The 72,089-nt window shown below is 40.9% G+C and overlaps 1 protein-coding gene and 1 pseudogene across 4 annotated transcripts; one reads left to right on the top strand and one right to left on the bottom strand.

Moving 5' to 3' along the window:
* Nucleotides 1-1,244: 1,244 nt before the first annotated feature.
* On the top strand, nt 1,245-4,111 carry LOC137208480 (ferritin light chain pseudogene; annotated as a pseudogene).
* Nucleotides 4,112-8,501: 4,390 nt separating this feature from the next.
* Nucleotides 8,502-28,235, bottom strand: CDK1 (cyclin dependent kinase 1). 4 transcript variants are annotated; one of them, XM_067710875.1, is made up of 8 exons: nt 28,129-28,235; nt 25,991-26,052; nt 23,495-23,651; nt 22,562-22,685; nt 19,656-19,826; nt 18,312-18,475; nt 18,060-18,201; nt 8,502-10,910 (listed from the first exon to the last, which is right to left on the bottom strand). In XM_067710875.1, the coding sequence occupies exons 2-8, from the start codon at nt 26,025-26,027 to the stop codon at nt 10,779-10,781; spliced, it is 927 nt and encodes a 308-aa protein (XP_067566976.1). In that variant the 5' UTR covers nt 26,028-26,052; nt 28,129-28,235; the 3' UTR covers nt 8,502-10,778. The 4 variants fall into 4 exon arrangements, with proteins under 4 accessions (XP_067566976.1, XP_067566977.1, XP_067566978.1 ...); XM_067710876.1 differs by lacking the exon at nt 28,129-28,235 and adding an exon at nt 27,675-27,749; XM_067710877.1 differs by lacking the exon at nt 8,502-10,910 and adding an exon at nt 14,959-15,307.
* Nucleotides 28,236-72,089: the final 43,854 nt, after the last annotated feature.

Below are 72,089 nucleotides of genomic sequence, written 5' to 3' on the forward strand. Positions count from 1 at the left end.
ATTCAAGATCCTGGCAGGAAGGAAGGGATTACTGAGCTAAGAAGAAATCTATCCTTCCTCTGTGTAAGAGAGAAGGTCTGGCACAGACTGTAGGACCTCACTCAAACTCTACTGCTCTAGAAACTTTGTATAAGTCTCTCCTCAGCCATCAGGCCAAATCTGAACCCAGTGACTTTGGAAAGCTCCCCAGATGAGCCTTTCAGCAGGGTTTTATATACTGCTGAGAAAGAAGAGGCAGTGTAGCTGTGGCTGTAGAGCAGAGAAACCCAAATTCTTGACTGCCCCCCCATCGATAAAACACTATTGAGCACATGACATATGTGTAGTTATGGATTCAGAAAGTATATATGTGCACTACTGCATGTAACACTAACATATTGTACATTATGGAAAACACATTCCCAATAAAAGAAATGTTACAAGGATACATCAAAATATTTTCTTTTTGCACCCCATGTGGGCTGTCTTGTACATGTTGGACTCTACCACCTTCAATCTTGGTCCTGGAACAGAGCCCTTATCTTCACAGGGGTGACTATGGTATGAAAAAGAGAATAATGCCGCACTCAAGTCTGTTGCCCAAGTAACTAAAAGAGTCACGTGGAAATGGAACTCCTTAAGGGGCTAACTCAGGTTTCATTTCTAGGGCTAGCAGGGCGCCCTAGGACACCAAGGACATGCTGGGTCCTCAGTGATGCTTGTTGAATTCAAACATGATCGAGTAAATGACTGAACAATCGAACGAATGCATGACAAACATTTTTAAGCTACAGGAGAAACACAATATTTAAGGCGTAATTCTCACTTGTCAATGAAAAATTTCCATTGCTGGAGGAGTGCACATCTGCCTGGCCTACAGTCTGGAATTCCCAGGACCAGAAATCAGCTAAAGTTCTTTCCAATTTCTCATCAGGAGCTTTTCTTCGAAGGCCTTTGAGGTCTAGGTGGGTGTCAGAGGCCAGAAGAAGAGCAAGTAAGGCAACAGGGAGAAGCGATGGAAACTGGCTAAATGAAGGATGATGCATAGGGCCTGATGAGGGTGATCATATTTGCCTCTGTTAGGCCAGGTGTTTTCTTCTCTGGGTGTCTAATGGTTTTGTGACTCATCTCATCAGCTACATTGCAAACCTAAACAGGTCTGGGAACATAGGGTGTTTCTTCTTTCTTCTGTCCCCTCCAGGGTCTGGTGGAATGAGAACTAGACTTGGAATCCAAACCTACAAGTCTCCTACCCAAGTAGCTAGATGGCCTTAGACAAGACACTTAACCTCTGTGATCCTCAGTTTCCTTATCCGGCCAATGAAAATAGTACTACCTCACTCAACGGGCTGTTCAAAAGAGCAAAGAAGACTTTTGCAAACTGTGGTACTGTATACAAATGTAAGGAATTACTGCTATAATTAAAGTAGAGAATAAATATGTGTTGAAACGCCTTGAACTGAGTAGAGAGGTGATGCAATTCTTTACACTAGGCAAAAAATCAATATGTGCCTCTACTTAAGACTCCTTTTAAAAATAACACGTATAGAGAATATATATATACACACATAGAAAAAAATTTAAATATACATATATAGAGAGAGCAAACTAATGCATACATCAACACATCACATTATTGTCACCAATGAATTGGAAATATCGAACACTTGTGATTTTATGGTAAATAAACAGGCATTGATTAATGTTTTTCCATTTTACAGTTTAAAATATATGTTAGGGCTTCCCTGGTGGCGCAGTGGTTGAGGGTCTGCCTGCCGATGCAGGGGACACGGGTTCGTGCCCCGGTCCGGGAAGATCCCACATGCCGCGGAGCGGCTGGGCCCGTGAGCCATGGCTGCTAAGCCTGCGCGTCCCGAGCCTGTGCTCCGCAACGGGAGAGGCCACAACAGTGAGGGGCCCGCGCACAGCAAAAAAAAAATATATATATATATATTAATTGTATATGTGTTTTATTGGGACATGCAATATACCCATTATAAAGTATTGTATCCTAAACACCATAATGGTGATCACTGGAATCTTTCTGCTAGTAGAATTACTCTTACATTTTATTTTCTTCTTTGTGCTTTTCTCTATTTTCCAAATTTTCTTTAATAAACACATCACACAACCTTTTTTTCTGATTCTGAAGTATTTAAAAAGAAAAAAAAAATCACCCTTTTATACCTGACTTACATCTGTCTTGGACTGGTGGGTGACCATAGACTTTTGTAAGAAAATTTGCAAATGATAAGATAAGGAGGGAATTCCCTGGCGGTCCAGTGGTCAGGATACCACGCCTAATCTGTCTGTATATGCTGTTTTGGGGTAAAAACAGAGAGGTATAACAATATACATTCATATTTACTTGCATAAAGGAAATATCAGGGGGGAAGGAGAGGTGGGAACCCAGATGACGAGGGCAAGAAAGAAGCAGGGCTTTGTGTACTTTTCGTTATACTGCTTGAATTTTTAAAATATCATGTGCAAGTAATAACCAACCTAAAATGCACATGTTAGAAGAGCTCCTGACCTTTGTTCTGGGGAGTCAGGCCTCACAGTGCGTCTGTGCTACAGGCTGCCGTCCCCAGTGGAGAGATGGATGTGCAGGCCTGGGCGGCGTGCAGGCGCCAGGCTGGTCCTGGGCTGGCCCTCCTCAGCCTGCTGTGTAGTCGTGCTTAAGATTTATCTGCTTCCTGTGGCAGCGCGAGGCCCCGGCCGCACACTGCCTCTGTTCTCTGCTCCAACCCAGCATGGCTCTTGGTCGCCAGCTGGTCACATTGAACGTAGCTGGCTATGTTTCAGGGACCCACCCTGTTCAATACACTTTCCAAGCCAGGCTCAGTACAAATTAAAAAACAAACAAACAAAAAAACACGTTCCCTTTATAGGCTTGCGTTCAGCTGAGTCTGAGATACAGTTGGGCTAGAAAAGCCTGGGAGGTGCCCCCAGTGCGGCCAGGCCCCCTCCATGCTCCCACGTAGGAAGGATCTGCAGCAAATAGAGCCTCAGACTTCCTCTCGGGAGTCCATTTACTCTAATGGGAAATGCTGACATAGGGTTCCTGACTAGCCAACTGCAAGCTGCCTTCTGCACATGCTCTGTCGAGGGGATGTGGGTTGCAGAATTTTGCCAATACAGGTAGGCTGGTCACATCTGGTGGCCCTCATCTGATCAGCAATGTTCTGTGAGACTCAGGGAAACATGAAAACTTTGTGAAAACTACATTACAATTAGAAACGTCTGTCCACGAGAACATACTAGTGAAAAAAACGGCAAGACGAGACAAGGAATGGGAGAAGGTATTTACCACACGTATAGCCAACAAAGAATTAGTATGTAGAACATAAGTAACTCCTATAAATCAGTAAGAACCAAACAATCAAAAAATAGGCAAACAAGCAGTACACTCCGTGGTCCCACGGATCTCTCTTGCTGCAACGGCGTTTGGAGGCCACAGACCCAGGGACGCCCCTCGCTCCAGCCTCCGACTACCCTCCAACGTTTCTTCCAGTCGCAACCCTCAGAATCAGCAGTTCAGGATCCTTGGCCTCGGGACCCGCCAACACCCTTTTTTGAGCTTAACTCCTTATTACGAACCAACCGTGAGCTCCCAAATTGGTCAGAATGATTCCACCGAGGTGGAGGCCATTGTCCACCGCCTGGTCAACCTGCATCTGCGGACCTCCTACACCTACCTCTCTCAGGGCTTCTATTTCCACCGCAAGGATGTGGCTCTGGAGGGCGTGGGCCACGTTTTCCGCAAATCAGCCAACGAGGAGCGGGAAGGCTCCCGGTGTCTCTTGAAAATGCAAAACCAGCGCAGTGGCTGCGCCTTCTTCCAGACGTGCAGAAGGCGCCCCAAGATGAGTGGGGTAAAACCCAGGACGCTATGGAAGCCGCCATGCTCATGGAGAAGAACCTGAGCTAGGCCAGTTTGGACCTGCATGCCCTGGCTTCTGCCCACGCAGACTCCCACCTGTGTGACTTCCAGGAGAGCCCGCGTCCTAGATGAGCAGGTGAAACTTATCAAGAACATGGGCGACCACCTGACCAACCACCGCAGGCTGGCTGGCGCCAGGCTGGGCTGGGCGATTATCTCTTCGAAAGGCTCACCCTCAAGTACCACTAGGAGCTGACCAAAGCCCAGCGACCTTTGAGGAGCCCTCTGGTGTCAGGGCTTCTGCCTGAAGCCCTTCTCTGCAGCCAGTAGGCAGCTTTTTAACTACCCTGGAGCCCTCTCCCAAGCTCTGGACCAAGTGGAAACAATAAAGCTTTTTTGCAGGAAAAAAAAAAAAGGCAAACAATTTTATACCTCTTAGGTAGTTAGAGGTGGAATGGCTCGGTCATACTTTGTGGTATATTTCCCTTTTAAGGAACCAACAAAATTTTCTGAAAAATGGTTGCTAGTATGCAGAAATGCAATATATTTTTCATACTGATATTATATTCTGTAGTCTTGTAAAACTCATTTATTAGTTCTAGGTTTTTTTGTAGATTCCATAGGATTATCTATGTTGATGATCATGTTGTATGCAAATAAAGACAGTTTTATTTCTAAAGCCAAGCAAGCAATTTACCAAAGGAAAACCTGGATGGTCAATAATATATAGAAAGACCCTCAGTCTCAAGGAAAGAAAACTAAAACTTCAGTGAAATATTGTTTCGGACTAATTAGATTAGCAAAATTGTAAAAGTCTGACAATCTTATTTATTTATTTATGGCTGTGTTGGGTCTTCATTGCTGCGCACGGACTTTCTCTAGTTGCAGTGAGCGGGGGTTACTCTTCGTTGCGGCGCGCTGGCTTCTCATTGCCGGTGGCTTCTCTTGTTTCAGAGCACGGGCTCTAGGCACGCAGGCTTCTGTAGTTGTGGCTCGCGGGCTCTAGAGCACAGGCTTCAGTACAGTAGTTGTGGCACACAGGCTTAGTTGCTCTGTAGCATGTGGGATCTTCCCGGACCAGGGCTCGAACCCGTGTCCCCTGCATTGGCAGGCGGATTCTTAACCACTGTGTCACCAGGGAAGCCATGACAATTCTTAATATTGGTTATTGAAACAATGGGAACACATACACTGTTGCTAGAAGCGTTAGTAGGTGTACCCACTTTGGAGAGCAATTTGGAGTTGAAGATATGCACAACCTATATATTAGGATGTAACTGGAAAAGAAAATCCATTCCAGGTCTTGAAACAGAAGGAATTTAATAAAAGGAATTGGTGACCTGTGGATTGAAAGAGCTGGGAAGTCAAACAGCAAACAGTGAGGCAACCAGGGACCAGCCATTTCAGGAACTCACTCCCATCTCAGTCTATTGAGACAAAAGACTGAGGCTACAGAAGACCAGGAGTTAGTTGGGGTCTCTGGGCAGAAGCTAGAACCAGGGTGGACCTGTGGGATGGGAGCCGGAGGTGCAGAAGCGACATCATCTGAGCAAGAGGCAGATATGCACTGACTTCTCTCTCCCGCCAGCGCCTCCCATTGGCTAAGCCCAGAAGCAAGCCAGGGGACACGGGAATCTGGGAAACGCAACCTATGGGGGTCAGGTCCCTGAGATACAGAACAGAGCAGGGGAAGGACATGGAATGGGTCTGTAACCCCTACAAAAAAAGCCCTTGCACACTAGCAGATGGAGACATATATAATAAAACTTATAGCAGCGCTGTTCATAACACCAAAACAGGAGAAACAAGTGTCTATTAATAGAAGAGATGAATAAATTATAGTAGAGTCATACAATGGAATGCTGTAGTAAAAGCAAATGAACTATAGCTACATTTATCAACATGGATGAATCTCACAAAGCCAAACAAAATAAATAGATGTCAGAATCTTTAATATTTATGTAAGGCATAAAAGCATGCAATATGATGATGATGATGAAGATAGATATGTTGTAAAAGTATAAAGAAATGTTGAAAAAGTGTAAGGAAATACATCTTTTTGAAAAAGAAAGGGAGATGTGGACAGAAAGAGATTATGCTGTGGGTTTCACATGTAATAATAATGACACTGGGTAATGGGTACACGGGGCCGCTGTATATTGCTATTGATAGTTACCTTGACTTTACAAAGGGGCCTGGAGGAGTGTGAGTCTGAGTGGCTGTTCTAAATGGCAGGAAGAGACTCCATTAGCTTTGATTGGACGCAGAGCTTGATGCCATTTGGCGAATGCAGCCTGGCCCGAGAAACCCCTTCCAGCTCTCTCCCCTTGGACCCAATCCAATTAGGCAAACAACACTCGACCCCGCGAGCTCTAGCCATGCGGTTTCGTCCCATCCCAGTGGCACCCTCCTTACTGTCCTGCAGATATCGTGGGTAGGAGCTACGCTCCCAGTAAGTCTTCAGTGTTAGCTTCTCAGGCCCCTCCGGCGGGCACTGGTTCTGTGTCTCACCATGGCAGGAAACACGTATCAGAGCTCTTCAAGGGTCCCTGTGAACCGTCCCCGCCACTAGACTTGGGTTAGTTAGACGGTAGCATTCCCAAGCATAGCCCAGCTCTCCAAAGATCACCATCCCCCAAATCTCTCTTCTCTACTCTAAGCTTTTTCACTTTGTTTTGTTTTGCTTTTTTGGCTAAAGGATCTAAGCAGGGCCAGCTTCACAGGCATGTGACCTGTGCAGTCACAGGGGCCTCCACACTTGGAAGGGCCTCGGGCCTGGTTTAACGCTCTGTTGTTGCCGTCTGGAATTTAATACTTTCACTTTGCCCCGGGCCCTGGAAAGGCTTTACCTTTATCCTGGGCCCAAGACTTGTGGGACAGGTTCTTAGAGCCATTTCCTTGTAAGTCTGCATATCAGGTATGGAATTCTGATAACTGCTCTGACAACTACCTTACTGGTCAAAAGAGGCAGGAACATCCCATTACATTTATTTACTTGCTTATAATCTGTGTTCCTAGCAAGGGGTTGTAAAGTCCATGAAGACAAGACGAGTTGAACACTGTCCTCACGACCTAGTTATTTGGCTAATAAAACGTTTTCAATAAATACTCATTGGAAGAACGAACATTTACAGAATCATTAAACCCGTGCTTGTCCCAGAATTGTTTCCTAACAATAGTTTATATGAAAATCATATACCAGATTTTAGACAGAGGATATATCCTTGAAGAATGTGCATAACTCAATACTGATTTTTCCACAGAAGTTAATGGGAGATGCTTCCTCAAAATCCACAACTATTGTACATTTTTGCTTTCATGCTGCTTTTTATTTTCTCAAGATTATCACTAACATTTTACAGGGTCCTCGCTCTAAAATGTGCCACAGTAACTGTTTGTTTGGCCTTCATGACATTAAAGCCAATCTGAAGTTCATTCCAAAATGCCAAATTTTCAGCTCTAGCATTGTCACCCCCATTTAATGAGTGCTCAGGTGAGATTGCCTCAGAAGGTAAAAATATTTCAAATTATAAAACAGTCGATGTGAAAATAAGGAGAGTCAGGACTTTCCTGGCAGTCCAGTGGTTAAGACTCTGCGCTTCCAAGGCAGGGGGCGCGGGTTCGATCCCTGGTCGGGGAACTGGGATCCCACGTGCCCAGTGGTGTGGCCAAAAAAAAAAGAAAAGGAAGTAAGGAGATTTATCATCACAGGCACCTGCAGGAGCTCTAATTCAGGGAAGCCACAGCCTGGCTGACACAATGCTGACAAAGGGCTGCAGGTATGTTTTCTCTGTCAAAGTGCCAGTCGGCAATGGCATACACCAGTTTTACAGTCCTCTTGGCTTGCCAACCTTCAAACAAACTTTCAAACACTGGTGGTATTTCCATTATTTCAGATTCTATACGTGATCTGACACATACACTTATACTGACATTTGCATAATTAAATCCACACAAATGCCACCATACTGTGTGTCACTAGGTCACCTGTGTTTCAATGTGTCCATAAACACACCGCTTTACACTAAACAGAAGAACTAGTGGAGGGTGAGGCAGCACAGCAGCAGCGGCTCTGCAGCACCAGATGACCTGAAGTGGTTTGGGCAGCAAAATCAAACACAGGGATACTTCTTAAATGTAATTTGCTCCACATGGCAAATGATGGAAGAAGTGAAATATCTGACTAATACCTAATATTTAATTCCTAGACAAAACATTTCAGTGCAAATAGGGAAGTGCTTTATTTACTCTGATCCAAGTCAAAGGTAGCTGGATAATTAGTTTTCTTTAAACAACATTGAGCTTTGCTGACATCTCATTTTCCAAAAGCAGCTGTTAGCCAAATATAGTATTGTTTATTCACTCCCTGGAAGGCTGTTTTTAAAAAGAGCTTCTTCTGGTAAAAATATTGCATCACATAATTGGAGATAACAGGAAAAGTAGGAGTTGATGTTTGTATTTAAATAAACATCTGCTCAAAAGTCCAGTTTTCTGTTTGTGAATAACTGCTTTATTTTGTACCATCAGGCACACTGAATGATTGCTGTTTATTCCTTGCTTTTTCAGCCATGCTAGGAAATATTCCAAACATGGAAACACATGAGATATTTCTCTTGAAAAGGGATAAAAGAGATAAAGCTGAGTTCTTTGCCTTTTCCTTTATTATACATACGCCAGCTATTCCAGTGCCAGAGACCATATGAATATGTAATATTAACATCACAATGTTTATTACATGATACATACTTAAATTGCAGTTGGACAGTTTCTTTTTTCGGTTTTTTTTTTAGAATGTGACTATTTACAAATACCTGTAACATCTGAGTTAAACCCCCCATTACCCTCTGAAGGGAAGTAGAGAATGAAAATCGCTATTGCTCTTGCAAAGAACACGCTCAGTACCTCTCACTGACAATGTGCTTGGCTTGCACGTGCTACTTGCATTGTTGGCTATTTCACTTTTAATTTCTAGCAACTGAAAATCTACGCAACGTTCTCTGATCTGACTTCTATTTTCTCCTCACTGATTATTGGGTTCTCTCCTGTCTGCACATGTTATCCTTAAAATACATAATTTCTTTCTTGAAGCCATTATTGACTCCCAGCTTCACTGTCAGAGGCAATCTAAAACAGAGTAGAAGTCTCTTTAAATTGGAAGTCAGAAAACCTAGGTTCTGTTTCTCACTCTGTTGCTGAAATCTGTAGGTTCCTCCTTGGGAAAATAAGGATTGAACCGAACAATGTCCAAGATCCCATTCAATTCAAAATTTTATTTCACTAACTTGGAAATGAGATTTGTTGCAAGAGGGTGGGTCACAGAGTGCCAAAATCTGGGGGAAGGGAGGTGAGATGTTGGCTCTTTAAGGTTATCCAAGCCGCTAGAACCTTCTGTTGGCATGGGTAACTAAGAGCTCTGAACATATAAATAACATTGCATTTGTCATCCAGTCCGTGTGGCTTCAGATTGATGTTGACTGGTCTAAAATGTTTTGTGCCCACGGGGGAAATTGCAATCTTTCTATGTTCTGAACCATGCATAGTGCCTATGCATGAGAAGTAATTCAAACAAGAAGCCAAAAAGCATTTCTAAAACTATGTTCAAATTCTAGCAAGAAGATTTAAGATGGAGCAAATGTTCTGCTTCCCACTTGGATCTTTGAAGCAGTGAATGCAGTTCATGAAGAATAGATTTGTATTTTCTTGCACATAAATATGTCTGTCATGATACCAGAACCAGAGACAAATGGCTATGGTCGGTTGGGAAATGTATCTTTTCTGTCCATATTATAAAGTATGTTTTATGGTATAATTATTCTTGAGGTTTTATAGTTAAGGGCATTTTTATAGTATAGGAAGCTTCTGTCTATTGAAATAGCATAGGCCACTTAATTACTACAAAGCTCTTTACAAATACAAAAAACTACTAATACTCATTAGGAAACAAATTCTCCCCAAACATTCTGCTTTTGTCATTGCATTATTTCCTTAGCAGAAAAGTATAGCATGGTTTTGAAATCCTATCTCAAGGAAAGGCATGACTGCCCATAGAAATAAATGCTGCAGCTTTTTACTCCTGACTGGTAAAGAGTAGGTACACGTATGTAAGCATTCCTCAAAAGTTTGTAGGTTCTTTGAAAGGTCAATAGGAATACATCTATATCAGTACCATTCTACACAACCAATACTAGAAACAATGAAAACAATGATTATGAGAAATAAAGTGCTTTTAAAGGAAGATATTTATGTAAGGATTTATAACTATGAGGGTGCTTAAAATTCGGGGTTCCTTTAGGATTATTCATCCAAGTGTTATCTTGGTATTGACAGCTGTGGCTCTTGGGGGTTGAAATGACAGAACCCCAACTCAAACAAGATTAAGCAAAAAAGAATAAACAACCCACAACTCCTACCCCTACAAGGGATAGTGGGTAGCTCCAAATGTTAAGGCAGCACCGCCGGAACCAGGGACATCAAACTCCTGAGACTCTTTCTCTATTCACCACTTTCTTGGCTCAGCCAGTTCGGCAGAATGGGGGAGATGCCTCAGGCTTCCAGCCATGTCATCCCAGCTTAGCACTATCAGCAGAAAGACTTCATTCTCTCGAGGTTTCTACAGCAAAAAGGACCCTCATGGGCCTTGCTTAGATCGTTTGCCCACCCCTGGACCAATTACTGCTGCTGGGTTATGGTTTACTTGTTTGTTTGTTTATAAAGGTCGGGTCACGGTTTACTGCACTGATCCAATCTGGGTCATCCGTATGAACAAGGAGCCGGAATTAAGCAGCACAAGAGGGCCACGTGCAACGTGATAAAAGGAGACAGTGCTGCCTAAAATGGGACAGCAAATGAACTGGACTGGAAGCGATCTCACCTTGGTCCTTTCAGCCTTGAGGTAGAGGTCTCAGGAGCTTCGGCGCTAATGAGGGGCTTGCAGGCCTGTGAGGGCTGGTTTGCACAACCCTGAGCTGGGTGCTCCTTGGCATCTGGGCTGCGCTGGCTTTAGCATTTGCCTGCCTTCTTCAGGTTCTTTCTTCTTAAGCTTTAGAAACTAAACACATGTTCACTTTATCGGTTTATTGTGGGAAACAACATGATGCCATGGAAAGAGAACAATGTGAAGCCAGAAAGCCCCCAGATCCTCGCTCCAGCGTTTACTAGCATTGAGACCTTTGGCAAATTATTTATGCTCAACGAATCTTAGTTTCACCATCTCTGTAAGGTACAGTTGCCCACTCCCTTACAAGGCTGCTGGGAAAGACAGGGAATGTATGTAAAGCACAGTGGCTGCTCACTATAGATGTTCAGTTGTTATTGAAGGGGAGGTGCCATAACCTTTGAGCAACCTTAAAGGGCTGGGATCGTGTCTAATGCTTGAGGTTCTAGACCAAAGCCTGTGAGGATGAAAGAACAAGACATGGCCCCAGCCCTCACTGGACTTAGAATTTAGTAAGGGAGAAAGTAAAAGTGCCAGAAGAGGTAATATAAGAAAAAAGTGCTGACACTTCAAAGGAGAAAGGAATTACCGTGTGCCAGGAACTTTACCCATATTCCCCATCTAGGGCACCTTGTGTTGCCATTTAACAGATTTAAGCACCAATTACTGTGGCAGAAAAATAGCTCTAACTGCCCAACTTTTGTAATGTATTGAAAAAAGAACATTTAGGGCATTCTGACAAGACATGTACTATATAACACATGCAAGATGCCTGGCAGCCCTATCTACATCCCTCACAACAATCCTACAGTCCTACCTATGAATTTATATAAATAAATCCCATTTATCATCTCCATTGTGCAATTGAGGAAATAGATTCAGAGATGTTGAGTGACTTATCCAAGGCTACAGACAGAATTGGCAGAACTGGGAACCAAGTTCCAATATGGCTCTAAAACTGGAATCTTTACATTACACCGTTCACTTTTCTCAATTCTCAATGACAATGGAAGATTTAGGTTCGAATTCCAGTTCAACCTCGAAATGTATGCCTGGCTCTAGGCCAGTTTCTCCTTCTGCACTTCTGTGTTTCCTCTACAAATAAGCTGACCAAATAGCTAGGTTTCTGTTCAGTTCTCTAGAGTTCTGAGAACCATCCAGGCAGTGATTCTCAAAGTGTGGTCCCTGGGCCACCAGCAACATCACCTGGGAACTTGTTAAGAAAGTATATTCGTGGCTACGCAGGATGTACTGAATCACATGCTGGGGACGGTCCAGGAATCTCTTAACAAGCTCCCCAGGAGACCCTAATTCAGCATTCTCAGGAATGCTGGTATTGTGATACCTTTTTTCCTCCTCAACAAGTCTATGACTCTCAATGCATCTCTTCTGAAGCTTTTAAGGCATCTTAGAAACTTGATATTTACATGACAGCATGGGACTAAAAACGTCTAGTCTTGCTTCCAAATACTTCATTAAACTTCACTCCTTTCTCCAAAGGGTCTAAAGTTACAATCCTTGTCAGTACCATTAATATCCCACCTGAGCCTTCTACTAGATGCTATTTTTAGGTCGGAAGTACCTCCCTCTTCAGGGACTTTCACCCTTGATCCCTCCATCCCTCGCTTTCCCTTTAATCATTCAATACTCTATCCATCTTGTCCCAGACTTATTTAAACAATGCCCACTACTCTCTTAACTCCATAGCCCACAAACATCTCTAATTGTCTCTACTCTGTCCGCAAAATGTAAAATGATCCGAGGGTCCCATGGAACCTCACCGACTTCAATTTGAATATGGCAACATTTAAAAGGCGTGGAACTGAAGTTGACCTATTATGAACTACAGTTTGCTAAAGGCACTAAAGTGGAAGTGTATTCCACCTAGTAGAACTTTCAAGTCTCCTTAAGTACTTTAAAAATTACTTTTTACTAATTAAAAATTATTTTAGTATGTTAATCCAAGTGCCCAAAAGACCTTTTATTAACTCTAAAACACTATCATTTTTTTTCAAACATTTAATTCACATACGCCATGTCCACACATAAATTAGTAAGATTTTACTACAAATTACGTATTAACTTCTTTGCACCATTACTGCCTATATAGTTTAACTTTAACAGCAACAACAAAAAAAACCCTTCTCTAAAGCCTACGGACAATGAGAGGTAGAGCAATTGTCATAGTATATGGAAGTCGTCTATTGGTGATGAAATATACAAGCCCCTCCCCTCACTAAAGAGTACAGCCTGAAACAGAAATAGAACAAGTTAAAGATAATGCAAGGTGACATGAAGTTTTGAGACAACTAAAACTAAATGTCGGCCCAAAGTTGTTAAACTCACCACCAACTGGTAATAACTGGCTACGTCAGAATCACCCTGGGGAAATTTTGAAAAGAGACAAATTTTCAATTTCAGAATTGTTCAGGGTGGGACCAGCATTAGTCTCAGGTGTTTCTAGCACACAACAAATATAAGAACTATTGGCTCAGAGAAAAGATCCACTTTAAAATTAATCAGAAGCACCATGGCACAAGCCAATGTAAAAATATGCACGAGATGAGGACCCAATTCAGTAGCTCTTCACCCAGTCACTGAAGCTGACATAAACACTTCACATGGGACTACAGATAGCTGGAGCAGGACGGAAGGGTGGTCACTCATTACAGCAACTGTTGGCAGTGTTCTACCGTCTCATTTCCCTGGTCCACTAAGTAGGTTCTCAATTGATGAATTACTGACTTTTCAAACAATTAGACTGCATGGAACAATAGTAGTGAGGATGCATGCTGCTTCTACCAAGTCCACAAGGCCCCAAACATTGGCGACACCAGTGCATCTATATATTATTGAAACAAAAATACCAAGAAATAATTATATAAGATACGCCGGTAGTTTCGGGGTGGGGGGAGGGTATCATTGATTAATGCTGACCCTGAACCGCTAAAGGGCTGCAATGCACAATTTGAAAAGTAGACTCACTTCAATACTTCACTTCATAGGTAAGAAAACACAATTCTGCAGATACACCACGTCACCATCTCAATTCAATCTTTGGTGTGACCTCTCATTTAACAAATTCCCGCCATGAAATCTCTCCACAGTATGACCTCAAATGACTTCCAAGCTCTGCATTCCCTTACTGCAGGCGGGCTTCCACCAAAGCACCTAGGACAAGGCCACCAAAACTCTCAACTTATAAGCCCTGTTGCCAAAGAAAGTGACCCATCCTTTCTCCTCAAGTGCAAAAATTCTAAGACAACAAGATTAGGTAGATCACCCATTACATGTTCAATCAACTGGATCAGTCACACAAGAATGCCCATTCTAGCCATAGGTAACCAGGAGGAAAAATAGAGTCTATGGGCAGACAATGGATAGATGTACACTAAAAATGATAAAACTATTTTCAGAGACATTTCTCTAGGCTATAACAAATAAATTAGCCTGCTTACAGGTAAAAATCACAATGAGCAGCATTATTAATTAAACAATTCCCAAAGCTAGTGATTTTAGCTAAATAATTTTACATTAGAACCTTCTAAGAAGGCTGCTAATAAACTAGAAGAAGGCTGCTAATAAACTAAACTATGTCAAAATTTACAAACTGAGTTTTAAAGTCAGGCTTGAAAGCCAAGATAAGCCACTACTCCTTTGTATAGTTATTACCTCTGACCAAGCACAAGAATTCACTCAGACAAATAACTTTCATAACCTACCTAAAAATAGGATAGCCCATAAATTTTCTAAACTGTTCTTCCCTGCTGTGGACAGCCCTTAATCTCTGACTGTAAAACTTAGCAAACTTTGGCATACGCTAATGTTAGTTTTATAAGTTACTAAAAACCTCTCTAAATTAAGCATCAATTCTCAAATCTGGATAGTTTTCTCATCTGAATGCCTAAACATTTAGGTCACGAATTGAAATACCAGTAGAAAAATATTCATCTTTGGGCAGGTTGTAGAGTTACCACATGGCAAGAAACTGACAAGAAAATTTAAACATTCAGAGCATAAAAATACTTCAAAGCATTATGAATTTTCAACTTAGCACACTTTCGTAAAGTTTAGTATTTCCAACGACAGGAAAAGCAGACTGCTGTAGGATTTTAGATGATTTAAGCTAACTCAAATTTTTCCCAATTCCTGACATCAGTACTAGATTTATATAGTTTTATTATAGTAACAAATAGTTGTTACGGTGGGATCTACAAACATATACAGAATTATTATATTTAAATTCATATAGAACAGTATTTACATTTTTAAGTTACACTTTTGAAATCAGAAGATGAGGCACAGCTTAAATTTTACAACAAAGAAAAGAAAAATACACAACACAAAAACAGTTAACAGTAAAAATACAGCTATCTGTTCTCGACACAACACATGGAAACTCTGTCAGAAAGCTACATCTTCTTAATCTGATTGTCCAAATCATTAAAGTATGGATGATTCAGTGCCATTTTGCCAGAAATTCGTTTGGCAGGATCATAGACTAACATTTTCTGTGGGAGGAAAAAGATTTTTTAAAAGGTTAAGAAATAAACCATTTAAAAAAATCTCCAAAAAGCCTTACTTTTCTACCAGTAAGCCCTAAGCTAATAATTTTAATGAAAAACTACTAAATGAACATTTCTGTTAGTTTAATACCAAAGCACATAAATGTCTTACTTCACCCGCTAGCTCTAAATAATCTATTCCTTAAATCATAGATATCTTGATAACCTCTTTTTGCTATAAATTATGGTTTAAGACACAAGCATTCAGATAGTTTTAAAACCAAGGCATAAATTGAAGAAAGATTATCTAGTTAATTATATTTACTTTGAGAATTAAATGGCCCTCTGAGTTATTTACAGCATTGCTGAAGTGGTGGCAATTAACTATAGAGGTTTCTAATGTAGCTTCCAGCAAGTTCCAAATAAAAACAAAACCAATGTGTTATAAACATAGTTTAAATGAGTCACTAAATGAATTATGGTCAGACAACCTAGTATTAAAGTTTATTTACACATTAACAGAAAAGGCTGAATAAAGTTAAAATTTATCTTAAAGAAATATTATTAATCTTAAAGAAAACTAAATCAATAAGCAGACCCAGAGATACTTTTACTATCTAGTTACCATTTGAGCTCTTATTATATAGCTAGCACTCTATTAAGTGCTTTGTACGTTTCATGTTACTTAATCCTCACAAAAAAAGGTAGGAATTAGTCCCACTTTACAAATAAGAACTTTGAGGCTCAAAGAGGTTAAGGAACCTGCCCAAGTTCATAGAGTTTAAGAGTGATAAAGCTGAAATTTGAAACCAAGACTGACTTAGGATTTACAGCAGTGATTGTCAACTGGGTGAGACTTTGCCCCTCGGGGGACATTCGGCAATGTGTGGAGACATCTGGGGTTGTCACAACTGGGAGGAATGTGTTAATGGCATCTATAGGACAGAGGAATGGGATGCTGTTAAATATCTTACAATGCACAGGACAGCCTCCAGCAGCAAAGAATGAGCCAGTCCAAGATGTCAATACTGGCTAGACTAAGGAACCATGATTGACAGTATGATTTTCATTTCATTAACTAAAGTGAAATTCTTCATGTTCAAGAATCACGGAAGTTAAAAAGACAGACTGGGCCAGGAATATAGAAGGCCTTTTACATCATATCATCAATATTAATGTACAAAATATCTGAGTGGCAGTAAAGGATCTTGGACTGCACTTGTAAGCATTTGGGAACTCTAAGCTGAATTTGGTGGCATGATTTATAAATTGTGAAGGTGCTCAAAGATCAGTTAGAACATGTGTATGATGATATAGCAGTAGATTTTTTCCTTTGTTTAGTAACCTGTCAAAATCTTTTTTTTTTTTTTTTTTTTTGCAATCACATTAACTGAGATTCATAAAAACTAGTCCCTTCTAAAATCCCAGTATTGGACTTCCCTGGTGGCGCAGTGGCTAAGAATCCGCCTGCCAATGCAGGGGACACAGGTTCGATCCCTGGTCCGGGACGATCCCACATGGCACAGAGCAACTAAGACCGTGCCCCACAACTACTGAGCCTGTGCTCTAGAGCCCGCGAGCCACAACTACTGAGCCTACACGCCACAGCTACTGAAGCCCGTGCGCCTAGAGCCCGTGCTCTGCAACAAGAAGCCGCTGCAATGAGAAGCCCGCGCACCGCAATGAAAAGTAACTCCCGCTCACCGCAACTAGAGAAAGCCCGCGTGCAGCAACAAAGACCCAATGCAGCCAAATAATAAATAAAAATAAATATAAAAATAAGTTTAAAAAGAAAAGAAAAGAAAATCTCAGTATTTAAATACTGTTCTAAAACAAATTTCCTGAGGCAGGTCTAGGACAATTTTTATCCTAACAAATTTGTTTTTTATCTTGTTTTTAAAGAACACAACTGTTTAGTTGGGAACAGCAACGTAACAGAGGGGAAAGGTTTTAAGAACTACATTTGTCCTTCTGCTAACCTGTCTGATGGGGAAACAAGGCAAAGTGAGAAATGGGAATTCATGCAGTAAAGACTTTAAAAACTAAAACGACTGTGTCTAAACTAAAAAGCAGTAAATACTGAGACAAAAAACCTGGAGAGGAAGGCCACTCCAAGTCCACAACTTAAAGGTTTATTAACCTCATCCTCTCCTTCAGAGTATCTACAGCTACCTATCAGATTAAAAACAAGTGAACAAGGGCTTCCCTGGTGGTGCAGTGGTTAAGAATCCGCCTGCCAATTTAGGGGACACGGGTTCGAGCCCTGGTCCAGGAAGATCCCACACGCTGTGGAGCAACTAAGCCCGTGTGCCGCCACTACTGAGCCTGCACTCTAGAGCTCGTGAGCCACAACTACTGAAACCCGTGCGCCTAGAGCCCGAGTTCTACAACAAGAGAATCCACCACAATGAGAAGCCCGCGCACTGCAACAAAGAGTAGCCCCCACTCGCCGCAACTAAAGAAAGCCCGCGTGCAGCAACGAAGACCCAACGCAGCCAAATAAATAAATAAATAAATAAATCTATATATGGAAAAAAGTGAACAAATACCACATCCTCCTCTCAAAACCACTAGTGGTTTTTGTATCTAAAATGGAGCTAATAATGTGCTCACTTCGGCAATAAACATAACAGACATAATAGTTATGTGCCTGGCTCAGTATATGGTGGTTTTCTTCCTATTTCCTACGTGAAAGAAAGAATTAAGTACATTCAGAATCATGCACAGTGTTGAAGTCAATATAAAGGGCATTCCTTACCGAGAGAAGATCCAAGCCATTCTCATCCAAGTTTTTGACATGGGATGCTAAGCTTCCTGGTTTCCATTTGGGAAATGTATTCTTATAGTCCTGTAAAGATTCCACTTCTGGCCACACTTCATTATTGGGAGTACCCAAAGCTCTAAAAAGCCACAGCAAAACAAAAACTTATGGTTAAAGTATAAACATAACTCTTGTTATATACATGTTAATATAAAAGTTCTTAGTAGCTCAAGTATAAAACAAAAATACCTGAAAATTCTGAAGAGTTGATCGATTTCTGAATCCCCATGGAAAAGTGGTTTCTTAGTTGCTAATTCAGCAAATATGGTACCTATACTCCAAATGTCAACTGGAGTTGAGTAGCGAGCTGACCCCAGCAATACTTCTGGAGATCTATACCAGAGTGTTACTACCTATTACAAAGAAAATATCTTACTTGGAATAAATGTGGCACGTTAAATTACCTAAATGTAAACATTTCTATTTCATTAGGACTGTCCTTTAGAATGCTGCTTGATTGCCTCTGATAATAGTGTTTAAAAGTCAATTAACTATACACAATACTAAATGTTAGATAAATAATGAAGTATTTCTAAGTTATATTCATTAGGGGGAAAAAGAAAAAAGCATACCAAGCCTTTTCAAATCATTAAAATGCGAGGAACAAAATAGTCAAGATAGCCTTCACTTACAAAAAAAAAAAAAAGCCCAATGATAATGGATTTGGGGTTGACACTGTACAAGTGCATGTAGCGATTACATGCTAAAATCAAAACGAAGTCAAACGACAGTTTATTAGTAGTCTAGCACCAATCTACTATTTTAGCATATCTAATTTATCACATTGGAGGTCAGTGGCATATGTTTACGCCAATGGAAACCAAATAATCTTTATTTATAGAGCCATGGGAAAAATGATAAAAAGGAATAATTAAAAGAAGCCAAGACATCTGACCAGATCAGCACTGTCATTAAGTTTTGATCTGGAGGAAGTCTTTGGGCAGAAGGGTAGACAACTCCACAGAAGACAAGGTTTCCCAATAATCCTTAACTATGTGAGTCAACATTCCCTTTCCCTCCAGAAACAGCAAACAAAATGCCAAGTCATCAATATAACACAGACAAAACTTGGTTATATTTAGAAGCTTCTAAATACATCTGAAACAGTAGCACTTAAGCAACAAAACCTGTCTTTTAACCAACCTTATTGTTTCAAGAGAGGATCCAATCAACAGACAGAAATCTCATGGTAATTTGAATGGGGAAAGTCTACTGTAAAAGATTAGTAACTATAACAGAGGATTGGAAGATTTAGATTGACTAGTAAGAATAACGACTCCTTCCTGTAATGCCTCTCCAGCACCCTCTACTGTCAAAGCGTAACATCACAGCAACTGGCAAAAGAAAAATACTCAAAAGGTTCCAGATACATTTTCACATAGCAGGCAATGAAGGATGACTTTGGAGCAGAGAGGCAATAAACCGATACTGGCACAGAGTGGAAATCTTTCTGATTGAGTATTTCTTTCTTGACTTAAAGAATATAGAAAACAATCCAGCAATCACACTTAACAAAAGCACCAAAAAACATACCTCATGTGTATATACTCTAATAGGTATTCCAAAAGCTCTGGCAAGGCCAAAATCTGCCAGTTTAATTGTTCCTTTATCATCAATCAATAGATTTTGAGGTTTTAAGTCTCTGTGTAGAACTCTTCTAGAGTGACAAAACACAATCCCTTGTAGGATTTGGTACAAATAACTCTGGAAGAAGGAACCATAAGTTAGAAACTTAACCATACCATTTAACAATTTTCTAAATAATCTTGGTGGCTTTCTTTCAAAGACATGAGAAATTATAATGCGGAGAAATAAACAATTTACAAAAAAAGTTCTCAGGGGCTTCCCTGGTGGCACAGTGGTTGAGAGTCTGCCTGCTAATGCAGGGGACACGGGTTCGAGCCCTGGTCTGGGAGGATCCCACATGCCGTGGAGCAACTAGGCCCGTGAGCCAAAACTACTGAGCCTGCGCGTCTGGAGCCTGTGCTCCACAACAAGAGAGGCTGCGATAGTGAGAGGCCTGTGCACTGCGATGAAGAGTAGCCCCCGCTTGCCACAACTAGAGAAAGCCCTCACACAGAAACGAAGACCCAACACAAAAAAAATAAGTAAATAAAAATTAAAAAAAAAAAAAAAGTTCTCAGGCAATTTGAGACTAACAGGAAGTATTTGGGGGTGGGAAGCCCATTTACATAAGGTATTCATGTTTGTATACCTATGACAAAGATATTCACCTTATGGGCACATGTTTATGAACTCACTTATTCTTCTTTTACTTATTTTGGCCCCTAATTCTTAAGTTAGTTTTCTATATAGAAATTTTCTTAAACTTTTGTTTTATATAATTATAGCAACTCTATTTCTACCTTGAATAAGGTTAGTCTTTTCCATTTCAGCCTTTTATCTTTACATATTCATTTCCTCTTTGGAGACATTGGTCACAGACTCCAAAAGAAACAACAGAGAGAATATTATGACTGCGTATTTAAAGAGATACAATTATCACAAAATCCTGTTTGGTAAGTTCAGAGAAGTGTTTTATAAGATACTTGTTGCCAAGACAATGTAATTGACATTTGAAGCAACATGGATATTACAGAAATAGAAAATATACATAGTTATAGTATTGACTTATAAAGTTCAAAATTATAAAATACATAAAATCAATCAGTTGGAACAACTGGCTAGCCATTTGGAAAAAAATTAAGAACCCTCGTTCTTACACCAAAATAAACCTTTGATCCATCTAGAATTTAAGACAAAAGTAGGGGGTGGGGGTAATCTACTAGAACTACTAGAAAAACATTGTCATGTATTGTTCTAATACATGTGATCTTTGAGTGAGGAAGACTTAAATAAGACATAAAAAATCTCAAAGTCCAAAACTCATCTATAAGATTGTTAAATTATAAAAATTACTAACGGTGTACTCCATTATCAAAAGACAAAAAAAAGGAATAAAAGAACTATTATCAACATGTTACTGATAAGAGGCTCTTAGAAACCAGTGGAAAAAATATCCTAACAGGATCATCAGTGAAGAATATGTATAGGCTGTTTATAAAATGGCTAAGAAATGAAAAACTGTTAAATGACACGCAAAATGATATTAGTCTTTTTCACATAATAGATTATTATCAAAAAGATTGATAAAAACAAGTTTCAACAGTGAGGTATTAAAAGAAAATACACACCATGATGTTTAAGAGCAAATTGCTCTAATTTTTTAGAGGGCAAATGGCACTCTCTATCAAGATTTTAAGTGTAAATAAACATCTTCAACCCATTGATTCCACCTGTGAGAATCCATCCTATGAAGATGTATATGAAGATATAAAGATATTCACTGCAGCACTGACCATAAGGGCATGAATCACCAATCTGGAAAACAATTTCAATGTCCACCAGTGTGGAACTGGTTTACATAACTGTATCAAAAATTAGGAAGACTCTTGAACAAAATGGAATTGAAGAAAAAATCATAGTGGGGATTTCCCTACGAGGTGATATTACAAGGAATACTCATTACAGTTACGTTAAGATATAGATGGATGTCAAAAATAAATAATGTTTCTGAGTAAAAAAAAAAAAAATTAGAAAGACAGGTAGACCTATGGTCGAATAATGTTTTACACAGAAAAGGGAAAGTAATGCATATATATATATATAAATATATATAATCCCATTTTTATAAAAACAGTATATGTATATACACATACAAAGTTGACATATAAGTATCTCTAAGATTACTAATAAAACAATGGCTACACAGGGAGATCAGCTCCATGCTTTGTGACCAGCTAGAGGGGTAGGATAGGAGGGAGACGCAAGAGGGAGGGGATATGGGGATATATGTATACGTATAGCTGATTCACTTTGTTATACAGCAGAAACTAACACAGCAATGTAAAGCAATTATACTCCAATAAAGATATTAAAAAAAAAAAAAAGAATGCCTACCTCTGAGGAGAGGTTTGGTAGAGATGGTGTAAGGATAATTACACATTTAAAATTTAAATAAATTTAATGTCTAAAATAAATTAACCAAAATATATTTAAAACCAGAATAAAATGAAACCGCCTGCCACCATCACCCGGCCCCAGGCTTTTGCTACTTTGTTTTACATGTACCTGACTGCCAAATAAAGACCAGAATATCCTAGCTTCCAACAATGTAATAGGTACTTATTACTTTTGTTATCTCAGGCACTACTTTTCACTTTACAGCTAGAAGCACTATCTAGTAATAAAATGGGTAACCATTAACAACCTAACCCATAGACTAACTGTGTGGGAGAAAACAAAATATTCTTTTCTTCCTTGTTCTACTTTCTAACACTTTTTCCAAGCACATTTTCATGAAACACAGGGACTTCTACAGAGTAAACACTTTACATTCACAGTGGAAAAATACTAATAAAATTAGGCAAGATTCTTACCTTAACAAGTGAAGGATCCATGAACTGACCAGGAGGGATAGAATCCAAGTATTTCTTGAGATCCATGGAAAGGAATTCAAAGATGAGATATAACCTGGAATCCTGCATAAGCACATCTTGAAGACTGAAGAATAAAATAATTATATGAAAATTTAAAACACTAACATTTTTGACCTCTCACAAAATAAAACTATTTCTATACATTTCACAGTTGCTGTTACAAAAAGTAGGGCCATAAGAAATTTTACTATACTGTTTTGGGAAAGAAGAGGTGGTAGCTTCCCTAGTTGTGAAAACCGTAGCACTAACCTAGAATTTGAGAAAGGAACCCCAGGGCAGCAATTGAAAATTAAGTCATATTATATTAGGCGCTAACTGGCAAGCGCCTTCTACTCCAGAAGAACGTTTCTAGGTTGACTGCTTGTTGCTCAGAGCTTGTCTTTCCATTGAGGTAAATAATAGAAACAATAGTATCTGACTTTACTAGCTGCTCACTATCTCTAGCCCCAGAAAAATGCAGTTAAATCCTGATTTGGAAAGATGCCAGTCCAAATACTTGGAAAGAAAAAGTTTTTCTTCATCTGACCTATCTACCTGTCTCAGGTCTCTGATTAAGGAGTCTTTAAGGATCAGAGCTCTCAGAGTGGGAGCAGTGTCAAAGCTCTGTGAAAGACTTCCTTTTCTCCCTTGACCAGTTTACCCTGATTTTCCAGCCCCCGCTACTAATATTCATCACCAAGCTCCTCTAACTCTGTTCCTGCTTTACCAGCCTTTTTTTCTATGCCCAGCATTCTCAATGAACAAAAATAGTAGGGTTCTAGTCAGCTCAGCAAGGTTAGACCAGAAATTAAGCAAATGTAAAAGTTTCCACAATGAAATTCACATTTGAAATAGTATGCGGAAAATGATTCAAATTCAGACATTACACCATACCTGACTATATTTGGATGACGAAGTTCTTTTAATAGAGATATTTCCCGAATTGCAGTACTAGGAACTCCTTCCTCTTCACTTTCTAGTCTGATTTTCTTCATGGCTACCACTTGACCTGTAGTTTTGTGTCTACCCTTATACACAACTCCATAGGTACCTGAAATAGACAAAGTGTCTGCTATGTGACAACCTTCACAAACTAAAAAAGATTTTTAAAATGATTGAATCCCATAAGGTGTCACATGATAGAAATGTCTGCTGTGGCCAGATAGGAAGCACCTTAGTCATAATTATACCCTCATCACTTCCAAAACAACACTGAAGGTAACTAAAACCTATCATGGCTGTAGTTTAGAGAATTCATAGAGTCATCACAGGTTTCCCATACATTTAAATTACCAGTAATTTTCCAGCACATTTTAGAGAAAAAGGATCGTTTGCAGATTGGAAGGTATCTCCTGTCAAATATCCTACCTGGCAACAAGGTAGGCATAAAATACAGTGCAAAGATTTGGGCTCAGGAAATATTACTAACAGGAGTCACTGTGACACTTTCAGAAAACTTCATATAGAGTGCTTCGTACATTTCAAATATACAGTCAACAATCCTCATCTAGAAAAGAATGAGGATAAAATATTTTATTAAATATTTGATCTATTCAAGCTCATATTATCTACTATATAGCAGAAAGCCTCACATCCATTTGGAAGTTGAGAACACTGATTCTGATATATGGGCTTCAGATAATGAGCAACAATGTCAATATTGACATTGACAGGGATCCTGGAGCAGACCCCACTCAGGAAGATCAGTCATTTGCATAATATAGTCAAATAAACTGTTAATGGTAAATTCAGAGCTTTTTTTTTTAAGTATGCTTACCTCTCCCTCAAGTGTACAACATTCACCTGGTCCTAAAATTTACTCATAACAACCACTGATAAACTTATAGCAAACACTAGATATGCATTTTAAAATATATATTTATTTATTTGGTTGCGCTGGGTCTTAGTTTTAGCTTGCTGGTTCCTTAGTTGCGGCACGCGGGCTCCTTAGTTATGGCTTGCAAACTCTCAGTTGAGGCATGCATGTGTGATCTAGTCCCCTGACCAGGGATCGAACCCGGGCCCCCCGCATTGGGAGCGCAGAGTCTTAACCACTGTGCCACCGGTTAGGTTCCTTGATACGTACTGAATTGAGTTTTAGACATCACAAGTGCTCTATGTCTCTCTTCTGACTCTTTTTGAACCATATCACTTCTCAATGAACTAATGGAATAGAGCGCTAGTTAAACAGAGCACAGTGATTCCACTGGTTAATTACCAAAAATTATTTGTGACATACAAGGTATGGGCTCTGAAATGAAGTAAGCATTATAAAATTTTTAAATGTTCGATATGGACAAGTTATGGAGACTGAACAGTAAAGAGAAAAACCTTTGATCAACAAATGTTTACAGAGTGCCTACTAAATGCCAACTAAGGTTCCACATCATGGATATAGCTATGTTCTCTACAATCTAAAAAGACATTTCCTTAAGACAGGAAGGAGTTCCAAGACTAATGTAACAACACTCAGATTTTTGTTATTCAGAAGAAACCAGAGAACAACTTTGCAATAATTGAAATAAGAAGTCTGGATATATTTAAGAAATGAATTGGGCTGTCAAAAACTCAATGTCAAAGGGGAAAAGTCAGGTGGACAATTTTAAATCAGAAGACATTAAGGAGACATTAACCACCAAATGAAATGCATGACCCTGACTAGACCTTCAAGTATATATGCAGAAGTATTTAGAAGTAAAGCACATAATTCCACTGCCCTAACACCCTTCCCAACACACCTACAAGATATCAATAGTGTTTTCAAAATACAAATATTGCTTTAAGCATTTAGTATTAGAAGGATGTAAGATTACTGGAAGGGGGCTGTTGGGGAGACATGGCAGAATAATTTCAATTCTCTTGAAATGTGAACATTTTTGTGTTTTATTATGTAGAGAACATATGTATTAATGCATTAATATACTGTTAGACGTACCTAAAAGATTGGATTTTAAAAAACTAACTAGTTAATTAATTTTTTTATTTTTGGCTGCATTGGGTCTTCGTTGCTGCGCACAAGCTTTCTCTCTAGTTGGGGCGAGCAGGGGCTGCTCTTCGTTGCAGTGCGCGGGCTTCTCATTGCAGTGGCTTCTCTTGTTGCAGAGCACGGGCTCTAGGCACACGGGCTTCAGTAGTTGTGGCTCGCGGGCTCTAGAGCGCAGGCTCAGTAGTGGCGCACGGGCTTAGTTGCTCCACGGCATGTGGGATCATCCCAGACCAGGGCTCGAACCCATGTCCCCTGCATTGGCAGGTGGATTCTTAACCACTGCGCCACCAGGGAAGTCCCAAAGATTAGATTTTAATGAATATTTACATGTCTTCATGTCAAGGACATTACAGCATCATTAAATCATTTTTAAAAAATCCTTTTATATTATTAAAACCACTCACCTTCTCCAATTTTCTCTATTTTGGTATAGTCTTCCATAGTTAATCAATGGGTATGGTAGATCCTAAAATGAGAGGAAAAGCTGATTTGATTACATGTCACTAACTCAAAGCGTGCTTTTACGTTATTAATGAGATACTATAAGTAAAGCATTTCCCACAGTGCCTAGTGCAGTATTAATTTTCCATGAATATTAGCTATTATATTAGAACAATAGTTAGAAGGGAAAGAACTCAAAGACTCTCCCACCCTTCTTAGTTTCTGAAACATTGGAAATATTTGTATATCCTATACCAGTGTAACATTTAGCCTCTTCCAAATTAACCCTCAAATTCACACATGGACTTACCTATTCTTCCCAAACACATCCCAGATGTTCTCTTTATGTAACACTTCTAAGGGAGCACCAGTGTGTGCCAGTTATACCCAAATATTTTAACAAGGTTATTTGACTGAATTTGTACAGCTTTATATTTTTATGAAGATAATTAAAAAAAAATTTTTTTGAAAGACATGAGTAGGGAGCTAAAATGTCACACTGCTCACCCATTAGAGGGTTTAAAGCAGCGAAAAGTATACGTGTTTCAACTTGCTCAAGTGACAGTTTTAATCTTTCTCCTGTTGTCAGCAGTCACATAACACAAACATGACAAAAAGTTTCAAGGTACTTTTTGTAAGGTAGGAAAGATCACTAAGCACTCTAAAAGAAAAAGTGCAATTCCACACATAAAATCTAATTATACCCCACAGAAATGTCAAGAACAAAGTAAAAAGCCATATACTTGAATCACAAAGAATGGTAAAAAAAAAAAAAAGAGCTGAAATGACAACCAGTTACTCAAGACTTCCTGGTAAGTCTTGGCTGGTAAGTTTGCAATGAAACAATAGCTCCAGCAGCCCAAAGCATCATTTTATAATACATCACCGATGAAACCATATATAAAGGTCACTGAGCCTGAGGTTATATTGACCCTTAAGTTATGTTTCTCACATTCTTCTTCAAAATCATTCCAGAAATAAGTAGAGATAAATCTTTTTAAATGAACAAAATTGCACTACCCTGGCCATCTTAAAAATGGTTAATTTTACAAATGACAGTGGACGATTAGGATAATTATCTTTTCTTCAATATCCAGATGTAATATGCCTAAAGCACAATGAAACTGCTGAGCTCACTTTAGACAAATAACTGAAAACCAACCCAATTGCAAAGCTTACTCTTCCACCCTTTCCTGGTTGTAACTATTTTAAATAAAGGATGCGGCCTCAGCATAGCTTTTGAAAGCCCCCTGTACGTGGCAGGATGTAAACTACCAGCGGCTTAATCCACCCAGAGACCTCCAGGTCGTTAGAGGAAGCAAGACGTGCACATTGGTAACTTTAGTATTAAATAAAAATTGATTAAAGGATTTAAAAACACACGTTTCTAACTCTCGGCACTTCTTAGATTTCCACTTTTTGCCAATTCCATAGAATGTAACCACCACCAAGCATAAAATAAAAACGACGACGACGACAACAACAAAAAATCCAAGTTCTCTAGTGTTCTATGCCTTGGCTAAGTGTTCTTAAAAGCTCTAGGAGGGCTGGGGTCATGGGCACAGAGGCAAGCCTGAGACGGCGCACAAGCTAGTTCATCCGATCGGTTTTCCGGGACAGCCTGTGATTGGGAACGGGCTTGGGTACCTGACCCAGGGGCGGTCTTGCTTTCCACCCCCGGAGGCGAGGGCAGGACGCACCGCGGACGGGCGGGAGCTGCAGGGCCGAGGGCCGAGCCTGGCACTCCGCAAGCGCTCGGCGTCGTCCAACCAAGGCACGGATTTGGCTTCAATCAGGACCCGGGAGCCTCCTCAGCCACCCGCGTGACCCCAGACTGCAACTCCAAGGCCAGGGCAACCCCAGCCCTGCCGGAGTAACCCCGCTGGGGCTGGGCTCCCACAAGCCTCCCGCTAGAGCCGGCCGGCGTCGCTCCCACGCCCAGGCCCCGGACCCCAGGTGAAGGCCCGGCCTGGCCGCACGCAGACCCCAGCCGCCTAATTATCACCCGGTTCCGTAATACACCCCCTCCGAGGCCCGCGAGTCGACGCCGGCCTGCCAAGTCGACGCCCCATAGGCATGACCCTGACCCCGGCAACTCTACCCGGCTTATTATCCCCCGGCGAAAGCGGCGGCGGCTATCACGTCAGCGGCGCTCTCCCCTAACTTCGAAGCGCCAGCTTTGAAGAGAAGTGCGAGCAGTTTCAAACTCACCGCGCTAAAGGGTCCTGGATCCACCAATCAGGTATCCCGTAGACTTTCAAAGAAGCCAATCAGTGCCCAGCTTCCCTTAGGATGGGCTTTCCGGGTGGCTAGAGCGCGAAAGGCGGAGGAAACGGCGGCTGGAGAAAAAGCAGGAGGGCGGGCGCCCACTGAGTCTGAGCGCAAGCGCCGTCTTTCATTCCAAGAAAGTGTCGTCTTACTGTTTCTAGTCATCAGAAACCTGCTGTTCGCTGTGGGTTGGTTTTTTCCCCCCCTCCCAATATTGGCACAATTAAAATTTATTGTAATCAAATAGCTCATCACAAAAGCGATACTACACGCAAGCCAAATCCCATTACTTTCACTTCTAATACTTAAAGCTAGTGTATATTTATTTTTTTCTAAATTAATGATTCTCAGGCTGGGCCAAAGGAGCACATTTCAGTTACCTTAAGGAGGAGATAACAGAAAGCTAGGAAAGATGTCCTCAATAATGTAAAGAAAATTTTCCTATATATATAGATAGAGGACTTAGATACCTTTTTTCTACATTACACACATATATATATGGCTGTGCTATGTTTTTACCTCGCTTTTTTATTTAAAATTTTTAATCTATTTAACATTTTATTTAAAAATTAAAAACAAAATTTTTCTTTTTAAAAATTTTTCTCACATCAGAATTTTAAATGTTCTTTAAAACACAAAAATTTGCACTTCTGCGGGGGAAGAAAAAGAGATCTAAATTACACTTTAATCCAGTATCCCCAAATTCTTTCGTTGCCCTCCACTGTATCCTAAAGAGAGATTACTGCACTTGGTCATCATTGTGAAGTCTTTAAGAAAATAAAAAAGTAGGGCTTCCCTGGTGGTGCAGTGGTTGAGAGTCCGCCTGCCGATGCAGGGGACGCGGGTTCGTGCCCCTGTCCGCAGGATCCCACATGCCGCGGAGCGGCTGGGCCCGTGAGCCACGGCCGCTGAGCCTGCGCGTCCGGAGCCTGTGCTCCGCAACGGGAGAGGCCACAACAGGGAGAGGCCCGCGTACCGCAAAAAAGAAAAGAAAAGAAAGAAAAAAGTAAAATAGAACTGGAGATAATAAGAGTCTTTGCACTGACTCTAAGGGACCTAGAACAAAGATTGATTACCATGACCGCTACAATTACATATTAGATGACCCAGATTAGGATAAGCAATGGAACTAGCATATCACATGCATTTAAGTGTTTAATACCTTGTTACACAAGGAGCAGCATCTGTCATCTGGCCGTATATGTGGCACAAACACTCAGCCTTGGCAATTTTGTGCTACTGGGTAACAGAAGCAGAGCATTTGGGATTCAGGATGGAAGTAGGGGACTGGGAAATCTTGGCCTGAACCTAATAACTTTTAAAGCTTATTTTTAAAATCGCAAATTCACATTTTAAATAAAAACTGCCCCAGAGAAGTGCTCTACAGAAGACTCTTCTCTGCTAGTCTAGGATATCACTTTTAACTAATTTTAACAAATAAATTTATATATAGCTTTCTCTCTGGGAGGCCCAAGCAAGGGATTCAATTTATATCTAAAAACAGCTAGTAATTCATTATATACATTTTGCATTCAACATAAAGAAGACCACAAGCTTCCATAGCTCTGACGCTAGATTTTTATTTAAATTTAACTCAGGGGGAATTTCTTGCCGATCCAGTGGTTAGGACTCCGCACTTTCACTATGGTGGACCTGGGTTCAATCCCTGGTCAGGGAACTAAGGCCCTACAAGTCTGGTGGCAAAGCCAAAAAAAAAATTTAGCTCCGTTATCTCTCTTTTTTGCGTGTGTGACTTGTCTTTTTTTGTTTGTTTTTTGTTTTGGCTGTCTTTCTTTTTAAAGTTTCGGGGTTATTGTAAGTTCAGGCTATCATCTTAGCAAATACAGTTTATTGTACATTGGGCCAACTTCTATTCAGTGTCACAAAAAGTAAGTCAGATACTTCTGCTCTAGGTGTTGGGGGTGGGAGAACACAACCATTACTTATAATTTGCTTCTAGCACTGAGGTTGTACGTTCTACTATAAGCCGATATGAAAACACCGACCAGGAAATGACTAATTCAAGCAGAGGATGTGACATTTGAAGGAACACTGGAGAAGGAATTGTGGAGTGAGCCTTCCACACAGAGGAAGTTGCATGAGTAAAGCACTGAAGTCTGCCCGGGTTATTCAGGGTACCTGCATCAGAGGGTGTAGGGCTCTTTAGGTGATAAACAGGGAAGGGAAATTGGAGTCAGAATCTTGAAGAGCCCTGAATATTGTTCTAAGGGGCTGCTCAGGAGACCTACAGCCTTGGCACAATATCTTAGACCAATTCTGGAAGTGGCGTGGAAAAAAACTAAAGAGGAGAGGATGGAAAGGCATATGCTCCCCAAAGTTCCATATTTATATTTTGGCAACCTCCATTTAGAAGGGGAAAAAAAAAAGATCCATTGGTACTGCACCTAAGTTTTGTTTTCTTTTGAGATATGTGTTACTGTGAACTGAATTATGTTTCTCTCCACTACCCCTTCCCTCCCATCCATATCTTGCAGCCTCTGGCTCAGTGTGATGTTGTTTAGAGATGGCGCCTTGGGGAAGAAATTAAATAAGACCGTGAGCGTGGAGCCCTCACTGTGGGATTAGTGTTCTTCTAAGAAGAGACACCAAAGAGCTTGGTCGCTCTATTTCCTCCACGGGGGGACACTGCTAGAACGAGGCACCATCTGCAAGCCAGGAAGAGAGCTCTCACCAGATTCTGACCATGCCAACACCTCGATCCAGCCTCCAGAACTGTGTGAAATAAATATCTGTTTACCCCACCTGACCTATGGTCTTTTGTTATGGCAGCCTGAGCTAAGACAAGTATTTTTTCAGATAAAAAAGTTTGAGAAACGTACTTTTAAATACCTAAAATACCCTGGAAGGAGATGCAACAAACTAATAACAATGCGCTTGTGTGGAGTGGAATAGTGCCTGGGGCACAGAGGTGGGAGGGAGGCTTTGGTAGCTTTTGAATTTTGAACCATGTGAGTGTATGGTTCAAAACTCAAAAGCTAGTCACCTTAGTCCAAAAATGAATGAAAGAGTAAATGGATGAATGTATGAAGGAACGCATGCATGAATGAATCTTGCCAAGGCTTCTTTTGCTACTGGATAAAATTCATAGAAGTTTCTAAAATAAACATATCCAAAAGGAAAAGACTGTTCTTTTACATTAATTCAGAAAGTAAAACAGTGGAAAAAAGCAAGACACATAGTTTCAAGACCTTTTAATCACAACTGAAAACACTGAACTCTCATGGCTGTTCCTCAGACATTTCTCTGATAACAAAATAATGGGTTTTTAAAATAAATGTTTCAAACAATTCCATAAAAAAAAGTGTGTCACATAGCATACAGAGTGAAGTAAGTCAGAAATATAAAAACAAATATCGTATATTAACGCATACATGTGGAACCTAGAAAAACGGTACAGATGAACCAGTTTGTAGGGCAGAAATTGAGACACAGATGCAGAGAACAAATGTACGGACACCAAGGGGGGAAAGTGGCGGGGGACGGGTGGTGGTGGGATGAATTGGGAGATTGGGATTGACATGTATACACTGATGTGGATAAAATGGAAAACTAGTAAGAACCTGCTGTATAAAAAAAAAAATTAAATTCAAAAAAAAAAAGAAAAGTGTGTCACATACAATCTCCGTGCCTCCATCCTCATTTCCTCAACAGAAGACAGACAGAGGGATCACTGCTAACATTTTGGTACTTTATTTTTTTTAATTTTTAATTTTTAAAAATTTCCCTCACCTATTTCACTCATCCTCCTACCTCCCTCCCCTCTGGCAATCACCTGCTTGTTCTCTGTATTTATGACTCTTTCTGCTTTGTTATATTTGTTCATTTGTTTTTAAGATACATACAACTGAAATTGTATAGTGTTTTTCTTTCTCTGTCTGACTTATTTCACTTAGCATAATACCCTGTAGGTCCATCCATGTTGTCGCAAATGGCAAGATTTTATTTTTTATGGCTAATATCCCATTGTACACATATACCGCATCTTCTTTATCCACTCATTTCAAGATGGGCACTTAGGTTACTTCCATATCTTGCCTATTTTGAATAATGCTGCATGAACATAGGGGTGCATATATGTTTTCGAATTCGTGTTTTTGTTTTCTTTGGAAACTTACCCAGAGGTGGAATTGCTGGACCATATGGCAGTTCTACTTTTAATTTTTTGAGGACCCTCCATAAATGTTTTCCTTAGTAACTGCCCCAATTTACATTCCTACCAACCGTGCAGGAGGGTTCACTTCTCTCCAGGTCCTCACCAAGACGTGTTATTTGTTGTCATTTTGATAATATTCATTCTGATATCTCACTGTGGTTTTGATTTGCATTTCCCTGATGGTTAGTAATGTTGAGCATCTTTTCATGTGCCTGTTGGCCATCTGTAGGTCTTCTTTGGAAAGATGTCTATTCAGGTCCTCTGCCCATTTTTCAACGGCATTGTTTTTTGTTTTGGGGGGTTTTTTAAATCAAGTTTCTTTCACATATGAGCTGTTTGTACTAATACTCTGAGTTTATGCCCTACAAACACAGCAACTGTGGAAGATTCTAATTTACAGGATTCTAAATATTCCAGATCCCAAAAACTGTCTGATGCATTTATAATTGTTCATGCTGTGTTAACGAGCGTGTTCCTAATACAAGAAAAGTTCATTTTAGAGGAGGCAACGAGATACTACAGTATCGAAAACTCTCTCTTTCATTGCTTCCACTATATCCTTAAGAGAGATTTCTGCTCTTGAACATCATTCTTAAGTCTTTAAGAAAATAAAAGAGTGAAACAGAGCTGAGGATAATAAGGTTTTCCTTTGGTAAGGTTTTCTCTTTGCACTGATGGGACATGTAGATATAACTTTACACATCTGATAATTGGAAGAATTTTCCACAGATTAGCTTTTCCCCTGTTACCCACTACCCACTTATTTCCAGTTCAGATAACATCTCTTGCCCTATATCTTCATTTCGAGATGCCTGGAGGGTGAGCAGAATGGATGGAAGGGGTTGTCCCAGAAGCTTTTCTTATATTAGGACTGCTGGGAGTAACTTGGAAGTGTGAGATACCACTCATCCTAAACTCAATATATCCTTTTTTTGTTTGTTTGTTTTTGTTTTTGTTTTTCTGCGGTACGCGGGCCTCTCACTGTTGTGACCTCTCCCGTTGTGGAGCACAGGCTCCGGACGCGCAGGCTCAGCGGCCATGGCTCACGGGCCCAGCCGCTCTGCGGCATGTGGGATCTTCCCGGACCGGGGCACGAACCCGCGTCCCCTGCATCGGCAGGCGGACTCTCAACCACCGCGCCACCAGGGAAGCCCTCAATATATCCTTAATTCAACATCTCCTGAGCTGAATCTCAACAGTGTTCATGGTCGTGCCAGTGTCACTGGACAGGTGGAGACGTGTGACTGACTGGAAGTTGAAGTGGAAAGAAACAGCAGCCTTAACAGACTGTGTTCAAGATATCTTACTTCATACATTTTACAAAGACATGACCATGTGAACACCTCTCTCAGAGCCCTGGAAGGGGCCTGTGCAAAGACAGGATCCTGATATGTAAGCTTCATGAGATCCATGGTGATCTGCTTCATGTGACATGCTTACTATCATTGACGGATTCCAAAGAGCGAAGTTACAGTTACCCTTTCTTACTGCTAAAATGATACGGAAACATAATTTACTCTATCTTTAAAAAACAAGACAGGCACTTCAGAGCCTTGTAGCGCCCGAGGGCCTCCCCAAGGACATCAGCCGTCTGGCTCCTGCTCGTGCATCAGTTTCTACCTGATGTGAGAGTGAAGTACAACAGCAAATTAAACTCTATCGGCTCCACTCACCAAATATTTGAGTTTCTTCTGTTTGTCTGGAATTATTCCGTGGCTACTAAAGATACAAAGATGGATTAGATATCTGTTCTTATTGAGCTTGACAGGAGGGGCCGAGATAAGAAAAATGCACCAAATGATGATACTTCTTTTATGCTAATTAATTAAATACTTTCCTTGCGGCTGAGTACTGAGGGAATACAAGGTAAAGTGATTTACATTCGAACAAGGCAAAAAGAGAAAGATATCCACTGTTTCAATAACATTTGACAACTTTATGGAGGCCTTATTGTGCCCCAAGCACTAGCTTAAGTAATGGGCATATACAAACAAGAATCAAATGCAAGCCCCCAACTTCAGACTCCAGATGGGGAAACACACAAAATGAAAACATTTCAAAGAGGAAAAGTAGAGCCTTTTATTCAACAAGACAGAACAAAACCTTTTTCCTACCCCAGGAATCAGTTTCGATTTCTTCCACAGCCAATCCCAAACCAAACATCCAAAATGAAGAGTAGGAGGAAAGCCATTCAAGAGACACTGTCCTGACCAAGAGCCCTTCTGGAATGGCTGTACCATCACAGTTAAAAGCTCAGGGTCCCAATGTCCGTAGCAGCACTATTCACAATAGGCAAGACACGGAAGCAACCTAAATGTCCACCGATAGATGAATGGCTGGGGAAGATGTGGAATATATATACAATGGAACATCACTCAGTCATAAAAGGAGAATGAAATACTGCCATTTGCAGCAACATGGGTGCACCTAGAGATTATCATACTAAGTGAACTAAGTCAGAGAAAGACAACTATCATATGATATCACTCATTGGTGTAATCTAAAAAAAGATACAAATGAACTTATTTACAAGACAGAAGTAGACTCACAGACCTAGAAAACAAACTTATGGTTACCAACAGGGATAGCAGGGGTGGTGGTGGGGAAATAAATGGGAAGCTGGAGCTTTACGTACACTCACTACTATATACAAAATAGGTAAGCAACAAGGACCTACCGTATAGCATAGGGAACTACGCTAAATATCTTGTAATAATCTATAATGGAAAAGAATCTAAAAAATAAAAGATATGTATATGTATAACTGAATCACTTTGCTGTACATCTGCAACTAACACAACTTTGTAAATTAACTATACTTCTATTAAAAAATAAAGCTCAGGGTCCAAAGGTCACCTGGGCTCAAATCCTTTTAAATCCTGACTGCTTCCCTTAACTTCTCTGTGGCTTTGGGCAAGTCACTTCAATTCTCTGTGCCTCATTTACTCAAATGATGAGAGTAATAGTACCCAGTTGTGTCGTTTTGAGCGTGAAATGAGGTAATCCATGAAACGTCTAGTTAGATCAACGCCTCGCCCACAGTAAGGACTTCACACATAGGATTTTCCTTGATTGTATTGATCACCGTCTCTCACAAAATTAGCTCTGGTGGTAGATACTGGAACAGAGACTTGAGTAAATTGCTATGGGGTCACAGGAGAGACGGGAGAAAACAAAACTGGGGAGGCAGATCAGGCTTCATTAAATGACATGACCCTTGCATTGGGTTGGGGAGGAAAGCTGATGTCAGTTTACATGGGAACTGAAGGGGAGGAGCCTGCGGAGAACATCCAGGCAAAGGGAACAGCATATGCAATAGACGGCATAGTGTCAGAGGTACCCGGCTTACGTGAAATTGGTGAAGGGAGCTTGATGATGCTGAATAAAAGCACATTTGAAAAAAGTCTTGAAATATGAGCACAATTCTGGCAAATAGAAATGAAAGAAGGAAGGTTGGTGGGGTGGAGATGACTGCACGGGTGGCAAGGGAGGCAGAAAGGAAAATCACAGGGCAGGCGTGGAGAACACGCAGCAGTGAGATTTGGCTGGAAGGTGGGGTGTGACAGGAGGTAAAGGGATAGGAGAGGGGAAAGGAGAGTTGGATTCATTTTGTGAAGACTTTTGGAAGTCACTGTGGGGAAGTTTACCAGCAGCACTTCAAACAGCTCAAAGGGAAGGAAGGACTGAAGGTTTTTTCATTCATTTGAGCAGGGGAGTGATAGGATTTCCCCTTTAAACAGACTAATCTGGCAGTATTTTTCACAAAGGATTAGTGTGGGAAGAGAGAGGAGCAAGAATGTCAGTTAAAACTGACATTAGGGCTTCCCTGGTGGCGCAGTGGTTGAGAGTCCGCCTGCCGATGCGGGGGACACGGGTTCGTGCCCCGGTCCGGGAAGATCCCACATGCCGCTGAGCGGCTGGGCCCGTGAGCCATGGCCGCTGAGCCTGAGCGTCCGGAGCCTGTGCTCCGCAATGGGAGGGGCCACAACAGTGAGAGGCCCGCGTACCGCAAAAAAACCCCCAAAAAACTAAACTAAACTAAACTGACATTTAAACTGACGTTAAAACTTATAACTCGTTCCAGGAGTTCATCATATCTAAGGCTGGGACCAACTCTGTAAAGCTGAAATTTATAAATCTGTGTGTGTGTGTGTGTGTGTGTGTGTGTGTGTGTGTGTGTAATCTGGAAGCAATGCTGTAAGGATATTATGACTATGGTTCCACTAGAGGGTAGTAGAGACAAATTGGTAAAGTAGATGAAGCTGTTTCCATCTCCACCTGTTACCAGCCAAGTGTTTTTCTTCTTGTCTATATTTTGTAATGGTTGTAAGCTTAATTCAGTCATTCCGTGGCTAAGAAATATATGACAAGTACATTTAGTAGGTTGTAGCTCTAGATAAGTTAGTAAATTCAAGGTACCCAATTTTTAGAAGGTGATATAGCTGGGTTAGGAAGACCAGAAAACCAGTTGGTATTTAGTTAGCCTCTTCACAACAACCAATATCTCATTATGACCTTGAAAAGAAACTTTTTTTAAAAAAAAACGGAACCAAAAATATTTCATCCAAGTCTTTTATTGATTATAGTAAAGGAAAAAGAAGGAAAAGGAGAAGAAGAGGAAGAAGAAAGAAGAGGAGAAAAGAAGAAGAAAAGAAAACTTGGTACAAGTTAATTCTGGTGTGTTCTCTTAGATAATTGAAGTTGGAAGAAGCATATTTTTAATATACTCATTTATAGATAATGTCTTAAAATATATATTGCTATGTTGTATATATTGCTATATTTTATACACATACACACATCCTTTTGGAAACTAATATAGCACTGAAGAGCTATAATACCCATACTCTTTTTTTTTGGTAAACTTAGTATTTCCTCCAACATTATTTTATCATAAGTAAAACTTTTTAAATGAATAAAAGTCATATATTTGAAAAAGCTTATTACAACATTTTCCATAATAACAAAAATTTAGAGCCAACCTAGAAGTCTAATAGGCAAATAGTTAAATAAGCAAATTATGATATTCCCCCCCTTAAGCAATTACCACACACCCAAACACATACGTTATGATTGCAAGTTTATAAAAGTATGAATTTATTGTAGAATGAAGAAGACACAGAATTGTTCTCTTAGTGTGATGGGATGTGTGGTCATTTAAACACATTTCCATCCAACTAGTTTTATGGTGTTTTTACAATGACCACACACTAAAAGGGAATGTACTGCCACTAACATTTTACTTACAATTTCAAGATTTTGTCATTTAACTTACATTTTTCAAGGCTGCACGGTGCAAATATCACTATATATTAAACTTCTCATCACAATAACTCTCTTCAATGACCTCACCTTGTTTAAAAAAAAAAAAAAGGAAGGAAGGTACGGAGGAAAGGAAGAAACTAAATTGAGACATCTAGAATGAATATGTCTACAATCAATATATCTCTGGAGTAAAATATACTATTTGAGAAGATTTATAAATACCTTCCCCAGCAGCTTAAGAAAAGGAATGCAAAGAAGCCAGCAGAGCAAACAGTAACTTCAAATGAAATGAGTCGGTATTGCAGCAGTACTGTGTGTTACTAAATATCAAATAGGCATGTCCTAGTGTAGGAGTAGATGCTTCCGTAAACTTGTTCAGTCATGAAAATGTCTGTGTTGACCACCCTCTTCCATCGGTAAAAACATGATAAAACTCCCAAACTACAAATAAACTCACCTTCATTTCAATGCCTTCTAAACACTTGCAAAGGCAATAATCATAGAATTTATAAGATAAAAAAATGTTAAAATGTAAAAGATTTATAAGATAAAAAAGATAAAGCTGTGGAGCCTTAGAGATCATCTTATGAGGAACGAAGAGAGTGTTAAGGAGATAAGTTTTTACATTTCCCCTATTTTCAGAGCTCCACGGACTTATTTGTATTGTTATTTAAGTTCCAGATAATAAACAGTGTATCTTTGTTAGTAAGCAGGAAATAATGCAAACATGTATTAATATATGTATGTGTGTGCATAGTAAAATAGATAAAATAAATCAGTTTAAATGTTTTGGTACAATGATAATAGCTACCTTTTAGAACATTTAGACTTACGCTATGAATTGTGCTAAGAACTTTACATGGTCTATCTTTAAAAATGCAACAGTCCTATTGGTGCAGATTCAGCTGCAAAGGAGGAAACTAAGATCTAGAGAGGGTAAATAATTTGTCCAGTGTCAGCTGACAAGAGGTAGAATGGAGCCTTGAACCCAGGATTTTCTGACTCCAAAGCCCAGCTTCTCCACTACCATGCAATCTTCCACTTACGTGTGATCAAATAAATATGACCCTCTAAGATGATAAATTATTGGAAATGTTATTAACACTAATTTTGGTAAATAGGAATGATACGTTTATCCCTTATACTGCATCTCTTAAGGACAATTTCATTCTCACTAGTGTCACTTAAAGAACAGTAGAAGTGTATCATTTTCTTTAAATAAGAATATGATTAAACAAGGTTGAATCATAGGTTAATAGTAGAGTATTTAAAATAGTTGTTCATTATTCTTGGAACACCACATGATCCGCTTCAGACGAAAGGGATGAAAAAATTCAGAACTCATTCTCAAATAGCTGTTGGTCCAGCTTTTCTCTCAGTACTAGAATTTTCCACTCAGGATATCTGGTTATTTTCACTGTTTTTGTGGGTGTAGGCTGGTGGTGCCTTAAGAACACAGAAGTGAATTAATGGTTTGTGACACACTTTCATCATTGGTGCATTTTTGACCCCCTTTATTCATACAATTATTAGTTTATAGAAATAATATAATAAGCACCCACGAAACCATAACCCAGCATCAAAACTGGGACCTTAACAATAGCTTACATGTGTGTGATCCTTTTTGTACCATATCATTCCACAATCACCCCCAGCCTCGGGTAACTGCTATCCTGAATCATCATTCCTTTGCTTGTATTTTTGTGTAATTTTACCTTGCCTGTACAGTCTTAAAGAGTGTGTGTGTATATGTTTCCCCGCAACTTTTTATTAAAAAAATTTTTAACCGACCAAAAAGTTGACAGTAATAACAGTAAAACCTCTATGCCTTCACCTAGATTCACTGATGATCACCATTTTGCCAAACTTGTTTTATCTTGTCTTCTCCCTCCCTTCACCCCTACCTCCCTCCATCCTTCGACTATGTAACTGAGCCCAGGAAATGTCAAGGGAAGGAGTGGGGAAGCACCAGTCAAGACTTGCTGGTCTGGGGACTTCCCTGGTGGTCCAGTGATTAAGACTCTGAGCTTCTACTGCAGGGGCACAGGTTCAATCCCTGGTCGGGGAACTAGGATCCTGCATGCCAAAAAAGGAAGACTTGTTGGTCTGTGGTTGTTTTCCCTGTCCTTCACCTGCACAGCTTTCCCGAGCCGCCCTCTGGTCCAGCAATTTCTGTCAGTCTCCTAGTGACTTCCAGTTGTTTAGTTTAAGATGACAAGAATGCAAACTACGTGGGCCTGGAGGCAGAGACTGGTTATCTCTGGCCCCACAGGAACTGGACAGGGTTTAGCACATGGTCATGGTCCAGTAAATAATTCTGTAGCGAAATAGTGCTAAATGAGATGAGGGTGGGACAACAATGGTATTTACATATTGATGACAAACACATATTGGCTATTTAACAATATCAAAGGTAAGGGTATATAAAGAATTTGAAAAAAAGGGTAAGTTCATTGGGTTATTTTACAGAAGTAAAAATTATTTGGTTTGTTATTCATACAGATAGAAAAGTCAGACAAGAAGCATTTATTTGCTATACGTCCATAAGTTTGTATGAACTCTATGAGGCGTTCAGTATTTTTGCAAAAACCTTTGGCTTTTGAAACTCTGTTTTAGAAGACACATCTTTCAGAAATAAATGAAATAAAATAAAAAAATAAAAGGCACATCTTTCTCACACCAGCCTGTCTTGTGGTTTTCCTCTTACCACTGGTTTCTGCTTCCCAGTCTCCTTCACTGGCTGATTTCCTTTCTCTCCATCATGATTGCCAAGATTCCACCCTGGGTGTTCACTTCTCACTCTATTCTCTTTCCTTGCATAGACCGTCTCATTGAACCCCAAGGTGATAGCTACCATCTATAGAACGGTGATGACGAAATGCTTATTTCCAATCCTCACCTCTCTTTTGAGCTCCAGGGTTACTCCTCCTGGATTTCCCACTGGCATCTTAACCTCTAATATCTTCCCCAACAAAATATAGTCTCTCCATTTCACCCACTCCCGGAGTTGCACTGGTCCACTGTTCTCCCCAACCACTCCTAATCTGATACGTCCATTCTACCTTTTCTTTTCTTTCCATTCCAACTGCTACTCCTGTAGTTTGTCATCATCACTTCTTGGTTACGGTTTCAATAACTGCCTACCTGGTTGTCCTCCCTTCACTGTCTCCTCAATCTCTACAGCCAGGTTAGTACTTTCTTTAAAATTATTCAGTCGCTCTCCATCACAGAGATAATAGAGCCTAAACCGATTAGCATGGCTTTCTCCTTTCTTTACAGTACAATTCCGGTCTATCTAACCTATCACACCTCCTTATAGCCCTGACGCTTCATGCTGTGCTACATCCAGTAGCTTCAAGCAACTTGTTGATTCTTCAGTCACATCATATTGCATTCTCTCTCTCTGGAATGACTATCTGCTTTATCTGTACTTTGTTGAGTGAATTGGTCTGTAATTTTCTGGCTAAGAGGAAGAGAAAGGCCTCAATTTTAGCTGGTAGTGAAGGAATGAATCCAGTAATTTCGAGAGAAATTGAAGGTCAGCCAGAACACAAGAGGCAGCAGCCTTAGAGAGTGGAAAGCAAAACGAGGAGAGGAAACAGAACTATTAGCTAAAGTTTCATGGTCCATTATCAGGTTCTGGTTTACCTTGGCTGTGGGATAATCATTTTACGGTAATTATACTATAATGAGAAAACCTATGTGCAAATAAAGTAAATAGTCATTAGGGATCTTGGCCTAGTAAGCATTCCTTGGAAGAAAGTCAGGGGATGATTTTGGGAGGTGTCTGTGCTATAAAGAAAGAATGAAGTCATGGAGGGGAGGGAAATGTTTATGTATTTACAGGATTAACCTGAGCCTGTGCTTGGGAGAGCTTCCTGGTACCATACACCTGTGTTTTCCCCACTGTTTTTGTCAGTCAGTGTAAAGGAATAAAGCATGTGGTTATAAATGTCTCTCATAGTCTATTCACCTGTTTCTGTTTGGAAGGAAACCCTAGAAATCAAGAAGCTAGACTGGAGAAATGGTGGACACTTGCTGTCTCCCAAAGGTTTGGAACAATTTAGGTGGTTTGGGCATTGGTTTGCCCTTCTGGTCCTGCCATTACTAAATGAGGAAGGTGGGGAGGGGTGTAGAGGGCAGAGACAAATTTATCCAAACCTATCCTGGGGATTAGAGCAAGGAGACAATCTATAAGGAACTTGTTAAATAAATGATATCTCCCCAAATTGTAATCCTAAACTATTAAGAAAAAAGAAGCCTAGGGCTTCCCTGGTGGCGCAATGGTTGGTTGAGAGTCCACCTGTCGATGCAGGGGACATGGGTTCGTGCCCCGGTCCGGGAAGATCCCACGTGCCGCAGAGCGGCTGGGCCCGTGAGCCATGGCCGCTGAGCCTGCGCGTCCGGAGCCTGTGCTCCGCAACGGGAGAGGCCACAACAGTGAGAGGCCCGCGTATCAAAAAAATAAATAAATAAATAAAAAGAAGCCTAGGAGGGAAGGGTGTGGAAAAGAGATAGTTTCTTATGTATCAAAATGGTATCATCTCCAATATACAAATAAATAAAAAAAAATAAGATGCAGAACATGAGTATACTATGCTAGCTTTTGGGTAAGAAATGGGAAAAATAAGAATATACATGGAGCATTTGTTAATATTTGCATAACAACACTATAAACTTACATAATAACCTAATAAAAATGGTTTTCTATGGTGGGAGAAATTAGGAAACAAGATGGAGAGTGTTAGCAAGGTATCTTAATTATGATTTTTTATATTGTTTTGATATTTGAAATATGCAAATGTTTTATCTACTGAAAATAAAAGATGATAAAAGTAAGTTTATGGAACTTATGGTTACCACGGGGGGAAGAAGGCGGAAGGGATAGACTGGAAATTTGGGATTGACATGTACCCACTGCTATATTTAAAATAGATAACCAACAAGAACCTATTGTAACAAAAATAAATTGAAAAATTATAAAAAACATAAAATAAAATAAAAGAGAAAAAAGATATAATAAAGAACTCACAATTTGGTTCCAGCAAAAAAAAAAAAAAAAAAAAAGATCAAATGCCGAACACAATTTTGCTTCTGCCTCTGCCCGCCTCTGTACTTGTCATTATATTTAAGAATTTTCTCATTAAAAAAAAAATCTAAGTTTAACTGTTGATGAGTTTTTGCTACCTTCTAGAAATGAGTCAGAAAGAAATTATCAGATGATTATTAGACAATTGACAGGGAGAGATAGAGAGGGAGAGATGTTCATCACAGTGTCGATTCTAATAGAAGCAAAAGAACTCTGACAGGCAATCGACCAAACACAATAGCATACAATTATGTAATGAATACAGGGAGCTATAAATTATGATATAGATGCATTATTGAGAGTAATAGTGGGAAAATATGATACCAAATAGTATGTGTAGTATGATCTCTCTATATGGAAATAAAAAACTGTGGAACGATATGCACCAAAGTGTTCATTTGAGAATACAGGTGAGTTATGTTTAATCTCTGTTTTCTAATGTGGTTAAGTAATGAGTTAATTTTTTATGTATTAAAGAGGGGGGGAGAGATAAATTAGGAATTTGGGATTAACATATACACACTACCACATATAAAATAGGTAAACAACAAGGGCGTACTGTATAGCACAGGGAACTCTACTCAATATCTTGTAATAACCGATAATGGAAAAGAATCTGAAAAAGAATAGATACATACATATGTATAACTGAATCACTTTGCTGTACACTAACAAAATATTATAGATTAAGTATACTTCAATTTAAATAAGTAAAGTTGACAAATAAAAACATTTTATTATGTATTAAATAAATAAAAGTTTAAAAAATACCACCTCTCACTGTCCCTCTCTCTACTCATTAAGTAGGGCATTCTTCCATATTTTGTACTATTAAAGAAGTGGTAGTAGAAGTGCTGAGTGGGTGTTTACTGGGTGTTCCCCAGTAAACACCCACTTTACTGGGTGTTCCCCAAGTCCCAGGCATTGCTGTAAGTGCTTTATAAGGATTGTATAAGTTAACAGTCAAAACATCATTATAAGGTTCTGAAGTATGAGTTATTATATTTCCATTCTACAGGCAAGGATCCTGAGGCTTAGTGAGGGTAAGTCCCTAGCCCAAGTCACATTGATAATAATCAGTGGTGAGGGTCTTGAACTTAGTCTGACTCTAGAGCTTATGACCTCATCATTGTACTATTACATTATCTATACCTTTGTTGGGCTCTTAACTCACTTTGTTATAACCGTACAATCTTGGCTCCCCAAGATTTCTTTTACCTTTCCATCCCTACAAAGCAGCTCACCGCCAGGCTTTTAACACACAACTAAGTGTTTGTTGGCTGAATGAATGAATTGGTTTTAAGCCAGAGTAGAAGTCGTTCAGCTTAGCACGTCTCTGGGTATTACAGAGTGTGGTGGTTCCTAATCATATTGGTTGGTTGCTTCTCAGGAATATCTCTCTATCCAGACACATCACTGTGAATTCCATGTTTCTGATAGTCATGCATTCCTGTACTGTGTAGCTGAGGAGTAATTTTTTCATTCTATCAATAAGCCTGTCGAGAAAAATTGATACAACATGTACTGGGTACCTAGTATGTAACAGGCTTGGTCCTGTGCACCAGATGTACAAAGATAATAAAAAAGTCTGCTGTCAGAGAAAGACAAACATCATATGATATCACTTATATGTGGAATCTAAAAATATGATACAAATGAACTTATTTATAAAACAGAAATAGACTCACAGACATAGAAAACAAACTTATGGTTTTCAAAGGAGTGGGAAGAGGAGGGATAAATTAGGAGTTTGGGATTAACATATACACACTGCCATATATAAAATAGGTAAACAATAAGGATCTACTGTATAGCACAGGGAACTATAGTCAATATCCTGTAATAACCTATAATGAAAAGAATCTGTAAAAGAATATATATGTATATCTGAATCACTTTGCTGTACACTTGAAAATAACACAACTTTGTAAATTAACTATACTTAAACAAACAAAAAACTCAGTTGTAATGAACTCATAGGCAGAGGCAGACGGTGGGGGAGGGGTTTCCCCAGTCATCACACCTTTACAATAGAGAGGAAAGCACACAAAACCAGAGAGCCCAGAGGAAGAACAGCTCCCTCCAACTGGGAGTGGAGCATCCCGGAAGACTTCCCAGAGGAGGTGGCAGCGACTGAGCTGAGTTTTACAGGATGAGTGGGAATGAGGCTAACAGTAAGGAGTGGATGGGCAATACAGTTTTTTTTGTTTGTTTGTTTGTTTTTGTGGTATGCGGGCCTCTCACTGTTGTGGCCTCTCCCGTTGCGGAGCACAGGCTCCGGACGCGCAGGCGCAGCGGCCATGGCTTATGGGCCCAGCCGCTCCGTGGCATGTGGGATCCTCCCGGACCGGGGCACGAACCCGTGTGCCCTGCATCGGCAGGCAGACTCTCAACCACTGCGCCACCAGGGAAGCCCTGGGCAATACTTTTAACAGGAGCTTGATGTTCAGGCAAGCCCTTTTACAATTTTGAGAAAAGACTTCTCTGATAAGAATACTAATAATTTATATGTGGATGTGTCAATTAAAGTAGGAGAGTGGAGATTTAGAAATTGCGTGCAAGGAGAAGTGTATGTGTGCGTGTGTGTGCACAGGCGAGCCTGTGTGATTGTGCAAGATCAGGGTGAAAGGAAGTTTACATTTAGGAGAAAACGAGATCTTGTTTCAGATCACATCTCTGTTTTCTGACATTCTCAACAGTAACTGCAGTAATTGTGACTAGGCCAGTCTCCTGTACCTTGGCTTGAGCACGTGAATTCCTTTCTCTGATTCCAGTAGCCTGAGGCAGAGTCAGAGTGATTTCCTCATTATTACTGGTAACTCAGTGACTAGGAAGAAATTAACAAGCTTCAAAGTATGTCAATTTTTTATCCAGAGAGAATTTTAACTCTTATGATTTTATCAGCCCAAATAAATAAATGGCCAAATATATTCATGGCATTTCTTCTTTCTAACTCTAAAAACTTTTTTAAAGACTAGGAAAGTAAGCGGGCTCATCCTTCATGATCTCCAGAAGCCCAGAGGCCAAAGCAAAATTTCTCCAGGTACTTCAATAGGTAACTAGGTGGGGACCCAGGAAAAATGTCCTGAAAGAAGACTGAGCTTATATAGTCAAATCACCCAATTAAAAAAAAAAAAAAGACAACTGCTTTAATTTCAACTTATATATTGAAAACTGTACCCCAGATTTCTTCATCTCAACCACTTTGCTTGTGAAGTGGAGGAAGTAGAGGAATTAATTAGAAGTCAATTAAAATCCAGGCAATTTAATTAAGGGGTTAAAAACTAATTAAGACAAACTTAGAAATGTTACCCAGCTCTACTTAGAAGAGCAGTAAAAATCAACAGTCATCCAATAAACCTATATTTTACCTGCAAACTTTTACATCACCTAATTAAGTGGACCAAAAAAACAGGGGGCGGGGGAGGGAAGGGATTATATTTGAGCATGAACAATTTGTGGGAGAGATACCAGAGATGAGTAAAATCAGATTTCTATTTCTTCTGTACCTTTAGTGAATTGTATTCAAAGCTCTCTTTTCTTTTTTAGCGCTGCGGAGCACAGGCTCAGGATGTGCAAGCTCAGTGGCCATGGCTCACGGGCCCAGCCGCTCCGGGGCATGTGGGATCCTCCCGGACCGGGGCACGAACCCGTGTCCCCTAGCAACGGCAGGCGGACTCTCAACCACTACACCACCAGGGAAGCTCCAAAGGTCTCCTAACTGAACATCTGGTGGCTTTGGGTGATTCTGGACAGGAAGTAGATAGATCTTTATGTTGAATACACGGTGCATTCTTGGAACACATTAAGTGCAAAATACTAGCCTCTTGGATCTCACACCACACAAGGTCATGGAGAAGTTCATTAAAGGGCTTTTTTAATAATGACTAGGTTTTACTTTTTTTATATACAAATTTATTTATTTTAGGCTGTGTTGGGTCTTCATTGCTGCGCATGGGCTTTCTCTAGTTGCGGGGAACGGGGGCTGCTCTTCATTGCGGTGCGCGGGCGTCTTATTGCAGTGGCTTCTCTTGTTGCGGAGCACGGGCTCTACGCACTTGGGCTTCAGTAGCCATGGCGCACTGGCTCAGTAGTTGTGCCTCGTGGGTTCTAGAGCGCAGGCTCAGTAGTTGTGGCACACGGGCTTAGTTACTATGCAGCATGTAGGATCTTTCTGGACCAGGGCTCGAACCCGTGTCCCCTGCACTGGCAGGCAGACTCTTAACCACCGCGCCACCAGGGGATCCCTGACTAGGTTTTACTTTTGCTAAATGATGAAACAATACTGGTGATTCAGGGTCGGTATAATTTGTGTTTGATGTTCAGAGTGGTTGGTTAAATAGTACATTTCCCATCCCAAGGCTATATGTATCCTTGGGTACCACCCCTTGCAAGACTGGAATTGCTGATGTGAAGACAACCATTGCCCCCATACCGGGAAAGAGCTGGGAGAAGGTGACTGGATTTTAGGGCACCAAGATCCTCTAGACAGAGAAGATGGGGCTTGTCTATCTGACCTGTTTACTTGATTTTCTCTTCTTTGAGTCCAGCCATCAAGTCTTCATCCAGTCAACAGATCACTACCCCCAGTTCTCCCAGTCACTTACAGCTGTTCTCACTTTGACTCAGTAGGAATGCTCAAAGGTATAATTTTGCTGCCTGCAAACATGAGGTTTTCACTGGGAAAGACTGATACCTAATGTATGACTGAAGTGGAGGCTGTCAGGGCACCTTACCCAAGAGCAGGGTTTCCTGACCTCAGCCCTATTGACGTTAGAAGACAGATAATTCTTGCAGAGGGCAGTCTTGTGCATTAGATGCCAGTAGAAACCTTGCAGGCTGTGACAATTAAAACTGTCTCCAGACATGGCCAACTATGCCTGGGGGAACAAATAGCTCCCAGTAGAGAGAGTGCCCTAGATCCATGTCCCAATAGGTGTAAAGAGGAATTTCTGCTCCCTGGTAAGTTTGAAGAGTCTTATCTCTTACCTCTTGACCTAAGAAGAGAAAGGCATCCTCTCCTACCACACTTCACACCCACCACCCCCCATGTAAGCCAAACTCAAGCCAGCCTCCAACAGGAGGCTCCTAAATCGTTTCTTCACCAGTTTGACAAATCTCTGCTGATGTCACCTGGTAAGTTGTCAGTTCCTCTTGTAATGATTTGTTTTAATACACCTTTATTGGAGAATAATTGTTTTACAATGTTGTGTTAGTTTCTGCTGTACAACAAAGTGAATCAGCTCTATGCATACATATATCCCCATATCCCCTCCCTCTTGAGCCTCCCTCCCACCCTCCCTATCCCACCCCTCTAGGTGGTCACAAAGCACTGAGCTGATCTCCCTGTGCTATGCAGCTGCTTCCCAATAGTTACCTATTTTAAATTTGGTAGTGTGTATATGTCAATGCTACTCTCTCACTACGTCCCAGCCTCCCCTTCCCCCACCGTGTCCTCAAGTTCATTCTCAACGTCTGCATCTTTATTCCTGCCCTACCACTAAATTCATCAGTACCATTTTTCTAGATTCTATATATATGTGTTAACATATGGTATTTGTTTTTCCCTTTCTGACTTACTTCACTCTGCATGACAGACTCTAGGTCCATCCACCTCAATACAAATAACTCCGTTTCATTCCCTTTTATGGCTGAGTAATATTCCACTGTATATATGTGCCACATCTTCTTTATCCATTCATCTGTTGATGGACACTTAGGTTGCTTCCAAGTCCTGGCTATTGTAAATAGAGCTGTGATGATGAACATTGTGGTACACGTATCTTTTTGAATCATGGTTTTCTCTCTTGTACTGATTTTGCTGCTGGAGCTCCATCTTCCTTTCCTTGCTCTTTTGTTAAAGATAGAACTTATTATTTTTTTTCAGGTCTCTGGGTTACTGGGATGCAAAATATTTTTCTACATATCCCATGTTTCCCTGTCATATTGGTTGAAATGGTTCTCTTTTCTGTCACCCAAAACCACACTCCAGAATCTTTCTGAATTCTCTCCACTCTATTAGCCACGTGATTCCGTACTTTGTCAATTGCTTCTGTCTCCTCAGTCATAGTATAGGGTCAGAGCTCCCCATCCCAACACACCAGAGAAGAAAACCCTTAGGTATAATCATTTTCATGGTCATTCTCAACTTGGGAAGCAAACCTTGCTCTCGCTCTTTTCTCCTGCTCACCCACCACCTTCACCCAGAGAAGTCTGGCATTGACTTAAGGAAGTGGTTCTCACACTCGAGCTGACATCAGCAGGGCTTGTTGAATCAGATTCTGGGCCCCAACCTCAGACTTTGGATCTGGTCTGGGGTGAGGCACAATGTGATGGTCTGGTGTGATGGCAGAGGAAAAAGCCCTCTCGGTGAATCTGATGGGGTAGGGTGCCACTTAGTGCAGATTCACTGGTTAATTTTCCCTTTTCCCCCAAAGATCAGTGTTTCTTGACAAGTTCCATTATCACCGGCAATGCCAGCTGAGCTTGTAAAGAGCTATGAGAAAGCTTCCAGACCTCAGGGAACAAAGGAGGTGCGCTCAAACAAAAATACACAGCACTTATATTTAAAATGGATAACCAGCAAGGACCTACTGTATAGCCCAGGGAACTCTACTCAATGTTATGTAACAACCTAAATGGTAAAAGAATTTGAAAAAGAATAGATACATGTGTATGTATAACCGAGTCACCTTGCTGTACACCTGAAACTAATGTGACATTGTTAATCAACTATACTCCAATATAAAATAAAAAGTTAAAAAAAAAGTTACAAACCTTCAGTTTTATAATAAATAAGCCACAAGGATGTAATATACAGCATAAGGAATATGGTCAATAATACTGTAATAGCTTCATACAGTAAGTCCCCTACATACGAACGAGTTCCGTTCTGAGAGTGCATTTGTAAGACCAATTTGTTCATAAGTCCAATAAAGTTAGCCTAGGTACCCAACTAACACAATCGGCTATATAGTACTGTACTGTAATAGGTTTATAATACATTCACATCTTTGAAAGTTTGCAACGTGAAGGTTCATATGCAGGGGACTTACTGTATGGGGACAGATGGTTACTAGACTTATCATGGTGATCATTTCATAATGGATGTCAATGTCAAATACTATGTAGTACACCTGAAACTAACATAATATTGTACAACAAATATATTTCAATTTAAAAAATATATATTATACATAAAAAATACACAGCGCTACAACACATACATACGTTAATTACTCCACCCTCAGGTGGATTTCTAGCTTCACTGGCCTTTAGGAGGAGTCGTTTTGCCATATTCCTTCCATGAAAGAGAACACTTGCTAACTTTGAAATGCGTGGATATTTATTAAGTAATTACATTCAGAAATAGGGGAGAGAGCAGGGGGCTTGGAATGGGAACACGTGAGCTCTAGTCTAGGCAAGGTGCCTCATGGCATTTTGCAAAATTCATTCTTGTCATCTATAAGGTGAAGGACCCAGGTGTCTTCTCAGAGGGGCCTTGCAGTGCTATGATTCTAGGAGCACTTCCTTAAGGAGGAAGCTGTTAGGATCCTGCTGAGCTGGAACACACTTGGCTTGATGTGCCAAGGGGTCTGCCTGGTCTCCCTTGCTAGGCACAAATGCAAGTGCAGCATCACTCAAAAAAAAAAAAGAGGCCATTCATGGCATATTTTAACCTACCCATTGTGGTAGGCTGAATAATGGCCCCTCAGAATGTCCAGATCCTAATTCCTGGAGCCTGTGAATGTTACATGATAATGGGAACTTGGCAGGTGTGATTAAGTTAAAGGAATCTGAGATGGGGAGATTAGCCTAGATTATCTGGGTGGGCCCTAAAAATGTAATTACAAGTGTCCTTGTAAGGGGGAGGCAGAGAGAAATGTGATGACAGGAGATGAGAAGGCCATGTGGTGACAGAAGCAGAGGGAGAAAAGACGATGTGATATGAGGACATGAATCAAGGAATCAGGACAGCCTCTAGAAGCTGAAAAAGGCAAGGAACAGATTTTCCCCTAGAGCCTCCACTTGATAATTTTCACTTCCACTCTGCTCACACCTTGTTTTTCGCCCCATAAGCCTCATTTCAAACATCTGACCTCCAGAACTGTAAGAGAAAAAATATATCCTTTTTTTTTTTGGCCACGACCAGGGATCGAACCTGTGCCCCTGCAGTGGAAGCACAGAGTCTTAACCACTGGACCACCAGGGAAGTCCCATATGTGTGCTGTTTTAAGTCATCTAGTTTGTGATAATTTGTTATAGCAGCCAACGAAGACTAATACACTAAGCTTAGATCAGCATGACATTCTCCCGATTCCTAAAGTGGAACCTTTTGACAGGCTGGCTACAAGAGGTAAATTGGATGCATGGCAGATGGGCCCCTTGTTCCAATGAATCTCATTGCCTGCCCTTCAACATTAGAACTGCATTTCTCTAGATCTTAGAGTTTCATGGTTATTTATTCAAATTGCAATGTCTCTAACAGGCACTCTGCCTTACTAGCTAGCGGGTTTAGCCCAAGTATTTGGTATACTGTGGGTACTTCCTAAATGATACTGGTTGACTTCCACCTGTGCACAAGGCACCATGAGAACAAGATCTATAGTTGGGGAAGGTGGGAGGGAAATGTCTGGAAAGATACAGTGTCTGTCCAACCCTACTTCCTCAGTTCCATGCGTTCCTTCCAAGTCCATCCTAGAACCAAATACACATCATTTCACCAAGGGCCTGGAAAAGATATTTTTATTGCTATTGTAGGGGAAGCTCCACGATCACTCATTCCTGATTCCACCATTAGTACCGTTTAGTTGTAGTGATCCACCAATACCTCCCATGAGATCATAGAAAATTTATACTGGTCTCTGTCCCTGGTTCCTGACACAGAGTTCCTGAAACCCTTGTAATTTCCCGCGTGTTGGGAGTGTCTTTTGTTTTAATGAGACAGCTCTGGGTGGTTTCCCGGATGAGGCCTGGTTATAGGAAAGACCAAGTCATGATGAGAAGCTTGGGATTCTCAGTCCTGCTTCCCATTCTCCTGAGAAGGGAAAAGGGATGAAAATGAATTGATCATGCCTACATAATAAAGCCTTCATCAAATCCCCAAAGTACAGAGTTCGAAGAGCTTCCAGGCTGGCAAACACACGTCTCCTGGGAAGGTGATGTACCCCAGTCCCCCGGGGACAGAAGCTCCTGCGCTTCGGACCCTCCTAGGCCTCACCATATGCACCTCTTCATTTTGCTGTTCATCTGTATCTTTTATCATATCCTTCATAACCTGGTAAACACAGGTGTTTCCCTGAGTTCTGTGAGCCACTCTACCAAATCAATTGAATCTAAGGACCAGGTTGTGGGAATCTCTAATTTGTAGCCAAATAGGATGGAAGTTGTGGGTAACCTGGGGACCTACTACCTGCAATTGGCATCTGAAGTGGGGAGCAATTTTCTGGGACTGAGCCCTTAACCTGTGGGATCTGACACTATCTCCAGGCAGATTGTGTTAGAATTGAGTTAAATTGTAAGACACTTAGCTGATGTCATGAAGAATTACTTGTGGTGTGGGGAAAAACCCTACTCTCACCTTCCACCTCTAAATACTGCCTGTGTTCACAACCTTCTTGGACCTCCTTTGGCCTAATTGTTTCTGGCAGCTGACAACCGTTTCCCCAGGCTCTCACCAGGAGTCCATGGTGATGATAATAACCATGAAAGCACTAATACCTGTTTATGGGGAGCATCCTACGTGACAGGTACTTTACACACAGTATCTCTAATTACTCCAGTAATGATGCAATGTACATATCGTAATATCTTCTAATAGATACATAAGTTAACTGGGGCAAACTATTATAACCCGGGCCATACAGGTGATCAGTGATGAAGCCGAGATTCAAACCAAGGTCTGCCTGATGCCAAAGTCTTTCCATTTTGTGACATGTCTGTGACCATAAGAAAATGTACCCCAAGTGTTTAGCATGGTGTTTGGCATATGACAAATTCTTGATTAATGTTAGCTTTTGTTATTGTCATTATATGTCTGTGTCTATGACTGTAGCTGCCAGCCCAAGTAAAATGGAGTGCAGTCACCCTACAGCCAGGGTGGCCTAGCGCCCAGTAGATGGAAAGGGCCTCTTTGGCCTTTCCGTAACCCATATCCCTGGAGAGCTTCAAAGCCACAGAGATGCTCTTCTGCTTCCACATCTCCCTCCTTCCACATATCCCACTGTTTCTAGAAATGAGAAAATAAAGGTGCTACAGCCAAAAGGAGAATGAATGGGGAAATGTACACATAGAGAGGGCCTCTTAGATTGAGCCCCTCTTCACCTGGTATCCTGCTAAATTGATTCCCTCTCTGCCTCCCTTTAAATGCCCTCAGGTAGGCCTCTGTGCCTGCACTGACACTATCCCAGAAACCTCCACATCCTTGCCTTCAACCTCACACATACTGCTGAGAAGCAGAGGAGCTGAGGAGCAGCGGGATTTAGGGAGAAAGTGAGAGAACCCCCTTTTAAGAACAAATATCTCTTCTCATTTTCTTCTTCCACCTTGGTACTGGAACACTTCAACATTGGTAGAACTTAAAAAGAAGATATTTTCATGTGAAGAGACATAACATTTGAATTGGGACAAAATGTTCTCATTGTGATGCAGGAAAACAGGTCCCTGAGAGATCTGAGCAGGTAAGACAAGCATGTGGCACACATGGTTCCTTTTTCCCATCTCTGACCTGTGGCAGGCATCACCAGTCAATCACAGCACTCTTCTCTACTGAACCCAGACCAATCAATTACAGATGACACTTTAAAGGACACTTATTTGGCATGCTTGGAATATGACACAGCTTTGAAGATAGGCAACTCTGTGAACTCTTTCCAGGTTGTGAATTCACTGATCAATTTCTGAATTCTATCCATCTATTAAAGCCCAGGTCCTATCCTATCCACTCTAGGGAGACTTCCCTAAGCATACTGATGTTGGTCTTTCCTAAATTCCTCTCCTTTGTTACTGATACATCCTGGGAAGAATCCAGATTTTGTGGGGACTGAAACTTGACAACAGTGCTGTAATACTTTCTACAGAGAAACTGGAAAGATAATTCAAGTTTTCCTTTAGGTTGATCTAAATTTGTTTAGAAAAGTTTATTTTGATTTTGCACTAATTATTGATAATATCATGCAAGTTTTCAGGACGTTCTTTACTTTGAGAAAACCACTAGCAATTTTCTTTCATATATGAGTGCTAAGATTCCATAGCATTTCAAATTTCCTGCGCAGCGTCTAACCGAAAATAGCCTAATTGATGACACTCAGTGACAAGGTTGTCTTCAATGTCTTCATATCATCATGTTTTCTAGGAAGGGTGCATCTAAATATCTAAAAGTATTGCAGCTGACCCATCACATCCTGGCAAAGGAAACTGGGAGATTCCTCGGAGCATCATGTTAGGAATGTTCCTTCCTGAGCTCTACGGGCTAGAACCAGGTATATATACTCCAAGCCTCGTGATCTCTCTCCTATCTGTTAAGGGAGCTCAGAATGCACTGAGCATTTTAAAAATATCCTTAGGATTCATTCTTCTCACTATATTTAGTAAAATATCTGTGAGGATTCAAAAATATATCTTTGAATTAATGGATGAATGAATGAAAAAGTGAGTAAATGAAGAATACAAGTCCAAACATCTCCCAATATTGTTTACTCTTTTTTTTATATTTTCTATATATATTTTTCTATATATTTTCTATATATATTTATATTATATTCTATATATATTATATATATATATCTATATATATTCTATATATATTTATAATATATATAGAATATATATATATATTATATATAATAATATATATATATTTCTGTATAATATATATATAATATATATATAATATATATTATATATATTATATATATAATATATATAATAATATATATATATAATATATATAATAATATATATATATTTTCTCTATATATATTTCTGTATATGTATTTTCTCTATATATTTTTTCTATATTTCTATATTATCTTCTTTCTATATTTCTTATACTATTGATGGAAATGTGGCTTATTTAACTGAATTACAGGCTTATCTTTTCAGCTGCTGAGATTAAAATCTTGGTGAAACCACACAATGTTAGCATTGGAAGATATACTAAGGATCACCTAGTTCAATACCATTTTGTTTTTAATGAATAAAGAAACTGAAGCTGAAAAAGTTATTAAGTTATTGTCCAGGGCCTCAGAGTAGCTCTTCTAAATCCTGACCCCACCTCTTACCACAACTATACTTTTTAATTTTTCTAATGTATTTTTTTTGGCTGCACTGCATGGCATGTGGGATCTCAGTTCCCCAACCAGGGATCAAACCCATGTCCCCTGCATTGGAAGTGCAGAGTCTTAACCACTGGACCACCAGGGAAGTCCCTATACTCTTTAAAATTGTAAAATAAATGCTTAGCTTTTAACGGGCTCCCAATTCAGAATCCTTTCACTTACCTTAAAATCAATCACTTGGGGCTTCCCTGGTGGCGCAGTGGTTGAGAGTCCGCCTGCTGATGCGGGGGACATGGGTTCGTGCCCCGGTCCGGGAAGATCCCACATGCCGCGGAGCGGCTGGGCCCGTGAGCCATGGCCGCTGAGCCTGCGCGTCCGGAGCGTGTGCTCTGCAACAGGAGAGGCCACAGCACTGAGAGGCCCAAGTACTGCAAAAAAAAAAAAAAAAAAAAAAAAAAAAAATCAATCACTTGCATAGTTCTTCCCCTTCCTTAGTTTTTATTCATTCAATGTATGTGTGTTTAACATAATGGGAATGTAAAGAAACATGGTCCCTACTCCTAAAGAACTTACAGTCTCGTTAAGACAAAAAACATATAACTTAATTCATGGCAGGGCATAATTACAGGAAAAATCCTGTTGATTTCCCTTGAATTCAGTGTGAAATGAAAGTTGTTTCCTGTTTAGACCATTTTTTTGTTTTCATTTTTAATGAGACCTTTGAAGAATGTCATTCTAAGAGTTAAATCACTTCGGCAAGGCTGCTTATCTAAACAACAGAATTTCAGCCACATCAGGATACGGCTGTTGTTTTCAAGGGTATTATTCTTTAAATGGAACGTATCATCATCTTTGGTCATTGACCTAACTGGCCAAACATAGTTGGTATATTTTGTTTTTCTCTGCTTATGTCCTTGGGGTTATAAGTTAACGATGTGAATGGAACAACACAAACGAAATACTTCCCCAGCCAACTGCGATGATGTGTCTTACGGGAAATAGCCTCAGCCAGTCCTGGGAAGTGGTTAAAGTGTGATGAAGAGCATGAGATTTCTGTTAACAAGCATTCACTCAGCAGACGTTGATAAATATCTCTTGAGTCTTTAATACATGCCAAGCACTATTGAATACTCTGATGATGTCGTGGTGAATAAGAGAGAATGATATCCCTGCTTCTACGGAGTTTACATTCTGGTAGGACAGACGGGCAATGAACAATAGCCTGGAAAATTCACACAGTAATGAGTTATGCAGAGAAGAATATGGTTGATGTTAAGGCAGAGACTGAGAACCAGGGAAGATTTCTGGGGGAAAATGACCTTGAGGTTAAGACAAGAAGGAGGCAACTGGGGAAGACCTGGAGGAAGGGCAGGGAAGATGCTTCAGGCAGAGGAAGCCTTGTGTGCAGAGACCATAAGGGCAGAAGGATCTGAGTATGTTCTCAGCCTAGAACTTAGGCTGCTGTGGCTGGGACCTGAAGGAGAAAAGTAATAGGGCAGAGGGTGAGGTCAGACAGGCAGGCAGGGGGCAGACCACATCAGGCTTTGCAGGCAGGATCAGGAGTTTGGTTTTAACTCCAAAGGCAATAGAAGCCACTGGAGGGTTTTAAGTAGGGCAGTCATGTGATCTAATTTACATTTTTTTTTGGCCGGGCCACTAGGCTTTCAGGATCTTAGTTCCCCACCAGGGATCACACTTGGGCCCACGGCAGCAGTGAAAGCGCCGAGTCCTAACGACTGGACTGCCAGGGAACTCCCTAATATACATTTTTAAAAGAACATTCTTGGGACTTCCCTGTGGCGCAGTGGTTAAGAATCTGCCTGCCAATGCAGGGGACATGGGTTCGAGCCCTGGTCTGGGAAGATCCCACGTGTCACGGAGCAACTAAGCCCGTGAGCCACAACTACTGAGCCCGCGAGCCACAACTACTGAAGCCCACGTGCCTAGAGCCCGTGCTCCGCAACAAGAGAAGCCACCGCAATGAGAAGCCCATGCACCGCAACGAAGAGTAGCCCCCGCTCGCTGCAACTAGAGGAAGCCTGCGCACAGCAATGAAGACCCAACGCAGCCAAAAATCAATAAAGTAAATAAATTAAAAAAAAAAAAAGAACATTCTTGATGCAGTGAGAAGAGTGAAATATAGGGAGGAGAGAGGGCAGCAAGGAGACTGGTTAGGCATGAAGGGCAGTATTCTAGGTGAGAGGATGCAGTCTCCGGGCAAGAGTGGGCCTGTTGCACAGACAGACCAGGCTACTTGACTCAAGAGACAGGAGAAGCCAGTCAAATCGGCTGGCTAAACCCTAATTTCCTCATCCATAAAAAGTGGAAAATAATACTCATCTTGGGGATTTGTATTGGGGATTAAATGAGATAAAACAGGATGTACTACGTGACAACCCACAGAACCAAAGGCTAGGGTGCAGGCAATCTCCAACAGGAGTCAGCAAACTGGCTCCTCTGGCCACCACTTGTTTTACTGAACATTGCCATGACCGTGTGTGAGGCATGGCTGCTCTCATGGTACAACAGTGAAGTTGGGTAGCTGTAACACAAACTGTATGGCCTCAGAAACCTAAAATACTCTCTGGCCCTTTACAGAAAAAGTTGGCTGACCCCTGACTTAGATTGGAATGAAGAGTAAGAGGAATGTAAGAGAGACGTACTAAATCTATACACCTGGGAGGCAGTGCATTCGGAGAAATGGTAGTGGCTTGTCATGGGCTATATTTTTCGAGTGCTCTGCAAAAGAGAAGGCCCCGGTTGTAAAGAGGTGATGAATAAAGGGACACATTTGAAATGAACTTCAAACGTCATTGTCACGTAAACCAACCAATAATACCATGTAACATTTACAAAGTGCCTCTATATTTCCATTCTATTCATCAGTAATTTTATTCAAATAATCCACTATGGATTTATAAATTCAGTGCGAGACAGGATAAGCAATAGAAAAGATATATATCAATAAATTGGAAGAACCATAAATAAAACACTGAGTTCAGCCAGGCAGTCAACAAATGTGACTTTAGCATTAAGTACATGCTAGGTCCAGTGCAGGGGGCTGGAAGACACAGTGATAGACGTGGCAGTCGCCATTTTTGTTTTCATGGGATTTTGAATTTAATATTTCCACTCTCACTGAATGTGAGTGTCTTTGTGTGAATAAAGGAAGACCCTCTCTTCCTTCTGCAAGACATGTCATCTCCATCTGTAGGAAACCTTAAAACACATTGATTTGCTTAGGGCCCTCTGCAAAAAATTTAAGATAGATGTTCAACTCTAGTGTAATATGATGTGAATGGCACTTGGGTATGGTACCCTTTTGCAGTAAACTTGCTTAATTACATGTGCAGTCACCAGACATATGCGTTCAGAAGAGAGAGGGATGATGATATTATAAAGAAGGGACAGTACTGAGCTGAAGACCGTGAATATTGTTTTTCTAGTTACCTATTTTTGTCGGTGATCCCTACTTATGGTTGTATCAGTAACGAGTGTCCATAAGAATTTCATATGTCCTCTGAAACTTACAATATGAAATTTAAGCAAGTTATATACTGTACTTGAAAGAGTGGAAAAGAGGAAGCGTGTGACAAAATAAAATGATCAGTTATAGGATGTCCAAGTGCCCAGAAATATTTGGTACTCCCTGAAGGTGGAGACAGTTTGGGAGTAGTGTTGGGGAATTGTGCTGGTGTTCTCATGTATAAAAAAAAATTTATTTTACATTAGAGCGTAGTTGATTTACAGTGTCTTGGTGTTTCCATTTTCATTGAATCTAATTTATTAATTTACTTCCTGGTTTGAATTTTAAAACTCAGATTTGAAGTTCAAGGTTTTATATCCCAGAGTGGTGTGCAATTAGAATCCCTAGGTGAAGAAGGCCCCTAGAAACAGCTTTCTAAAGCACAAAGCCTGAAATAGGCAATTCTACTGGAGCTGGGAGCAATGTGTTCATGGAGTAGATCAAGAAGGTTCATCATTTTTTCCCTTTGTTCAGAACAAAAATGAAAACATATATGAATTAAGAGAGCCTGGTTTTGGCTCAGCAGAATCTGAATGGAGGGGAGTACAAGAAGCAAGAGGGAGCAAAAGGGAGTTTGTGGAAAGGAAGAAAATACTTTAATTGAACATCAGTTCCTTTTTATTCTCCCAAAGCTCGTTTTCAAGGTGTCACTTTCTTCTATTGCTTTCCTCCTGTGTCCTAGATGCCATGCCAATGAATGAAACAAAGTCCCTCTTTCCGGAGCACCCTCAACACGAATCAATACCATTCATCTCACTGGGGATTCCGGAAAGGGTAATAAGGAAGGTTTGCTTTTCCTTATTACTATGCGGCTGAAAGTCACCAATTTATTTCCAATTGCTAATTAATTTTGCTTCACGTTAACTTTTTATATGTATTTTTGGGAATTGATATTACTATTATTTACATTACCATCACTTTGTTTTTGAAATCCCATACCAAACTAAGTAAGAGAAATTGATGAAAAGTTATTAGAATCAAAATGTGGAGATAGGGGCTTTCCCTGGTGGTCCAGTGGTTAAGACTCTGTGCTTCCAAAGCAGGGGGCATGGGTTTGATCCCTGGTTGGGAACTAAGATCCCACAGGCTGTGTGGCAAGTCAAAAGATTTAAAAAAAAAAGTGTGGACATAAAGTAGACTTAACCCTATCAATCTTTTCTCTTCTGTAACTCTACTATGAAGTTTATTATTATTATAAAGTTATTATGATGATGAGGTTTATTAGTCCCATTTCATAAACTACTTTGTGACTGTTTTTTTTTCTTTTACAAAGTAGAGGTTTATTCTCTAAATTTTGAATATATAAAGTTGTAGCCCTGAAGATTAATGCAACATATAGTTTTAAAATATGAAAATTAAATGTGATTTTAAAAATCTCACTTGTAGAGAAATATACCCAAAAGAAATAGGTAAGTATAATATAAATAGTGATCTATGATTAGGGTATATTTTCCCATAGACATTTTAATTCTTTTACTGAAGTATAGTTGACTTACAATATTGTGTTAGTTTCAGGTGTAGAGCAAACTGATTCAGTTATACATATATATTAATATATATATATTTTTAGGTTTTCCACTATAGGTTATTATAAGATATTGAATATTGTCCCCTGTGTTATACAGTAAATCCTTGTTGCTTATCTATTTTATATATAGTAATGTGTAGCTGTTAATCCCATACTCCTAATTTATCCCTCCTCCCCTCCCCTTCCCCTTTGGTAACCATAAGTTTGTTTTATATGTCTTTGAGACTGTTTCTGTTTTGTAAATAGATTAATTTGGATTATTTTTTAGATTCCACATATAAGTGATATCATGTAATATTTATCTCTGTCTGACTTCATTTAGCAGGATAATCTTTAGGACCATCCGTGTTGCTGCAAATGGCAATATTTCATTCTTTTTTATGGATGAATAACGTCCCATTGTATATATATCACACCTGTTTATCCATTCATCTGCTGATGGACACAAGTTTATTCCTTGTCTTGGCTACTGTGAACAGTGCTGCTATGAACACTGGGGTGCATGTATCTCTTTGAATTAGAGTTTTTGTCTTTTCTGGATATATGCCCAGGAGTGGGATTGTTGGATCATGTGGGTGATTGTGTTTTTAAAATCAATAATTAGTTATCTTAAATTTGTTGAGTCAACAATATTTCTCATTCTAGGGGGGGATATCAGAAAAATCTCTATTTCTTTTCAAACGCTTAAGGAATTAAGAAATAGAAGTTGATATTAAAAAAGATTACTTAATCATTTTCTACATGGGATTGCAAAGCTTAATAAATAGATATCATACTCTTTTTCCAGTTGACTCTGATAAAAATATTGCTAAGCCATGATCTTTATTGTGTATTTAGAAGTATGAGTTTCTACGCAGTTGAGACCATAAATGGGGGAGGGAAAGCCAAAAGCCACAAGAGAGAAAACATTTTGGTTCAACTTTGTGCTTGGCGAGCTGTTTTCCCTCATAAAATTTACAGATTAAGGGATATATTTCTCTGTATGATCACAGTTCCCATGGGTAGTGGTAACCAAACATACATAGATACTCCTTTTATTTGAGAAATGCTTTTCTATTACTTGCTTATTTTATGAAACAAACACACATTTGCTAACCATAATCTCCTGAACTTTAAAAACATTTTCTCACAGGATAAAAATTTCTGTATTAACTCTTACTTCCTTGTTGACTGGAGATTTCATGGACGCCATCAAGCAGAAACCTCTCTCTTGCTAACATTCAGGTGGGAAATTCCTACTGTTTAAATGTAATCATAAGTTAGAGACTAATTATAGTAGGAATTACTCTGGAAGGAATAGAGTGTCCGATTGAAGCTGTGGGGAAATACCATTAAGTGTAGAAGCAGAGTGAGGAAAAAAGAGAGGAAAGTTCATATCGTCTTCCTTCTACTGGTGGTTCTTGAGCTAACAGGAGGTGGTTTAAGGATAGGGCATTAAATAATATTGAATCATAGAATGAGTTATTACCTTTTCAGTTCTTTTTCACTCCTTTGGTTAACATTAAGGAGAAAGTTCACATCTAGTGGCAGTTTTCACGTCCCCTTAATACTTGCTAAGTCTCCTTTATCACAAAGAGAGAGGGCCTCAGCAGAACACAGAATAAAACAAGACATTGACAATATTTTGTTTTCATCATATCGGTTAGGGCAAGAGAAAGTGATTTTCCATTAGGATAAGAAGAGAAATTTTCTTTTAAAAATAAATTTGTTTAGGTCGAAAGTTAATTTAAATAAAAATATTAAGTAGTGAAAGTGATGCACAAATATGACAAAGGTTGTGAAGTGACAACATAGTATGTTGGGAACATACTATTAGCGTCCTCTAAATAGAGATGAAATCATCTTCCCCCAGACTTCTTCCATTCTTCTTTTTCATCTTCCCTTCTTTCTCTCTCCCCCAATGTTCTTTTCTACCTTCATTCAACAAGATGTATTGAGCCAGTATATGTTTTTGATATTGTACTGCTCACAGCAAACCCAGAAATACAAAGGTTAGTACATCATTATCTTTGCTTTGTTGAGAGCTCAGTCTCACTAGAGACACAGTTATGCAAACAGTTATTATACAGGGAGAAATCTGGTGTGTGTGCAAGGTATCCAGTAGAGGGATAGCCATGTGTGGAGCAAGGGGAGGTATCGGGTTTCAACCTTGGAAAGCAGTCCTATGAAATACAGTCCAAGTTCATAAATATATCCTTAATTTCTTCAGCAAACCTCTATAAAACCAGATATTGCATTAGATACCGGGGATTTGGACATGAAAAAAGTACAGTTGAAGCTTCAAGAAGCTTATGATTACAAGGGGGAAAGACAAGGAAAGCAATGGTTATGGAGGTCTATATCCCTTAGAGGACCTCCCTGGTGGTCCAGTGGTTAAGACTCCGCGCTTCCACAGGTTTGAGCCCTGGTCAGGGAAGTTCTGCATGCTGCACGGTCCGGCCAAAAAGAAAAAAAAAAAGAAGAAAGGACACAGGTCTATATCCCTTAACTGAAACCCTTGGAGGCAGATGTGTTCCACAATTCTGAATTTTTAGAATGTTGATATGGTACACAAACTGTATATTACATAATACCCATAAAAGGGTCTGGAGCAGGTACCCCATAACAAAAACATATTCATCCACGCTAAATGGAATAAAGACTATAAACAGCCCCATGTCAGTTCAGTGAAGGTTGTTGGCTTTTGTAACGTTAAGATTTCTGAACTGCAAAAAGTGTGGACCTATTTTTCACAATAACTGGAGGTATGTTGCTCTGGAAGAACATTGAAAGGGCAATGAACCACACTTCAATAGAAACGAGGTCAGGGAAGGCTTCCTCAAAGATGTATTTTCCGAACGGAGTCTTGCTGGATGAATAGGCGTTAACTGGGCAGAGACGATGAAGGAGACAGAGGATTGGAGGATGGGGAGAAGGGTTTTCTAGGCTGTAGGGTCAGCCTGTAAAAAGGCAATGGACTTGGGGTTTGGGGGGAACTGCAAGTAATTCGGAATGGCTGTGTGTGATGTGCTGAGACGGAGATGAGGAAGGGTATGGAGATGGAAATGCTGATGGAGAAATGCTGAGATCAGGTGGCAGCAGCGGACAGGGACCCTTGCTAAATCTAATCTTAGCCTGAAGGATAAAGAGAGCTTTAAATGATTTTCAAATCAAGCGTGTAGTCATGTGAATAGATTTGAAATTATAGGACAATCATAATATTGGATGACAGAGCTGATGCGCTGCACAAAACTGAGGCAAATGTAGTTGTCTGGGTGAGAGATGATGAGAGAATGCAAATTGGCATGGTTTGGCACATAGTAATTGCTCAATAAATCATGGCAATTAGAAGGGCAAAGGCAAGGATGTAGTGGGGATGGCTAGGAAGGGACAATTTAGAGATATTGTAAAGAATTATTCGGGACTCAGTACCTGACTGGACTTGCAGGAGGTGGGGGGCAGAGTCTCCTCCCCTCCAAGATCTCCACGCCTCCTCTTTCGGCTTCAAGGTCTGTGTTGCTTGGTGTTCCATTTTTTCGGCCGTGCAGCATGTAGGATCTTAGGTCCCCCGACTAGGGATGGAACCCGCGCCCCCTGCAGTGGAAGCATGGAGTCTTAACCACTGGACCACCAGGGAAGTCCCACTGGTGTTCTATTTTGGACATGATGAAATATGGGTTTGGGGCTCAGGGAGATTGTCTCCGCTGGATTTGGGAGTTGTTATGTGATAGCTGCAGCCTTCATGTGGGTGAGATCACAGAGAGACAGTGCGTGGTACGATAAGGAGGACTGAGGTCAAAAGCCTGGAAAATACGTAAGGGGAAGGGAAAGGAACTGTCAACCGTGTTAAGTACCCTCAAAAGATTAACTGAGACAAGGTCTGGAAATATCCTTGATGGATGTGGCAAACAGGAGGTCAACAGTGATCTGAGAAGACCAGCTTCAGTAGCTGAGCAAGGGGCAGAGGCTGGTGACTCTGAATAAAGGAGTGTGCAAGTGAGAAAGCAGGGACACAGTGCCGGCTGCTGTCCTTTTAAGACACTTGGCTGTGAAGGGAGGGACACAGAGAAGGACAAAATTAGAAGCAGTCATGGGCTGTATGGCAAGGTTTTGGGGAGGAGAGATGCCGCTACACTCTCAGGAGTCAGCTTTTTCCGTTGTGTTGCAGCCGGCCTCTGGAGGAGACGTGTCTTTAACCTGAACACAAGTGTTTCTCAGAAACAGACGGCTGCATAAACAGACTGGACTGGAATAGCTCCGCAGGAATGCACGTGTTTCTGGGCTCGTGTCCCAGGCGCTGCTTCTTGTGCTAACTTCCTGTAGAGTCTTTGCTCCTTCCTCCCTCTATTGTCTACCTGGTTTAAGATGGCTCTTGGGGCTGTGTAGGTGCCAGGGAGCTGGCTTGCAGAATACCTGTGTGTGTGCTGGATTCCTCAAGGTAATGCTCTTCCCAAGCCGCCCCCACTCATTCTTGTAGCCCATATTCTCTGCATCACACGTTTGATAATTTCGTTCGATCAGTTCCTATGAGTGGCTGGGGGGATAATGCACCAGGCTAGGCACAGGAGAGCTAGAAGAAGACAGGGCATTTGCCTTCACGGACCTGATAATCCAAGTCGTGGGACTGTCTTCCAAAAAATTGTAACAGTGGCTCTTAAACTTTTGGGGGGACCTATAGATCTTTTGGAAAAGTTGTTGAAACTATATACCTTGTTTCCATGAAAGAGCACACAGAATTTTTTTTTTTTTTTTGGGCCACGTGGCCTGTGGGATCTCAGTTCCCCCACCAGGGATCGAATCTGCATCCTCCGCATCGGGAGTTTGGAGTATTAACCACTGGACTGCCAGGGAAGTCCAGCATGCAGAATTTAACATAAACTTTCAGGGGGCTTGTGGACTTGCTAAATTCTGAAGTGGTTTTTAAAATTCAACCTAAGCGTGCCCAGACTATAGAGTCATTTGTGCTCCATTAGTTTGTGACCTGGGCTAAAACAACGTTTCTGAGCCTCCATTTCCAGATCGTGTTGCCTGTCTCACAAGGATTTTGTGAGGACTAAATGAGATATTATGAATAAGGGGTTGAGCAGAGAGCCCAACACAGAGCCGATGACAGTAAATGTTATTTCAGCTTTAAGTGTGTTATGGAGGAAGGTAGCTAGGTGCTCAACCCAGGCCACAGCTAACTCACTGCTCTCTGGTGAAGGAGTTATTCCAGGATTTTGTTGTCACTAGTTGGTGAAAACGTTGTCGTCTGTCTCCCATGTTTCAGTCGTTCCCTAGCTATCTGTAGAATTTTTGCTTTATCTCAGTCCCATCTAAACGATTACTACCTTTATTTATATAATGTTATTAAACTTGCATGTACTTGCTTAAAAAGAAAACTTTGGATCCCAACCATCAATAGAAAACGGCCTTCACTTGCCCTACATAGAAAGTAACAGTAACAGTAAACAATGAAAATTTAACAATGCTCTAGATTCTAGTTGGAGCGCAGTACTTACCTAGGGCTTTGAGCCTGTGGCCTGCTCTCTGATAAATAGGGAGTTTAGCCAGTGTTTGACAGAGAATACTTTCTTCTTGTTGCAATCAGAAGAACTGAGAGAGCATTGAAAAGGGAATAACCTTCTCTCCAATGCGATTGACTGTCATTTAATGTCCGGACCCTGCTCCGTGCACCGACTGAACGCATCTCCTCTGACTCCAGCGAGGGGCTCTCCTTTGGGAGACATTATGTGAGGGGCAGTTACCTCTCTCGGCACCCCAGCTGAATAATAAGTTCTGGGAGAGCAGCGTCCTGAATCCAACCGACCCCGAGGACAGGAGCTCCGCAAAAGCCTTGCCATTTGAGCTCCTAGAAACAAGGACACTCAGAGGTCCTGCCCCCTAGTTCCTTGATGGACCAGGCTCAGTGTCTACTTCACACCCTCACACCTCACACTGCTCCAGTTTTATATTTTCATTGGACAGATAGCTGAGGCCACCTAGGTGCTGCTGGGACTTCGGTGGGGTGGAAGGGAGGCTATGGACATTGTTTTGAAGCTGTCTGCCTGGCAAACACTGCGTCTACATGGATTGCAGGCTGTAGATGAATAATAATAAAAGCGCGAAGGCAAAATTGCCTGAAGATTTTATTCACTTCGCGCTTGAATAAGCGCCAATTAAGCAAATCATCAGAGCTTACTGTTATTAGCAGTATTAGTATTTTGTTATTATAATGGAACTCTCTTCAGCAGCCCGCAGGAAACAGGACGTGCCCTCCCTCCCTTCCCGGAGCTACCTCCGCTCCCCGCTCCCCAGGTGAGACGCCCCCCAACTCCCCCCCGCCCCCCACCCCACCCTCCGCCCGGCCGCCCCTCCGACCCCCAGCGCCGCCCGACTGGGCATGCTCGCCGGGGCCGGGCGGCCAGCGGGGAGCTGGCTAGGCCGCCCCGCGCCTCTACCTGAGCGGGGCCCGCCCCCCGCGCACCGGCCCCGGGCGGGCACCTGGCGGGCGCTGCGGACACGGCAGGGGGAGGAGACGCCGCGCGGGGCGGGCGCCGCGGGGCCGCGCTCGGCGTTCCTGAGCCGCCGCCGAACTTTTCTGCGAGAGGTCTCACGTCTGGGGGCCGGAGGAGCGGGGCGGGGAGGGGAGAGCGGAGTTTCTGGAAGGAGCCGCCGCCGCTCCTCAACATGGCCTCCTCCGCCTCCTCGTCTCTGGCCGGCGCCGAGAGCACCCCTCCTGCGCAGGTGAGCGCCGCGCCGCCCCCCTACCTGTGGCTTCCTGCCCGGCGGGGGCGCGCGGGGGGCCCGGCGCGGGGGTCCCGGGAGCCGGAGGGGCGGGCGCGCGCGGGGGCGCCGCCGGGAGCCTTGCTCTCCTGGGGGTGACGGGCGGAGCCGGCGAGGCGAGCGGAGGGGACCCTGTCCCTGCGGCCGCTGGAGGGTCCGGCTGCGCCCGAGGGCGCGGGACCGAAGTTGCGGCCGCGGGCAGAGGCAGGAGCTCGCAGTCCGCCCCGGCGCGCGCGCGAGCATCCCGGGGAAGGAGGGAGGGCCCGAACCTGCGGGGCTCCCGTTGGGAAACATTTGTCTGGAGGAAAAGCGCGGCCCGGGGCTCGGGACGCCCTCGCCTCGGTCTCCCGTCTTTGGGCTTCTGTGTTGTCGGCTCGCCCCTCCGACTCCGTGCCAGGCTGAACCCGTCCTCAGGGCACGAGCGAAGTCGGCTGCCCATGTTGGCAGGGAGGAAGGAAATCACCTGGTTCTGAAAGTTACCTTCAGAGTTAGGCTTTTTTTTTTTTTTTTTTTTTCGCCTCCCTTTCTTTTCTGAAGGTGAGTCGAGATACTTCATTTAACCCAGTGAGAATACAAAATCTACTTTAAAGATTGGGACATAGAAAAAGTGCAGACCAGTGCGGATGTGGACTCTGCAGTGCTGAGGGGTGGCTTGCGGTGCGTTTATCTTCTTCCCTGGTCTTTGAGAGCCTTGCCTTGGCACGCAAGTAAAACACCCTAGAAGTAAAAAGTGGGTGCGTGATGTGCAAAAAGGCAGCTTCAAGATAGGTCTCCTTTCTCCCACCCCACACCCCTGAGCAGATTGCCACCTTTAAGCCCAGAGGCGTTTAGTAGCAGTTTTGCAGCTGCCACTGTGTGTGTGTGTGTGTGTAATAGAGGGTAATTGGTGTAAAACACGCGCGTATGTTTGCATGTGCATAGAAGGCCTACGGAAGGAGGACTTAAACAGTAGTTGTCCTTGGGAGGGGAGCTGGGGGACGGGTGGGAGAGAGGCTCAGTTTCACATACCTTTGGGGACTTTTTTCTTCTTTTTTTTTAAACCATGTGCATACATTACCTATTTTAGGAAAAAAGAGAAATATTACCGTTCCAAAAACCGAGGCACGTTTGCATAGCCTTGAAAGCAGTAGTTTACCTAGTTTCAAGTTACGTGGAATTGCCCTTGAAACACACAAATCTCCTAGCCCCTATCATATCTTTCCTTCAGTTGCTATCTCTAAAAATCCTTAGGGAATCAAGGGGAGGTCTTCCAAAGAAGACTTTTAAGTCTTGACACAAGCTATTGGTGGTTTTTATTGCCACCTCGATTCTGAGTTTTAATTTTGCTTTTTTGAGAGCAAGTGTGGCTTGTGTGATTTTTGGAAGAGGTGGCTTTCTGCTAAAAGCACAGCCAGGAGACGTGCTAGGGTGATACCAGAACTTTTTCCGGGAGGGTAGGCCATCACAAGAAGGTTCTAGTAGGAAAACCAGAGGGAGACAGTCTCAGAGTGGACATGGATTGCTGGCAGAGCAGTTTAGGCATCTTTCTAATCTGCTGACTTGGGCTCGAATGGATGCGTCTTTAAGGAAGCAAATTTTCAATATTGAAAGTGAATGTAAAGTTAAAACCACAGCTCTGAAACAAAAACTGACCGAAATCGAGCAATCCACTGAATATCTTCAATCCAGCTACTCATACCAAGAGGGCTGATTTCTCTTGTTCTCAAATCCGTGGAGGATGAATAAGTGAGTTGTGAATCTGGACGGTAGTTAGATGGTTATTTATGATGAACCATTTATGCCAGTCCTCGCTGTTCTTTTTGATAAAGCATAAATAAACATCAGTTTCATAATCTGCACAGTGATGTGTGAGGCTCCATAGCAGGAAATGTGGCTCTGTGTCCTTCAGACAATATAAAGACCAATGGTGTGTTTTGGAATCCAAAGAGACACTGTGGATTCTGAATTTGTTTGCATTTTTGTGGCAGTGGTTACATTAGGGCTGTCCTTTTCCTTTATTCAGTACTTCCGTTTTTCCCCCTTTTACAGTGTTAATGCATTGAGCAAGTGAGTCTACCTAATTCTAGAATAATATTTTGGTCATTGAAAATAATATAATTGTTCTGGACTCTCAGTGGTTGTTCTTAGGTTAAATTCCAAGTAGTAACATCTATATTTAAAAGTTATCCATTATTTTATGCGCCAAATGTTTGTATATTTTTATAGAATGTGTTACTGTGGTTATAGGAAATCATTATAATCCAAATTGGTGGTCATGTGAAATTCTAGCTTATATAAATGGCATTTTTACTTTTTTGAATAAATACCTGACATTGGTGAGACCAGGTACCTGACACCTTTACTTGAGAATGGTCCTGAGTTAATGAATTGTAAGTGGAATGTTTAGCCTTGCTACAATGTCTCCAAACTTATTAAAGGCTACCCTTCTGAAAGATCAAGGTTATTCATGGTGTAATCAGATCTGAAGTAACCTTTCCGTGTCTGTATTGACTGGGTTGTTGTTCTCATAAATCTACCCTTGGATCTTGCAAATGTAAATGCCAGTGAGATGTTGGGTTAATGTTAAGGTACCTGGAACAGCAGGGCCATTTAACTGCCATTTTTCATTTTCATCCCATGTCAGTATGTGAAAACAGCTTAAAAAAATTTAATTGCCTTCTCTATATGATATAATTTTAAAAGTTATTTTGATATTGTGTGCTTTCTATTAGCCATGTTTTTAGGTACTAGAGACACAGCTGTGGTTATAGATGGAACGTTCTATCAAAGTTAGGTGCAGTATCTGTTTGAGTATCTTTTTCCTGATTGGACCCGAAGGGATGTGATAAATCTTCAAAATCTATACGTGGTTGAATTACACCTTGGACACTTGTCCCTTTGTGTTTGATACAGAGGGCAAACTGTATCTTCCAATGGATTTGTCTCTTCTAAAGGACATAGGTTTTTCCTGGAACCAATCAGTTTCCTGTTTGACCATGGGAGTGAGATCAATGACGCCAAAATAGAACCAATTCTTTGATGTTTTATGGAAATTACTCCTGAATTTCCTCTCTTGGGATGGTCCCGTATGGATTAATTAGTAAGTGTCTTATGTTGGGTGAGAAGAAAGCAAACACACGTAACGTGAAAGTTATATATGTTCAGACCTGAGTAGAAGTGGTATTTTCCTTAGAAGAAACTGTCTTTAGTACTTGGCAATTTATATTAATAAATAAAGATTAAGTGAACTAGTGCTTAGAGTTAGAGCTTTAAAATACGAAATAGGTTATTTTGGTATTTCTTTCATCAGATGATGCTTAGTTGCTGCCATTTTTCAGATAATATTAAGGAAAGGGAAATATTGAAAAATTGGCCTGAACGTACATTTTGTTTTCTGGGCAGGGCATGAATATTTGGACCTGGTCTGGTAGAGGAAAGGGGCAGAATGGAAGTTAATTTAAATGCCAGTGTAGGCTAAAGAACTGTGTGTGGCTGATTTGGCAGGCTGTTTCCCGAAGTGTTATAAAGGTAACTATGATGATTCATTAGTAGCTATGTTGTCCCTCCAGCATGGAACTGCCTTTCTGTGCTGTGTAGCTCCTCTGGGTAATGCCATGACTTAATGCCAAGGATCTGCTTACAGGTGTGGGGCTTCTCTTGTCCCTCTTTTTTTCACCTCATGACATTTTATATGGAATCCGGCAGAAAGAAGCTCTGCCACTGCAGCTTTGCCCTTTAGCATCAAGCACAGGGCTGGACACACAGTAGGCCTTCAATTCATGTTTGATGAACGGATAAATATTGAGAAGGATGTGGCATTCAGATTTAGGAGCAGCATTAATCATATGAACAATACTTTGCACTCCTTTCATGTGAAAGGCACTCCCAGGTACACAGAGTCTTGGTTTTTACTGTCAAGAAGTTCGTAATCCAGGTGACTTTGAGTTTACATAGGACAAAACTCACAGAGAGCCAGCACCAGAACATTTTCCATGTCTAGATCTTGGTATCATTTATTCAGGTGCCTCGTATTTAGTTTGGCCTTTAGTGTATAATCAAGAAGGGAAGAAAATGTAGAGAAAGGTACCTAAGAATTTTAAGGAGAGGTGCATCAGGAAATAGACTTATACTTCCTAATTTCCTCCCTGAAAAGTGCCACAGAATGGAAATGTGTACCAAAAGGCATGGAGAACTGTCTGAAAAAGCAGTCTAATTTATTCTTGTTTATGGTGACCTCATATTCACAGTGTGGATAGACCATAATTTATTTCCTAATTTCCCTATTAACAAATGTTTGCCTTGTTTCTAGTTTTTCGGCCCCTACAGACAGTGCTGCAAGTAAATATCCTTATATGTTAAAAAAAACAGTTCAGAATTTAATTGGCTAGAGAAGACCTATGCATCTTCACTAATAACAGCCGTGATTTCTTGTGCCTCTCATAGTAGGCGCTACGTACTTCAAAAGAAACTGTAGGGTAGAAATCATCACCCCTCCTTGTTTTATACACAAGGAAACTGAGCTTCAGGAAGGCTGTGCAAGTTATGGTTGGTAAGGGCTGAAACTGGATTAGAACCCCTGTCTGCTTGAGAAATGGACAGAGCAATGATGGTGAAATCAGGAGGCCAGGAATGGAGTCCCCATCCCCCAAGTAACAGTAGCACCAGCTCCTCAGAATCTTATCATCTCCTGGGCTTCAATTTCTCCACTGGGAAAAGGAGAGAGTTGGAATAAACTATTTCTAGGGTTTATTCCAGCTAAAACAGTCTATGATTAAAAAAAAATTAAACTCTAAAAGAGAGGTAGAGATAATTAGTAATAAAGTGGTACAGAAGCGTTTCCCCCACTTTAGGAATTTTGGCATTCCTAATGTTAGGATACTGTTCCAAATGTTGAGAACTTTCAAGTTCATTTTGTATTGTTTATTTTAAGTGGTTTATTTTCTCCAGAAAATCTGATTTTAAAGAAATTTTGCTTTTGGCAATTCACGATGTCTTAGAGCATCAGGCATTTATTAGTTCCAAGGAGAAATAGCAAGAGGACATCTCTGCGTCTGGGCTGATAACTGAACATTCACCAAAGGCAAGGGCTTTGAATGGGAGTCAAAGTGGGACACTTCACTTAGTAGGCGGAGAGCAGTGGGATAACTGTTTGGCCTCTTTGGGTCCTTTAGGTTTTCTTTCTTTCCTCCTCCCCTTCTTCTTTCTTAAATT

This window comes from Pseudorca crassidens, chromosome 16, assembly GCF_039906515.1.
Source record: "Pseudorca crassidens isolate mPseCra1 chromosome 16, mPseCra1.hap1, whole genome shotgun sequence".
Lineage (NCBI taxonomy): Eukaryota > Metazoa > Chordata > Mammalia > Artiodactyla > Delphinidae > Pseudorca > Pseudorca crassidens.

Excerpts from the sequence above, each read along its gene's own strand:
- CDK1 (XM_067710875.1), bottom strand. The coding sequence starts at position 26,027 with ATGGAAGACTATACCAAAATAGAGAAAATTGGAGAAG. Across the intron at positions 19,827-22,561 it reads TGGATCCTTCACTTGTTAAG|AGTTATTTGTACCAAATCCT; the intron begins GTAAGAATCTTG and ends TCCTTCTTCCAG. Across the intron at positions 18,202-18,311 it reads CAACTCTTCAGAATTTTCAG|AGCTTTGGGTACTCCCAATA; the intron begins GTATTTTTGTTT and ends GTGGCTTTTTAG.